Source organism: Onychostoma macrolepis, chromosome 22 (assembly GCF_012432095.1).
Source record: "Onychostoma macrolepis isolate SWU-2019 chromosome 22, ASM1243209v1, whole genome shotgun sequence".
Lineage (NCBI taxonomy): Eukaryota > Metazoa > Chordata > Actinopteri > Cypriniformes > Cyprinidae > Onychostoma > Onychostoma macrolepis.
The window spans coordinates 18,396,520-18,468,608 of record NC_081176.1 but is presented as its reverse complement, the minus strand read 5'-3'; the positions used below and the strand labels follow the sequence as shown (position 1 = coordinate 18,468,608).

Below are 72,089 nucleotides of genomic sequence, written 5' to 3'. Positions count from 1 at the left end.
GTGTTGTGGGGGTTTAAGTGTAGGAGGAAAATAGCGGAGGATGAGATCATAAGCGAGAGGAGTGTGTGTCGTGGCTACAGATGTGCGCTATCGCTCTCTCTCTGGCTCTTATCTCTGCAGGTTGAGAGAGTGATTCATCCATCAGCTCGGCAGGCGGCTCGGTCTGCTGTTTCTCAGCTCTATAAATACACAGCCCACGCTAAATTTGATGCCGTGGGGGCGCTGCTGTCCAAGTAGAATTACCTCACAAGCGTATGCATGTGGGTCTTACACCTTTCCACGTCAAGCTCTGAATCACCAGCCAGGTCACAGCATTCTTTTTTTATCACTGCACATCCTGGTGCATTTTCTTGGAGTGGACTGAATCGGGTCTATTTTAAAACACAAGGTTGACTGGCTCTGCATGGGGGAGGCGGATGTGTCACATTGCTTTATGTTCATAGATGATCTGCCATATTAGCATGCCTGCACCCAGACAGCCTCTGATTATGTTTTGGCTGGAGGCGTGATGAAATCACGTGTGTTGGCAAATGTATGTCTGAGCGTTCGCATCTCAGGTGTTGAACCCTGACCTCCAGGGGGTCCTTGGGCTCCTGGTCACGGCGAAATTAAGGGACTGTCTGGTAGGGGAGGGGGGTCTGTCTGGGGAGAGATTGATTTGAAGTGATGCTGTTTTGACTGCCATGTAGTTAGCCTGGAGGGAGTGGTTTTTGGACACACTTATAATGAGGGACATGTCTTCTACCTGGCAGACATGCTAATGCATATCACGTTAGGTATCATTACCATAAGAGGAACAAAAGCAAAGGGAGCTGTTGTCATCGACCGCGCATTTTTTCTTTGGCACACAACATTCATGACATCATTGGCAATTTCTTGAAAACAGATTCATTTTTGAACCATTACGTCAGGTCCAGAATCCTTATTGTTTTATGCAGCTCAATTGGTAGAGCGTGTTCCAAACTGCGCTGGAACATGGTTCCGATTCCCAGAGAAGGCGCTGTCATAAAATATGTACGCTGAAGTTGCTTAAAGTGTCTAGAAATTAACGTTTCTTGTTTTTTCCGTTCCTGATTCTGGTGACATTTGACGTTCAATCTCCTCCAGAGGTGTGCCTGTACTAAGCTATCACGTTCAGACAAAGCATTCTGGGCAGTGCTAGGTGTAAAGAGATTATATACCGTATGTGTTTTATCCTCATCATAAATGCGACTGGCTTTGAACAATAAGGCAGCTTGCTGGCAGGAGGTTGGCCCCCTTTGCCCCCGGGGTGTATGTGGGGGATGGGGAAAGCTGTTGGAAGTATAAAAAAAAACCCGAAGAGGTGGCGGTGGAATGGGGGGGCAACCATGCTGTTTGTGTATTGTGTCGTGACGGAGGTGGTGTGTGACATGAAGGGGTAAAAAAAGGAGTCCTAGAAGGCGTACGAGGGGAGTGGGGGTAGCTGAAGAACCTTTGGCTGGAATGTGTTTACCTCACACGCCCTGCCCCCACTCATCCGTGACCCCCGTCACAGTTCCCAGGATGGGGTCCTGATTTGGGGGATGTGCCCCCTTTGTCTTGAGGGTTTTTGTCGCTCTCATTACCATTTTGACTCCTTGAGGGGTTTTGCAGCGAATGGAGTTAAAGTTTAGTTCCCCCTAAACAAGCTGTCCACGACATTTCCAACCAATCAGTCCATGCGGAAAAACAAATGGCATCCGAGGACATTCGTCTGTGGCTAATTGACGCAAATTTCACACATTTATGATTTTTTGCCCCTCCTCTATAGGATTCTGACATCCGTTGAGATGTGTCATTAGCTAGAGTCACATCTCCGATGCACCCGCGTGACTCCTCAGTTGCCTCTTGGGATGAATTTACCAACTCTGTCTCCTACTTTTTCCCCTCAGAGAGGAAGAGCAGTCAGTGGGCTAATCTGGTGTACCTCAGGGCTCACTGCTAACCCTCAGAGTAATTGAAATAATAACGCACGCTGCCTGGAGCACCCGGAGTGATTACACTGTTTGGGTTGCTAATTCCACTTTCCCCTGCACGCAACTACAAACACAGTAATGCATCGGCCCGCCTCAGTACTCTTGTTTGTTGTTGTTCCGCAGCTTGACGACTGCGCTCTCTTCCACCCCCCAGGGAGCATGTGGGGTTCTTGTCTGCTAAATACCTCCAAATGACCACAGCGGTTCAATGGCTCTATTCTGGAGAAGGGATAAATCCTTGCTGAGAAAAGTTGCTCGCTAAAAGAAACTATTTTATAATGCTATTAAAAAATGTTAACATGCTTACTTTATTAGAAAGATGACTTGCACATTTCTTTGTTAGTCTTAAGTTTGTTGTTGTTTAACATAGCTAGTTGCATGTAGCTTTAAAATTAGTTCTAGTAAGCGATCAACTAATGCTAGTGATGTAAAAGTACTTAACACTGATTGTTTACTCCTAGTAGTGTCAAACAGATACTTTTAGCTAGTTACTCCAGAACATAACTCTAATATTACAACATGTTTTGCTAACTTTTATCACTATCAATCAGTGCAACATCAGTAGTTCTTGGCGCTGAATATTTATTTCAAACAGTATGCAACAAACAGAAAGTGAACGGTTTTAGTAGCATTGCATTTAGCTAGTTACTCCTCAACATTTCTCTTAAACTACCTTTTGCTAATATTTTTACCAAGACAACTTGCAAATTTGCTGAATTCAGCCTAGCTATATAAACACAAATCTAGTTTTTTCAAGTCTATCTGAATAGCTAGCTTTAAAATTTGTTATAGTTAGATATTGAGTACTGCTAGTATATCCTACGATATGTTTTGATTATATTTTAGAAAGACAAGCAGCTAATTACTTTTGTCAATCTTAGAAAAATTTGTAAACAGAAAAAAAGATAGTTGTGACTTTATCTCGCAATTCTGACTTTTTTTCTCAGAATTGCGTGATACAAACTCACAATTTTGACTTTTTTTCTCAGAATTTTGAGATATAAACTCGCAATTGCAGGTAATAATGTCAGAATTGCATCATATAAACTTGCAATTGCGAGTTAAAAAGTCAGAATTACAAAAAAAAAAGAGTCAGAATTGCAGGATATAATCTCACGAATCACAAAGATACAAACACGCGATTCTGAGAAAAAAAGTCAGAATTGCGAGATTATATCTGAATTTTTTCGTAGAATTGTGAGATATAAACTCCAGTTCTGTGGGAAAAAAACACTATTTTCTCGCAATCGCAAGTTTATATCTCGCAATTCAGATTTTTTTCTCAGAATTGTGTGATATAAACTCGCAATTCTGGCTTTATAACTCACAATTCTGTTTGTGCCACGCAATTCTGAGAAAAAAGTCAGGATTGCGAGATAAAAAGTCGCAATTGCCTTTTTTAAAATTTTTCATTCAGTGTAAGAAACAGGCTTCCATAACCTAACTACATAAACACAAATCTAGTTCTTTCAGCCCCATCTGACAAGCTAGTCTACCAAATATCTTTAGTTTCTACAATGGTTATGATGTGAAACTGCTGAGAGATGAGTATGTTTATTAGTTATTTGTGAAAAACCGGTAAGGAGAGTACTGGACAAAAGTAAATGAAACTTGTGGTGAGACCTAAACAATCATTTGACGATTATGACATGAGTTGCTACTGACAGGGCGGTAGAAGGGCGGCGCCCAAGGTACAGGTCACACCACATGACCGTAAAGTGAGCTCACCTCACACAATTGTGTGTTTTTTGCTCGTTCAACCAGTTTAGAGCGTGACACCACATGAACACACCTTTGCCTCAGGTTATGATCGTCTCCACATCCAGTCAACAAACTTGTCCTTTCTCTCTCAATCTGCTTTGTTTTGAAGGTTGTGGAGGAGTGGCGACTGTTTTAACGTTAGATTACAGACTTGGTAACATCTTTTATTGATAGAAAGTAGTGGGAGGGGAGCTATTATGTAATTGCTAATGTTGATAGTCAGTGAGGTTTGTGTTTGTATTGCATGTCTGGGAGACATGCATCAATTAAGAGGTGTAATTCAGGGGTCCGGATCGCTGTCATGCCTCTGGCTAGAACCCATGCGACTCGCGCTTGTGACGCACAGCAGTGACATTAAAACATCCTTGCTCTATCATCCTAATGCTGTTTCTCTCTCTCCGTTCTGTTTACAAAAATAGCAACCGCCATACAGGGCCAGCAGCTCTGCACACACACACGCTGAAACTGAATGAAGCAAAACAAACACACTCAGCTGTTCGGCACACTGGGCAGCGAGAGGGTGAGGGAGGTTTCGTGTCACTCCCTTCCAAACATCGCCCCACTTCTGTCCTGGTTATGTAATTTCAAGGGTAATAATATGGGACAGAGTGTCCTTGCTGCTCTGGACTTATGAACAAACAGATCAGAGGGGTGATGGAGAGAGAAAAAGAAAGAAAGTATTATCTATCTATCTATCTATCTATCCATCTATCTATCTATCTATCTCACACTCATAGTCTGCTACTGTTCTGGACAGATCAAATTAAATCTGTCTCTGTCTATGTAGATCTATAAAAGGGAGTGAAGAGTAGAAGAAAGAAAAACAAAAGTGTGAATATGTGGGAAAGAAGAGAGGAAGAGAGGTGGGTGTATGTAAGGGGCCTGCAAAGAGGAAAAAAGAGCTGTGTGTTTGGATGATGAATGGCCGGCAGTGTTCGCAGGAAGTGCATGATTACACACAGACGAGATGGTAGAAGCACCAATACAAAGACACATACAGGACAGCCATGGGAACAAACGCTGAAGCTCTGTTACAAAACCTAGTGAGCTCACTATCTAGATTGTATCGTAGACATTGTAGGCGTGCTTTTGATTCTAAGGCTGTTTCAATTGATAGGCATTATGCTGCCTTTTCAGGTACTTTGTTTTGGCTCATTTTATTATATGCATGCATCTGTCTGTCTGTCTGTCTGTCTGTCTGTCTGTCTGTCTGTCTGTCTGTCTGTCTGTCTGTCTATCTATCTATCTATCTATCGTTCTATCTATCTATCTATCTATCTATCTATCTATCTATCTATCTATCGCTCTATCGTTCTATCGTTCTATCTATCTGTCTGTCTGTCTGTCTGTCTGTCTGTCTGTCTGTCTGTCTGTCTGTCTGTCTATCTATCTATCTATCTATCTATCTATCTATCTATCTATCTATCTGTCTGTCTGTCTGTCTGTCTGTCTGTCTGTCTGTCTGTCTGTCTGTCTGTCTGTCTGTCTGTCTGTCTGTCTGTCTGTCCCATAATGCATTGCATCTGTTATCTATCTATCTATCTATCTATCTATCTATCTATCTATCTATCTATCTATCTATCTGTCTATCTGTCTATCTATCTGTCTATCTGTCTATCTGTCTATCTGTCTGTCTGTCTGTCTGTCTGTCTGTCTATTTATCTATCCCATAATGCATTGCAACTGTGATCTATCTATCGGTATGTCTGTCTGTCTGTCTGTCTATCTATCTATCCCATAATGCACTGCAGCTGATTATCTGTCTATCTATCTGTCTGTCTATCTATTTATCTATCCCATAATGCATTGCAACTATGTGATCTATCTATCTATCTATCTATCTGTCTGTCTGTCTGTCTGTCTGTCTGTCTATCTATTTATCTATCCCATAATGCATTGCAACTGTTTATCTATCTATCTATATCTATCTATTTCTATCTATCTATCTATGTATCTATCTATCTGTGTGTCTGCATTTCTATAGTTATATATCCCATAATGCATTGCAATTATGTGATCTGTCTGTCTATCTATCTATCTATCTGTGTGTGTGTGTGTGTCTGTCTGTCTGTCTGTATCTATTTATATATCCCATAATGCATTGCAACTATGTGATCTATCTATCTGTCTGTCTATCTATCTATCCCATAATGCACTGCGGCTATGTTATCTATCTATCTATCTATCTATCTATTTCTATCTATCTATCTATCTATCTATCTATCTATCTATCTATCTATCTATCTATCTATCTATCTATCTATCTATCTGTCTGTCTGTCTGTCTGTCTGTCTGTCTGTCTGTCCCATAATGCATTGCATCTGTTATCTATCTATCTATCTATCTATCTATCTATCTATCTATCTATCTATCTATCTATCTATCTATCTATCTATCTATCTATTTCTATCTATCTATCTATCTATCTGTCTGTCTGTCTGTCTGTCTGTCTATTTATCTATCCCATAATGCATTGCAACTGTGATCTATCTATCGGTATGTCTGTCTGTCTGTCTATCTATCTATCCCATAATGCACTGCAGCTGATTATCTGTCTATCTATCTGTCTGTCTATCTATTTATCTATCCCATAATGCATTGCAACTATGTGATCTATCTATCTATCTATCTATCTATCTATCTATCTGTCTGTCTGTCTGTCTCTGTCTGTCTATCTATTTATCTATCCCATAATGCATTGCAACTGTTTATCTATCTATCTATTTCTATCTATCTATCTATGTATCTATCTATCTGTGTGTCTGCATTTCTATAGTTATATATCCCATAATGCATTGCAATTATGTGATCTGTCTGTCTGTCGTTCTGTCTATCTATCTATCTATCTGTGTGTGTGTGTGTGTGTGTGTCTGTCTGTCTGTCTGTATCTATTTATATATCCCATAATGCATTGCAACTATGTGATCTATCTATCTATCTATCTGTCTGTCTATCTATCTATCCCATAATGCACTGCGGCTATGTTATCTATCTATCTATATATCTGTCTGTCTGTCTCTTAGATTCCATCTCTCTCTCTCTCTCTCTCTCTCTTTCTCTCACGCACACATATGCACACACTCTCACAGTCTGCTACTGTTCTGGACAGATCAAATTAAATCTGACACCCAAGGATGTTTTTCATACATACAGTAGCACCACCCCTCCTCCACGCCACACAAAGACACAAACAAAAACATGCGTTTCCAACACCCTCACCCTTCTCACGCACGCGTGCGTGGATGCATCCACAAACAAACAAACGAATACACACTTAGGCCAGATTTGCAGCTGATGTCAAACAAGGCCAGCAGACCCTCCCCCCCAACAACAGCCCCCACCACAGATTCACTGAAGTCATGCTGGGACAGCATCTGCCGTCACCAATACTTCCACCCCCCGTTCCTTCAAAATCTCCCCTTCTGCTCCGACATCCCCCTCCACCACCTTTTGTTTCCGCTCCACACACATACACACACACAAGGTATCTGGCCTTTTCATTGCCCAATTTGTCCCCTATACAAACTGTCAGTCCATTTCAAAACATACTTATTAGCCATAGTGCTGCTGCATACCCTTACAGTACATACTTTGCGGCTACCATTCTACGTGACGTGTCAGATAGTAATACCATGGTACTTTTTTATATACCATGATATGTAGTCAAAAAAGCACTGTGGTAATAACATGGTGCAGTAATGGTGTCAGATGATTGATAAATAACATTGTACTAGAATGCTTCAAATATTAATTGACTATGGTATTTGCAGTACCATAGTGCATATCCAAAAACATGGGATTATCATGGTGCCATGTCCAATACGTCATGTTAATACTATAGTATCATTTTTTTTAATGACTAAGTATTATGGTAAAAAGTGGCATAGTACTACTGTTGTGCTTTAGATATGTAACATTTACCATGGTATTGGTTGAAGTTCCATGTAAATACCATGTTAAATGGTAAATGTCCAAAATACTATAGTATCAAGATATGGTATCTTTTTTTAATGACTCATGTGCTATTGTACCACTATAGTATTTTGGACATTTACCATTTGCAGTATCATGGTATTTTGGAAGTACCATGTGCTACAATATAAAAACCATGAATTTAAGTACCATTGTATATTTCAAAGTACCATAGTATTACCATCTGATACTATCACAGTACCATGGTACAGTGTGGTACCATGCCTAAAACTCTGTGGTAATACCATGGTATCTTTCAAAATATCATGGTAACACTATGGAGTGTAATTTTGTTGATTCAAAAATACTGTGGTATTGCTATCATGACAGTGTCCGAAAACCATAGCACATTATCAAAATAACATAGCTATGTATATAAAAATAACAAAAACCATGTTAGTACCATGGTGCTTTTTTTGTGAGTCATTTAAAAGATACTATAACATTGTTGTGATGCATTTACTTCAAAGAATACCTTGCTATTACCATAGTACCATGCCCAAAACATGGCAATAACAAGGTCATTTTTAAGTGTATGTTATCACACGTCAAAGAAAAGGCGATCACTCAGTACCCCTTCTTTCCCGCTGCACTGAGCAACTGTTCTTTGTTCCCGGCCTGGCACACATGTCTATTTTTAAAGCGACACCTTCCCATCAGCCCCAATGGGTGGCCCAGGATTTCCTAATTGTGATCAACTTTCAGCCTGAGCTCTTGCTGGAAGGTTCTGCTCTCTGGCTCAGTTTGGGTCTTGTGTGTAAAATCCGCTAGTCTCCTTCGGCATCTGTTGACTTGGCATGTAGCAGGAAATCGCAGCGAGCAGAGCTGCGTAGCCGTAATCTGCTGGCCTCCTGCAGGTCACTAGAGCAGGAGGCTAATGGACGGGATTGTGTGACCCGCTGGACTGCCAAGCACTGTGGGAAACACGTTAAAGAGGGGTTAAAGTCACTGTTGGCTTTAACCTGTATGTCATACATCAGTGCTGTAGTGTTTTGGACACATATGTTCAATTTTTTACAAAAGTGTAAATGTGATGGACACAAGACACACACGAGAAATGACAATATCTCCTCAACGGTTCTTTGATAGTTTGGTTTGGGTAGTTAAAAGGGCGGCGCTTGCTCTGAGCAGGTGTCAAATGAGATAAGAAAACAGGAGATAGAGACAACATGTCATTTTTATAAAATAATTTGACCCCAAAACAAAAACTCTGGCTTTATTACTCACCCTCATGTTGGTTGTTCCTCACAGCAAGAGATGTTCTTCTTCTGCTCTTCTCTATACAGTGAAAGTTAATGGGGGTACTGTATAGCTCCAGAAATGACAAAAAGTATGATAAATGTACTGTAAAAGTGATCGACATGATTCATATTCATGTATCAAGCTAAACATGAACTTTATGGGAGGAACAGAGCACAGTTTTAACTGTTATCTCTTGAAAATACAGTGGCCATCTCCATTGACTTTCATTGTATGGAAAAGAGCAGCGTGAACATTCTCCCAAACATCTGTTTTTGTTTTCCACAGTTCAAAGAAAATCATACTGGTCTGGATCAACATAAGGGTGAGTATAAGATGACCAAATCCTTATTTTTGGGTAAACTACCCATTTAAAGGGTTCCTTAGTGGTTCTTTGCATGACCTTAGGTTCACCTGAGACCATCCTCACTGTTTTTGTCATATAGGGTTCTTGGTAGGGGTGGGCGATTATCCAGTAGAAATTTTGGACTATCGTCTCTATCGTGGTTATGCGCTCACGTGATGTTGCTGTGCTGCATGGTCATAAAAACGTATCGTTTGCACACATTTTTAAGCATTGCGGTTTAAAACCAATTGATTTTAAACCATTGAAATGCAATCAGAAGTGAAAGAGAACTCATTTCACTGTATGCACACACTGTCTGAGAGAATGTTTCTGAGCGCTGTCAGAGAGGCGTGTGCACGTGAAGAGTGCTGAAGTATTGAACGGAGGTATTTTTGTCACTTTATAGGCTTTGAATGCTTAAATACACACACTTGTATGTGTCAAAATGCTCGTCTTTGCAAGTATACTCGTAAACACAGTAATTTAGGTCTTAAGTGAAAGCAAACAGCTGAGAAAGAAAACACAGGTGTAACAGTACATTGGATCCGGGAAGCTCTTAAAATGACAGCGGTCTAATATTCCTGCTGTCAGTCAAACATTTTGATGATATAAAGACCTTATTTAAAGCAAAAATAACTATATCATGATATATGTCATTACTGTGAAATAAAATATCTCATATCGTCCACCCCTAGTTCTTGGGTTGAATTATATGGTTCTTTGGAGAGCAATTGTTCTTGATGTTACATTACAGGCTCTTTGGATTATTGTTTTGGTTTTGAGTTCCTTAAAAGCACTAGAAATATATTTTTTAAGCAGTGGAAAATTGTTCTTACGTGGTTTTTGTCTGTAAAACCCTTTTGCTACTAATCTAACCTTTTTTCACAAAAATATCACATTGAATCATGGTTCTCCTGTGTTTGCCAAGTCAGAAGCAAAAACTGTCTGCTCCTGAATGTTTGGAGTTTCCTCAGCAGCAGTCCAGAGAGAGAAAAAGGTGTCCTTATATTCTCACTGTTTCCATACGGCATATGGTCTTATAATAGGTGGAGCCGCTCGCTGCCTGAACGGAGATCACTTTACTGTATTGTTGCTAAGCACTACAGCACAATGTTTTCTTTGTTTTGACAAAGAGTACTGATAGTTTAAAGGACTTACCACAAAAAGAGTTTCCATATTTCCACCAATAACCAAAGTTTTGCAGTGAGGGACATGATTAGCACAGTTGTGATTCATAAAATTCAGATAGGTATGTTTTCATTTAGTAAATGCATGAATGGAATGAATTACTGTAAAACTATGCATAGTGTTCTAGCGAGCACCGTTGTGTTTATTGTTGTGGCAGCTGCTGTTGGTTACTAAGCCACTTTGACTCTCCAGCATGAAGCTTGTTTTGTCTCCCTAGTAACATTTGCCACACAAAAACACTTATGGTTACGTCAAAACTCCGAAAACCAGTGGTTCCGACCTTGATTTTTGGACTCATTTAGATATAGAGGATTCTGTGACGCCATTACAGCCTGAAGGCAAAGTTCTCAGCAAGGAATATTTACGATAATTATTACTTTTAACGACGAATGGATCTGTAGACGTAAGATTTAATAACTGACAAACTAGAACTATTACCTTGGCTTCATGTCACATTTGCATGTGTCATTTTTAGTGGACTTTTGTGTGAGTGAGTCACTATAAGTAAATAAAAAGTCCTCTGAAGGAACTTTCCCCCAGCCTCTAAACTGAACTTTGACCATTTCAAGGAACTAACAGAGTGAGAAAACGACGGAGGTATTTTTGGCCATGCAAAATTAAATACACTTCCTCTTTTTTTACACACATTCAATGGTCAGGAATTATAAAGAGCTTTTAATGCATTTAAACATTTTATTAGTACAAACCTTCTGTAGTACCAGTTAACCAACTTCCAACTTTCTGATTTGTATAAACCCCAACCCAAAGTATGGAATGTCCTAAATGGTCAAAAAAGGTAAATGCAACTGTATATCTAAAGAGTGTTTCTCACAGCTGTGAAAATATCTTAGAACTGTGACTTTATATCTCATATGATGTTATTTCTTATTTACTTTATTTAAAGTATCTTTATATTTTTTTTACTCTCAGGCTTGCATAGTTTAAAACCTCAGCACATAGTTTTAAATTTGCACCTTAGCAACCACATAGCAACAGCACTTTAGCGACTCCATAGTAACAGCCTAGCAACATACTACAACCATTCAGAACACATTAGTACCTGCATAGCTACATCCTGGCAACAACCCAGAACACCCTTGCATCGGTTTAGCAACCAGTTAGAATCATTGAGAACAGCCTAACAATGACATAGCAACACTCTGGCAACTGCACTTTAGCAAATACAATGTAACATGGTAAAACTACACAGAGTGCCTTAGCAACTGCATAGCAGCACCCTGGCAACCACCCAGAGCACCTTAGCAACTGCTTAGCAACATGTTTGAATGTTAGAATCATTCAGAACACCCTAGCAATGACATAGCAACACCCTAGCAACTGCATAGCAACATGCCAGAACCACTCAGGATACCTTAACAACGGCATAACAATGTTCTGGCAACCACCTAGAACACCCTAGCAAATGCTTAGCAACACGTTTTAATGTTGGAATCATTAAGAACACCCTAGCAACAACAACTGCAACTTAGCAACTCCATAGCAAGTAACATACTACAATCACTCAGACCACATTAGTAACTGCATAGCAACATCCTGGCATAGCAACATCCAAAAACCACACAGAATACCTTAGCAACTGCATAGTAGTGCCTTGGCAACCACCCAGAACACCCTAGCAATGATATAGCAAGACCCTAGAAACTGCACCTTAGTGACTCCATAGCAACAGCCTAGCAATGAACTACAGCCACTCAGAACACATTAGTAACTGAATAGCAACATCCTGGCAACAACCCAGAAGACCTTAGCAACATGTTAGAATGTTGGAATCATTAAGCAACAACATATCAACACCCTAGCAACTGCACCTTAACAACCACATGCTAAAACCACACAGAATACCTTAGCAACTGCATAGCAGTGCCTTGGCAACCACTCAGAACACCCAAGGAACTGTTTAGCAACATGTTAGAATCAGTAAGAATAACTAAGCAATGACATAGCAACAACTGCAACATGCCAAAACCACACAGGACACCTTAGCAAATGCATAGCAACATCCTGGCAACCACCCAGAATAACGAAACAAGTTGTTTTTATGGAGTGAAAAATGTAGTTACAAGAAACAGTGATCACTAGTGTGTGTGTAAATTGCCTGACTAACACAAAATTTCTCACTCTTTTCAGATCTACCTACAGCATGGCTCCAGTTGGAACACATGACCCTCCTGTAGCAACAAAACATGAGAAAGGTACTCTAGCTTTTTTTCTCTTAGCGACCATCTGTCTGCTTTAATTGCCCCAAGCTTCCTTTGCTCTCAACATGCCCCGGCTTGTAGCGTTTGAGGAGACGCCTAAAACGCTCGCACAAGAGGCCTGTTGTCATCACAGAAGCCTCACAGACTGTTTGCTATCAGTTGAGTGGAGTCTATAAAGCTTTCGGAACTGTAATTAAACGCAACCCCACGCCCAACAGGAAACATACATCAATGTGACGTATTGCGCGTGTAGTACGTCTCTGGTCTTCTGGCCTGGTCCAACAAGGTGGACCCTCCCCCCCAACCACAACGACACCCCTTTCCTTCACCATCCCAGGCTGCTCCTGTTTCAGGAAGCCCGGCCCTGTCACTGATCCCATGCTGGCATTTTTCCCAGGATACCCCTCCCCCGATCCCATTTTCCCTCCAATCCTCAATACCCTCCCCCACCCAAACCCTTTTCCCCTCCTGTCCTCTGCCAGTTTCCCAAGATAAACAAAGACTTTAGTTTGTCTGGGCTCCGGCAGGGGTCAAACGGAATGAATAGCGGGGCCATGGCGAGGGCTCTTTCTCTCTTCCCTCCTTGAAAAGATCACTGCCGAATTGTCTTTGTGATTGTGCTCTTGTGGGGGGGGAAGGGCGTTGAGTCATTGTAGACCAGTTTCAAAGTTCTAACTGCTCTGCGGTTACGACTTTTAGTTCCCTGTTTGGTTTTATTGCACACTAGAGCTGGAGTTTCCCTGTTTATTTTTGCAGTCTCACATAAACAGCCTGATCTGAGATAATCCGTGTTACGTGATGCTGTATTTTGGCATCACTTGCCAACCGACCTCAATAAAGAAAACGCTATATGTACAAATTTTGTACATTTTTTGCCTGCAAAATTTTGACCTTTAGTCCAACTTTGCAAAAACTAGGCCGATGTGATTTTAACCGATCTCAATAAAGAAAATACTATACGTACAAACTTTGTCTACTTTTTATCGGTTTTCCTCTTAAAAATAAATGTTCTTTATTGGCATCTATGGTTCCATGAAGAACCATTACATTCACAGAACCTTCCATCGTACAAAAGGTTTAGATTAGATGCTCTTTAAGCTTCTTTTAAAAACTGTTCCGAGAAAGGTTCCTAAATGGTTCTACTGCGAAAACTCTCTTCGGAAACTTCATTTTTAAGAGTGCACAGAAAGAACGTCTGATCTTTTAACTGATGGCAGATGGTTTGCCAGTGTTTTGAAGGCTTCTGATTAGGTTCGGTAATTCCTGCATGCACAAAGCTGATTTGAATGGACAATGACTCCTTTAAGCCATCGCTTGAATATGGGAGAGTTCACGTATTGGTTTGTGAGATTATTCTCTGACTCGTCGCCCATCCCCCCTTAGGGACTTTTGAAGGAATACTGTATGAATACCTTCAAAAATAGGTGGATGAGTAACTTGGAGCATTGTGGAGACTGATGAGATCATTGACAAATTGCTTTGTGGGTCACTCCAGTTGATGTGTCAATGCGGAGATATCCATCTTGCTGAATGAGTGGTCGAAAGATTTCCTGACTTTCTGTTTGCTCTTAACAAAAGAACTGCTGGAGTAGATCTTGTCTCTTCTTGTATCCAGACTGGTGTTTTGTTCAGGCATCTTTCCGCCCTGCTCTTTGGGACTGACCATGTAAAACAGGGATACGGCATGGCTCTTAGCGCACAATAAATCACCTAAACACCTAAAATAGTCCTTGGCATCTTATCTTTATTGCTTGAGAGTCTCTTTTTGTTGCTCAGTGTATCCTAAATGCTTTGCAAAGCAAGCCAAGCTGGGGATTTGGCACTAAGCATTGAACTTTGGTTTGATATTACTTTTCTAAATGGTCACACTGTTCACTTTTGCCTGGCCTATGATGAAATAGACAAAAAAAGTATATTTAAGTGGTGGTATGAGATCGGAAAGTGAGTTTAAATGCTCCGTTCTAGTCGAGCTACAGACGTTTACGAGTAGTCAAGTTGTCTAAGTAAACATGACACTATGCACAATCGAATATTTGCCTAACAAATAGGTGCAGTCACATTTACTGTGAATTTTCACGGGTAAAATCCAGCCATTTCATTAGGAATCCACGTAGTCAGGAATTTCTACTAAAGATTTCCGCAAACACATTTCGCATTGGGTTCAAGTTGGTCACAAAGTTTTGCTGCATGCTTTGAAAGTGACATCTGTGTGAATAGTGCTTCATTCATCACTGCACTTGAAAATGGACAACTGAAAATTTTGACCTTTTAGTCTGACTTTGTGAAAAGTAAATAAAGACATTATTGTTTTAGTCCAACTAAAATAGCTACTGTACACACATATATATATATATATATATATATATATATATATATATATATATATATATATATATATATATATATATGCATATATAATTCTTTTTTTTTTTCAGAAAATGTAAAACAAAAAATCTTGTTGTTGCATTGTCATTTTGCATGAATCTGAGCTGACATGCCATTATCTGATCATTTAACAAAACTGTAATCAGACCAACGTTCCCGCTAAATTTCTCAGCTTTTGACTCAACATTCCAGACCCACATGCTCTCCTACTGCACATCAGCAGGAAACGTTTTCACAACTTTACTCTTTTCCTCCCGCCCCCCACCCCCTTTCCTTCCAGGACAGAAGAATGCAGGAGCGAGAGGCCAGTCAGGAGAGGACAGCTGCATGTGTTTAAGCATGGTTTGTGAAACAGCCAGTGATGTTGCATCACATGCGGCAAACATTTTCAGACTATATATTGATTTTTAGACATTTTTAGATCTATATGTTGATTTTGGATCAATGTCAGTGATAACGTGAGCTATTACGCTATTAAAGGACCTACAGAAATTTGAGAAAAAATCCACCGCAGCCACTTCAGGCCACTCGTCATCCGCTCCAACTCTGTTACTCTTCTATGCTCGTGTGGTCAGCTGACTCGACAACAGCCAGGATTTGAATGACCCACATTTCTCAAACGAGCAGGGCGAGAAAGCAGCTTTACTCATGCCTTCTGGTCTTTCTCAAGGGAATGTATCTATCAATAGCTACTCGTGTCTGTGTGAAAGAATGCGGCCGCACCGGGCATCAAGCTGGTTCTGCTGGAGTTAACGTCATAGATGTTTTTCTTAAATGTTACTTACACTAAAAAGTTGAACGTTGGATATCCTTGAAATATTTTTCTACCTGATCCGACCCTTAAAAATCACTTTCCCCCTCATACAATCAGTGACTTTAAGCTTTCAAGTTATTTGTGACTGTTGAAGGGTTTTAAAATCATTTTATCGAGATTGCAGTTCAGTTTTAAAATAATATGCAGTATATTATAATTTACAAGATGTTATATTTATATGCTAAGTTACATTTAAATGATTATATATTTTGTATAAAAATACACTATACCATTCAAAAGTTGGGTCAGTTTGTTTTTCCTTTTTGAAAGAGATCAATACTTTTGTTCAGCAAGGATGTTAAATTGATACAAACTGATAACAGAGACTTACACTGTTACAAAAGATTTCTGTTTTGAAGAAATGCTGTTCTTTTTAGTTTTTTATTCTGAAAAAGTATCACAGGTTCCTAAAAACTATTAGGCAACACATCTGTTTACAGCACTGGTAATAAATCAGCATATTTCAGCAATTTCTGAAGGATCATGTGACACTGAAGACTGGAGTAATGATGCTGGAAATTCAGCTTTGCCATCGCAGGAATAAATTATATTTTAATGTATATTCAAATAGAAAACTGTTACTTAGAATTGTAATAATATTTCACAATGTTAATGTTTTTACTGTATTTTTTATCAAATAAATGCAGCTTTGGTGAGCAGAAGAGACTTCTTTCAAAAACATTTCAAATCTTTCTGATCCCATACTTTTGAACGGTAGTGTATATTTCAGATAATTAAATATTTATATAAGTCATAATAACCATAACTATTGTACACTCACAAAAAAAATGAGTATCACTAAATATGACTTAGAAATGACATTTTAAAATTTCCTGATGTAGTTATGTCATTTTTATGATTCTTTTGACCTGGATGCTCCTTTTGTATTTGAACTTATATAAGATAAACTGATTTTGTGTGTGTGCGTGTGCATATTACAAGACAGGCTCATACGCTCCCCTCAGTGAATGCATTCTTGCCTAGTGAATTAAATACATTTCTCATAATTACTCACATAAAATGAAACATTTTTGAGCATAGAGCCTTTTATTAATTGTAAATTATGAATCATATCGCCTCTATTAATAATGTAAGACTGCTCTTGTGATGTTTCTACATGAAGAAAAGGTTGAGAAGTCAATGATTCTATTATGACTGTTCTCTCTTGTAGGAAAAGGCATTTCATGTTGAATTGCCTGGGACCAAAGACAGACCCTGGGAGAAGAGACAGCAGTCTGCGCTGAAACTGAACCCTGCATACCGCACATGCTTCAGGGGCACAATAGCTCGCTTTACAGCATGCAGTAAAAATGGCCTGGAAGCGATGCAGTGGAACAGCAGCTGAACATTCTTGTTCTTCTCAAACTTGTTGGATCACTTTGGTCCAAATAGTTTTGTTTGGAGAAGCTGCATTTTAAATACTAACGCTAAATAGTTTTTCATTGACTCTTATATTCAAAATGAAGTGTGTGAAATATGGTTCTCACAGTTTCTGACCAAAGAACTTCCAAGAGCTTCATAAATTTTCATTTGCGAATAGTTCTATGTAATTTAAAAATATACAGAATTCAGAAATTTAAAAATTGAATTCAGGCTATATAATTGGGACACTTCTGAATCAACCTTGTATATGTAGCCTATGTATATATCACAAACTGCAATTTTTGACAATGAAGTAGTGTTATATACTATTTATATGGTAATTATTAGCATTTAATCATTGTAATCTGCTATTTAAAATTATTTTAAAGTTCTATCACCGTGGGAACCTTGAAAGCAGCATTGGGCTGCAATTTTAAAAATTCCAAAAAAAAAGAGAAAAAAAGCTGACATTTGAAAAAAGGTGGATGAGGTGTCATTCTGAGTCATGTGAGTCACGTTTTCAGCGTTTCCACTCGAGAACAGAAAGCACAGAAACAATCGGTGTCATTTCACATTTTTTTAATACGTGAGCACCACGTAAATTGTCATGATACCAAAATACATAGATTCAGAATGCGACAAACAATATATACACACTCGAATATTACAAAATGTACAGGTCTTTTTAAAACAAAGACGTTAAAACAGTGGCCTAAACCTCGTACAGTCAAATTTGGTGTGATCGACCCTGAATCGGTTCAGTGACAATGTAACATTGACCTTCATGACACATTTGCATATGTTGTAATACCACTCGCTCACATGGCTTTAAAATGTCTGAGAGTTCAACACTTCAAGGACTGTAGTAGATCCCAAGTAGTAGCACCAGCATTCAGATACCTCCTTCACTAGAAAGGCATGCCCGGACATCTTACAGGCCAAACTGAGCTCGTACTTTGGTAGCACCACTCATGCTTGCTGGGAAGTCCCACACTACGATGTTGGGCCTGAGCACGTGTTACCAATGCGCTCAGATCAACCCGGATAAGAAGTACAGTGCCGTGCAATACAGTTATTAGAAAGCTACTATCGCTGTACTCCAAGGGTTAAGGTTCTTCAACATTTGGTCGCAGCAGATTTGTCCACTATCCTCTGCTTCAGACTCAGGTTTAGCACCGTCTTTGCTGAGAAGTCCTGAGAAACTGGAACCAAATATCGTAATGAGGTTGGACACGTTACTTGTGTCCATTTCCTCGGCTTCCTCGTCCTCTTTAGCATTTGAGGAGGCAACTTTGGTCCTTTTTTGAGGCAAATCGCCACTTTCCGTCTTCTCGGCGCTTCTTTTCCTGTTTGAACAAACGTGCGTTTTGGGTGGTTGATGTGATTCCCCGTCCGCTTCAGGCGATGAGTCGCTTTCTGCTACTGTACTGACTGAGGGACTCTCCTTGGGTTCGTCAATGGTTTCCGGCGGTGTTTCAGATGAAACCTTTGCCACAGAGTCCAACGAAGAGTTTTGCTTTTGCTCTTGTTGTAAAGTGGAAGTACAATCCGCCTGGTCTGATTTCACTTCATCGTCGTTTTCGCGATATTCCCGCTCTTTCTCGGGCCGCTCGTTCTGTTGAGGTTCCTCAGAGCTCTCTATTCGGTCACATTCCGTTGTAGAGGGAGGGAATTTCTCCCGCTCCGAGTCCGTAATGTCCCATTCGTTCCCTTCGCGCTCGCTCTGAGCAGCGTTCAGGCACGCGCCGCTGTAGTAGTCGCTCAGATAGACCTGACGCGCGCTGCGGAGGACCAGCGAAACCAAGAGGTTTTTATGCAGTTTAATGCCGCCTCGTTGAACGCGTGAGTTGTAGATTTTCCCTAAGGAAATGCTCATAATCCGATGGGCTTCCACTTTGTATTCCATGGCTGGAATCGATACGGTCAAGTTCACAGAGGTGCAAAGTTCGCCGGGCGTTCCGCGTTTGATTTCCTCTCAGGATTCTCCTCAAACCGCTGCTGCGAATTGGCCACCGACGCGGAAACGCGTTAATAAATAACGTCCAAGTAGTTTTTTTTCTCCCTCCTGTAGATCAAATCGTCCCGTATTTTGTTGACACAATCCTCATTATCATTCACAAAATACAATATTTGTGTTATAGGGTGAGTGTAGGAGTTTTGAATACCTCGCACATTCTCTCCAGCACCCAACAATGGTCTAGGGAGGAATGAGACCGTTTCTATTTTTAACTCGCTTTTATACTTCAGCGTCAGCGGCTACACTAGCCAATCACGTCTCGAGTTGCGTTCTGCCTGCGGCGTGAATCACACCCCGCCAAATAGGCGATGACCAATGGGAGAGCTCCGTGGCGATGAGTCATATTTAAATACTAACGTGGGAGAACTGTTTAAAGGGATAGAATTGTTTTCAAGCTAAAATAGCAGATATTTTTACAACTCGCTGTGTTTGTTCAGCTATTTTGATTTATAAAACCAAGACGAACTATATTTAAAACACAACATCGTTTTTGTAAGCAAACAGAAACGAATAACAAGCCAAAATCGACACATACGAGATGTTTTTACAGATTATGTAGCATATTTAGGGTAGGCTCCTTGTTTTATATATTTGGTTTCTAAACGTAAGACATTAAATCTCCACGTTCCTGTATTATTGTTATTATTTTGTACACGGTTTCCGCATAACAGCTCATCTCGTTCTGTTTTCAGAAAAACTGGTACTTCCCCTTTAATTTTTTCAACTGACTTCCTCGACTGATGTAATGGTTTGTCTGCTACAGTCGTGTCACATGACTCTATTGTGCAAATCCATTGCGGTGTCTGGGCAAATGTGAATGGAGCTGTTAGTGGGGGGAAGGGCAATGTTTTGTTTGAAGAAACAGTTAGCTGCTACTCATGAACGACAATGAATAGTGTGGGAGATTTGACCCTGTACTGATGATAAGGCGATGCTTTCGTTATTTATATGCCTTTAAAAAAAAAAAAAAAGCAATCCGTGTGTTTTGGTTTGTGAGTTCGCCTGCATTAAGATGTGGGTCATAAACAAACCTGACAGGAAGAGCGCGCTATGACGTAAGACACTTTCAGAGATTGTTTATCTAAATATAAACCATCACAGTCATCATGGCTACCGCAAAATGTCTATGCTACTGCGTCGAGCCGTATTTCAGATTAAGAATGTATTATTGATAGACAAGAAGGAATGGAATGAAGCCATAATTCTGTTATTTAAATCAGAATCCTGCACAAGGTCTATATAAAATAATGTAGGTAGGCTATCCTTATCCAGTCCCAGCTTTTCAATTGCAGGTCTGCTTGTTGATGGGACACTGGCAACTGATACTATAAATTAAACCAGAGTTCAATAATTTATGCAGCTTTACTTACTAAACTGAGCTGAAGTGTTTCCAGCTGTTTAGCTGGTTTTACATCATACACAACGTCCGCTTACCAGTGGATAGCACTGGTGTAGATAGTCAGCTAATGAGAAGGCAGTGTGCTGTGTTGAATAATGTATGAAGCACTGTTTTAGTAGGCAGACCAGGCGCAAAGCTACGTTTATTAAGAGAAAACAGTGGCAGACTCATATCTGTGGCCTATTATTTTAGATTATTTCATTAAAATATTATTATTATTGTTGTTATTAATCTATTTTAATTTAAAAAAAAAAAACATTGGGCGTGGGGCGGGGGGGATAGATTGGAGGTGTTTAATTCATGTAATGTATTAAGGTAAATTCTAGAGTTCAAGTAAAAAAGAAGAAGAAATAGTACACTGGTGGCACCATAGTACAATACAGTATCAGCTGGTAATACCTGGTTACTTTCATATATACTATTGTACCGTGTGAGAAAATGTATATTAAAAAAATAATAATTTTTTTAGACATCTGCCATGATACAACCATGGTATTTTTGAAAGTAATATACATTTTTGAATATGAAATACCATGATACAAAGCGGTATCACCATCAGATATCATCACAATACCATGGTATTACCACAGTACTTGTAAAAATATTCATAATATTCATGATTTATTATTAAATTATTAATATTTTTACATTACATTTTAAATCAATTTAATTTAAATTAATAATTAAAATAATTATTATTATTATATAGAAGTTTACACTATCAATATCAAATAATAATAATCAATTTATGATTATTATGATTAATAATAGTCAATTTATTGCCTTACATGCTATAGAGTTAGAGATTTTTATTATTATTCATAACAATAATAATATAATGTTCCATAATAGTGTATAATATACTGTAATTATTCAGTTATAACAGAATAAAGTAATATTGACTCTGTGTGTGTGTGTGTTTATTACAATTGCTTGTATGCAGATTTGAACATATCTGTGCCATCTGTGGCAATATTGCTTTGTTCTTTTACTGCAACAAACCAAAACAACCCACGCAGAGCACGCCGGTGTTTGTTTACCGGGAAGCTGTGTGTGTGTGTGTGTGTGTGTGTGTGTGTGTGTGTCTAGAAGCTGAAGGACCCGGATGTGATTCCGCCGAGCAATGGCGGCTGAGCGGATCCGGGCTCCGTCCCACATGTAAACAACACATTAAGCGCTCTCCTTTGTTTAAGAAAAGCAAAACCAGCCGCGATCAGGAGCATGAGATTATTGCACAAGAGTCGACTCATCTGAGCACCAAAATGTCAATGGAAGATCCGTTTTTCGTGGTGAAAGGGTGAGTTTATGGCTTAGATCGGTAACTGTGGGCGAATATCGGGTAACTTAACGTCAACTTAGAAAGGAGAAAGCGAATTATTAGCTCAAAAGTTTTTTCTTATGATTAAACTTTTCTGATTACGTTACCAATGTTAGTATTGCGCACGAACGCTTTGGGAGGTCGTGTGTGTCACTAAGCTTAAAACAGCTGTTTCATCCAGATCGTTATCATGTTGCCATGGCAACCGTTATTATCGATTTTCCCACCATTATATCATGCCATTAATCGATATCTGTGTCGTTTTCCTTTGAAGTGGTATTGTTGTGTGGTACCAGACATCTGCTCTTTGATATGTTACACTTACGAATATGTAATATGGTATACTTGGAAGTACCTTGGCTTGGATAGTATCATAATAGTACCATGCTATTTCCCAGTGATATCTTCACTGTACCATGATACATGTCCAAAAACGTGGAATTTTACATTTTTTGTTTTTTTGGACTTGTACCATGGTATATTTGGAAATGAATGCCATGGTGTAAGTCAAAGTACCATGGCACATGTCCAAAAACATGGAATTTAAAAAAATAATTGGGAATTGTACCATAGTACATGTCTAAAATCATGCTTTTTGAAGATGTACCTTGGTATACTCGGACGTACCTTGGAATGTCTTGTGAATACAATGGTATAAATCAAAGTGCTATGGTATTTTCATGTGATACCATCACTGTGCCACGGTACATGTCCATAATCAGGATATTATCATGGTACAAGAAGTACTCTGTAATACTGTAGTGTTTATATTTATGTCAAGCATAACATTTGCATTGTCATCGTTCAAATACTGTTGGGTTCCTCACTTTATAAAAAGGTTTAATGGATTGCTTTTCATTAGAGAGGTGCAGAAGGCTGTGAACACAGCTCAGGGGCTTCATCAGAGATGGATGGAGCTACAACAGGACCCGGGTGGAGCCAGTAAGGAGGAGGTGGACTGGACCACCAATGAGCTGAGGAACAGTTTGAGGTCCATTGAATGGGACTTGGAGGACTTGGATGAGACTATCAATATCCTTTTGTTTCTGGTAGCCTATGTTTGGACTTGAAATGGTTCAGGTGTTTATATGTTGTAGCCTTAACCTTGTCTTTAAGTATTGTGGAGGCTAATCCAAAGAAGTTCAATCTCGATGCGATGGAGCTGGCCAAGAGGAAAGCCTTCATCACTAACACAAGGCAAACAGTCAGGGTGAGCAGATTTGAGAGACTTACACACATCTGCCCCAATGGCACATGAATATCTCTAATTGATTTTCATTTTACAGGAGATGAAAGACCACATGGCTAGTCCGATGGCAATTACAGTGTCCGAGAGGAAAAATCGACAGGTTTGTACTCAAACTATGAAAGTAGGAGCCAGATTATGATTTGACAGTTTGCATATCACCTCATGACAATTTATGATCTTGTATTAGACTTTAATGGGTGATGGTGGATCTCGTGGCCCAATCTGGCAACCCAATGCAGATAAGTACACCAGACTGGACCGGGAGCTGCAGACGGCAAACTCACAGTTCATTGAGGAACAACAGACCCAGCAACAGGTACGTCAATACATCAGTTATTATCACAATTAAGAGGTGATTATCGCATGATTAGCATATTGTACCATATTTCTGAGCACTTATCAGAACAGTGCGTTTTATTTGTGTACATTGCAGCTCATAGCAGATCAGCAGGATGAGCAGCTGGAGTTGGTGTCGGGAACTATTGGTGTCTTGAAGAACATGTCCCAAAGGATCGGCCAAGAGTTGGATGAGCAAGCTGTGTAAGTCACTTTGAAACTGGTGAAGTTAGGTAGGAAATCTTTGTGTGCATATATGTGTATGTATGCATTTATGTCATTTAATTTAATTATATAATTTTTTGTTCATGGAAAAATATGTATATCATTTATAGATTATTATTTCTTTTTTAAATTACATGTCATTTGAAAACAGGATCTTTAAATAGTAAAAATTATGCATTTTTAATGGAGAAATTACATATATTTACATGATTTTATATCATATATACACACACACACACATATATTATTTAATTAAAATGATCATTATTTTAATTAATTATAGTTATATATTAATGATTTGTTTATATAAATAATATATACGCATACATATATACACATTTTATTTATACAGTTTTTGAATAATAATTGCTATATACATCTTTCTTTTTCAAAATGCTTTTATATATTCTTAATTTATTATTCATTTTTATTAATTACAAACCAGCACACAATGCGAACCATGAAAAACTGCATATATATGTATGTATGTGTATATATATATATATATATATATATATATATATATTAGTACTTGTACATCATTTATATATAATTTTAATTTAACTGTTTTCTCTAATTATTTTTAAAATAATTTGTTTGTAGTAATATATATATATATATATATATATATATATATATATATATATATATATATTAGTAATATAGTTTATTATTTTTCATCAATTACAAACCAGAGCACAAAGTAGTACATGAGAAATTGACCTGCTTTTGGCGTGAATCAGTTTGTCTAGTCGGTGCGCGTGAGATAACAGACCTCAAAACTTTGTTTCGATTCTGACTGTGTGTCTGGCCTATTTTCAGAATGCTGGACGATTTTTCACATGAGATGGACAGCACTCATTCCAGACTGGATAACGTGATGAAGAAGCTGGCTAAAGTTTCTCACATGACCAGCGGTGAGCAATACAGCAGCGGAAGAGCAGACATGCTTCATTTACAGTCTCACATGGTTAAAAGCAGTCAGAGAATACTTTCAGCAGTCGTTCAACTGAAATCTCTTATTTGAATATTTAACATCCTATCTGACAGCAATTACTTTTGTTTAGTTTTATTACAGTTAAAATATTATGCTGACTGTTTTTATGTAAAGCCAAAACTGGGTCATGGTTCATAAAGTTGGCACTCTGTTTACTACTCCTCGACTTCCTGTTGAAGTTAAAGGTGATTGGCTGCGACGCCCCTTATACGGCAAAGCATTAACAGGAAGTCAAACTTCCGGACCTTTTCATAGGAAACATTTGGTTGAGAGACCAAGAATTAAATCTGAACTTCTCCTGAAAGTTGTGGGAATGTTTTAAAAACATTTAGCTATACGGATTAGCTGTTAAAAACACTGTTGAACCGAATTATGAGTGTTTTAACCTGTTATATTCTCACTTGACCCTGCAGATCGCCGACAGTGGTGCGCTATCGGTATTCTTCTGGCCATCCTGTTTGTCGTGATCATCCTCTTAATTGTTCTGTGAACCGCACTCCTCCGTCCTCAGCCTCTACAGTTCTCCCGCCTGCGAACAGTCGCTCCAGCGAAGGTGCTTTGGAGACAAACAAACCCTTTCTCCATCTTTAGTCCATGATACAGTAGAACGCTGCTGCTTTGTACCTTTTTGCTTTCTTATAAACATCCTAGACTGAAAACAAATGGGTAACACGGTTTGTAAAACAAGGGCTGTTTTTTCGCAAGCGCATTTTCGGTTTGGCGATAATACGGTCTGAATGGTTTCGTACAAGTTGTCATAATCCAGGGTAAATCATTTCTTTCCAATGGACCATGACTTTTAATGCTTAAAGGGATAGTTCGCCCAAAAATGAAGTTACCCCATGATTTACTCACCCTCAAGCCATTCTAGGTGTTTATGACTTTCTTCTTTCATACGAACACAATTGGAGTTATATTAAAAAATGTCCTGGCTCTTCCAAGCTTTATAATGGTTTTTAATGGGAAATTGAAAGCCAAAAAAGTGCATCCATCCATCATAAAATGTGCTCCACACAGCTCCAGGGGGTGAATAAAGGCCTTTTAAAGCGAATCGATGCGTTTGTATAAGAAAAATATCTATATTTAAAACTTATAAACTGTAATCTCTAGCTTTTGCTAACTGTGGTACACGTTCCAGTGGATGGCGTCGGCGTAGCGTAAGCTCCGGTGAGAAGCGACGAACACGGAAGCGCGGAGGAGAGAGCAAAACAAAACACCAGTCACTAATTAGAAGTACAAAATGAGGATTTGTAAAGAAAAATGTCGGAGGATTTTGACAAAACTTGGTTCTCTCGAGACTAGGATATTCTCACCGGAGCTTACGCTACACCTACGTTTTCTACAGTTTTGGACAAATATGGATATTTTTCTTGCACAAATGCATCGCTTCACTTCAGAAGGCCTTTATTAACCCCCCGGACCCGTGTTGAGACTTTTTATGATGGATGGATGCACTTTTTTTTTGTTGACCTTCAAAATCTCATCCCCCATTCACTGCAGTTACAAAGCTTGGAAGAGCCAGGACATTTTTTTTTATTACAACTCTGATTGCATTCATCTGAAAGAAGAAAGTCATGTACACCTAGTATGGCCCGAGGGTGAGTAAATCATGGGGTAATTTTCATTTTTGGGTGAACTACCCTTTAAACAGCTAAAAGAATCAAGTGCGACTAGAAAATACTGCTGACGTTATTTCCTGTGCACTGCTTTAATAGTCGGTTTAGACCACTGTAAATAATCAACACTAACTACTAATTTACTAAACACTGGAGTTTAACAAACCAGATACTGTTTAAGCGGGTATGTTACTGATCATACTAATGCGAAAGAGTTATTTACTGTCTAAGTGTTTATTTCTGTGTGCTTTGTTTACTTTTTTTTTACATTTGAGTTATCGATAGTCAGTTACTAGTGAGATTTATTCACACGCACTGTGGTTTGTTTCTTTGAACTGAATGGAATTGTGTTTTTAACGGAAACGTTGATGTTAAACGCTCCGGATAACTGCTTACAAGTCTTTAAATAATAGGTTAACAATTCAAATATTAACAAAGAAATTGTGCTTTAGTAAGCATTAAATATGTGAATTGCGTGACAATTGGTTATTAATCTGTAGAAAGTCTGAAAACGGATCACTTCTGATGGAAGTGAAGTTTTGGACCAAATATATTTTAGTATAAAAGCTAAATTTGAGAACTAATGGTTAAAGAAATAGTTGACCCAAAAATGAAAATTTGCTGAAAATGCGCTCACCCTCGGGCCGTCCAGGGGTGCGTTTCCCAAAAGCATCGTTAGCTAACTATGGTCGTTAGTTCCATTGAACTCTATTGGTAACGACGGAACTTGCGACCATAGTTGTTTTTGGGAAACGCACCCCAGGATGTTGATGAGTTTGTTTCTTCATCAGAACAGATTTGGAGAAATTTAGCTTTACATCACTTGCTCACCAATGGATCCATTGCAGTGAATGGGTGCCGTCAGAATGAGAGTCCAAACAGCTGATAAAAACATACAATAATCCACACCACTCCAGTCCACTATTAATGGCTTTAACGGTCAGTACATTTTCAGCTCATTTTTATTTTTGAGTGAACTATTCCTTAGTTATAGGTCACTATTTAGCCAGTGCCTTAGCACAGATGAGGGTGAAGTTACATTTCATTTTAGAAAGCCAGGCACTTGTGACAAAACGTTAGGTTGCGTTTCGCATTCTTAAACTGCTCAGCGAAGTTGTTCGTCCAGTATTTAAAATATATATGTTTTCGCAAACTGATGGTTTGCGGTGTATTTCCACTGCTAACTCAAATGGAAACGTATGAAGCAGCGGTCACTAAAATGAAAATCATCGTATTTGTTGTCTTTCGACAGCACAACACTACATATTCTGTGAAAAATATCTTACTGGATATTTGTATTGTTTTTGTTTTGTTTGTATGTTGTTTTAATAATCTTATGGGTAAATCACACAAAGAAATGTTGTATTTCACCCCAAAATCCAAAAAAAAAAAAGTATGAAGCCTTTTTCCCTGCATTATTATACAACATTATTTCCATGCCAGTTAAGCACATTTGTCATTACTGTAATGTGAAAAATCATGATTTTTATGTAATATAGTAATAAAAGTAATCTTGTCTGGGCACAATAATTTTAAATACAATTAAAAAAAAAAATTTAATTTAATTTAATACATTAAATATTACATATTTGTCTTGTAATTTAATATATATATTTCACATTACAGTAATGAGGATTGATAAATTGTGCCCAATCATGAAAATAATGTCATAATGCAGTGTTTTTATTTCTCAGACATTTCCGTCGGCCCATATAATAGTGTTCAGCTGATTCTGACTGCCCTCGGTCACATGATACAGGAGGTCAACACTGATTGGTTCGAAGTATGACTGAATCGATTATGCAATTTTAACGATACAAATAAAATGATACAATTGCACAATTATATCACTGTTGTTGAGTCGCAGTGACGGAGCGGAGAGATCAAGGTAGTGAACGGGCTCATAGACAATGTTCTTCCTGACAACCTGACAATGTTCATGTTGTGTGAATTTCAGTTGTACATGTTCGTTTGTGATGTTTGTTTGCTCCCGAAGAGAATGGCAGAAATTTGTAGTTTTTTTTTTTTTTTTTAGCACTCGTTGTTTCTCCATCTCCCTCAGAAAACTTTGTCAAACCTTCCCATGTACCCACAACCCCTCAGTTTGTCACTGTGTGAAGCTCTGAGCCCCATTAAAAACAATTCATTGAAAGATGGTGTCGGATTGAATTCCTGTCAATGTGAGGATATAAAAGGAATGTAAATACAAATTAAAAATTATCAATAAAAATATATGAATTTATGTAAAAACATGTAAAATATATTATGTAAATGTACTCATTTTTGATTTGTGTATTAAAAATAATTTATATTGTTTTTAAAATGTACAAATATAACATTTATTTATTTTTAATATTTAAAAGAAATTCTGTATTATGAATATACAAAAGATATAAAAATTCATATAAAAATATTAAATATATTTTATATTGTTAAAAGATCATTTTAATATTTAAAAAATTATTGTAAATTATATTCTTAAGAAGTATTACTTTATAATATGTATTATATCACATATGATTTGTTTAAAAATCTTTATTAATTTATTTATAAAAAGGTTTTAAAAACAATGAAAATAAACATAGATACATATTTTAAAATTCTTTTAATATTTAAAAGGAAATTGTGAATTTAAAGAAAAATGTGTAAAGTATGTTATAGAAATGAATTATTTTTATTCTATGACTTATGTATTATATTTATATAATAATTATAAAATGTAAATTATTACATTATATATTTTTAATTAATTTATTATTAATAAGAAAATAAATGTAAAGTTCATTTAAAAATGATTAATTAGTTTTTTTGTACAGTCTGAAGAGAGACATTTCTAGAGCTTAATGTGTATTGATCCTGAGTCATCCTCTGAGCGATGTTGTGGTTAGATCAGAATATCAGCGTTGATGATTGTGTTGATGCTGAGCGTTGGTCTCTATTGATCCTCTAATCCAGCAGAGAGGGCCGTTCACCCTGGTCTTATGACAGGTGGCGTCTTTCTCCTCTGCCTCCCCTTCCTCCCTCTTTTGTCTGGCTCAGTAATGATTAGAGATCAACACCTGAGTCCCACACACACTGAACGCAGCCAAACCATCAGGACCGGAACTATTATAGAGGTCATGTTTATAGAGAAACAACATCTGTGGACCAAATTTTATTGTTACAGTATTATGAAAATGAAAATATTTTTTATATTTATTCATTTTCCATTTTAATATTATAAATATAGAATTGATCCTATGATATGATCTACTTTTGCATGTTTTAGCAGTAATATACTAAAATAATAATAATTAAATATTTAATACTATGTTTGCATATGTAGTGTTAAATATGTACTGCTCATTTATAATAATAATAATAAAATGTAAAATGTTTTCAATTGTGTATATACAGTGTTGAAATAATGTTATAGCATTGTTTTAGTTTTATATTTGCATATTATTTTAAAACTTATCATAAAACGTTTTTGTATACTGTATTGTATATATTTTATAGATGTTTTTATATATTATAATTGTAATTTTCATATTTGTGGACCAAATTGTGAAATATGTAAGTAATATTTATATTTATATAATTATATTTTTAGTGCTGTCAAATGAATAATTGCGATTAATTAGAAGTTTTTGTTTACATAATATATGTGTGGCTTCTGTGTATATTTATTATGTATATAAATTCATATTTTAAAAATATTTACTTGTCTGTATTTATATTCATATAATTTATAATATATTATAAATAAATATATTTAATATATAAATAACATTTTTCTGAAATATATACATGCATGTATGTATATTTATATATACATAAATATACACAGCACATACATTATGTAAACAAAAACTTTTATTTTGGATGCGATTAATCGCGGTTAATCATTTGACAGCACTAATATTTTTTTATAATATATATATATTTTAAATAATAAATTTGACATTTTAAAAGAAATATATTTTAAATAATATATGATACACCCAAGCATGAAATGTGGTGTTAAATATGTACTGGCTATTTAATATAATAATAACATGTAAATATGTTTTTACATGTATATAGTACAGCATTATAATTAATATTACAGAATGTATATTATATTATTTTTGCTTAGAATCTAAATGTTAATTCTGTAATAATCAGAATTCTGTTAATTTAGATTTATAATTTTGCATATCTATTATGATTATTATTTTGTTCTTTTAATGTATTTTATATTAATATCAGTATTATATATGTTTATGCAAAGTAAAGCATTTATAGGATTAATGTTGCAACATTTATGCATTTAATATTTTAATATATTATTTTATATCAAATAAATATACAAATATTTTTGGCATATGTAGTACAAAATATTTACAGCAATTTTTATTTGAATATTCATCAAGGAGAACTGTAGTACATAAACTATAATGTTTGGCTCAAAATAGTGGTGATATTTGTGGCTAAAACTGGCTCTACATAGCTGGAGTGCTTCTAATGATGGATTTACAGAGGCCGTGTGTGTGGCAGGGAGGCAGCAGGTGCAGGATGCAGGTTCGGTGTTGGGCTCCTTTATCCCGCAGTAAGTGGAGGGGACAGCTGAGCTCTCGTACCCGTGGGGAGGTGGAGGTGGAGGTGGGGGCGGGGAAGAGACACACTCCTCCGCCAGCTGAGCTCATTAGCATCGCTACACACAAACACAACATCAACCCGCACTTGAGAGCAGCTATCATGTTTATGAGAGTACAAAACGACTATAAACCTACCCGGAGTCCTGTTAAACAGCTGTCACGGACAATCGCGAGCTTTTCTTCTAGTTATCGGTGACAGCTATGAATATTGGGTAATGAAGGGTATAATTGCTTAAAGATGAAGCCTGTAAATGCATATAAGCATCTATAACGACATGAATGAGATTGTGCAGCTTGGTTAGAAGATTTTTTTATTCGTTTTGTAAGTGTTCTGACTTAATAAATGCATGCATTTGATTGTTTTGTGTGTGTTTTCAATGTCGTGACCAGGATGGAATCAATCATTGTCTAATCAATAGAGGAGGACAGGCGAGATTATTGACCTGAACTCGTGCCACACCAAGACCCTCAAACATGTCTGTAAGCTCCTCCTGCTTGTGTCATTTTGCCATTGTAAACCCCAATCCTGCACTCTTAGGGGCCATTCACACAGATCATATATTTGCGTTGAAAAACGTGAAACATGAGTAGTGAAATGGGAAAAATACGCAAGGTATTGAGACTCGGTTATTAAAATTGAACTTGTTTTAACGTTTGTGTGATGTTTTTAGAACACTACGTTTTTAAAAAACAGTGCAATGGAAAAGCAGCGCAGTTGGATGCAAAAAACACGTTCTATTTCAACCGCCCCGTACCGGTAAGATGCAGAGCGTGTTTTTGCATTTAAAAGTGCAAGACAGGGCAGTGGAATAAAAAACGCAATGACTATAGACGTTTTTTCTTCTTTTTTTTATAAAAAGTATAAAAAATTTTAATGCAGTGTGAGCGCAACTGTTAAAGACAAAAGTTTAGCGCATGTTTACATAAAACAAAAAGTAGCATGTGGGATGCAAAAGTGTTTTGCATTTTTAAAAATTGTAATTCTAACTTGAGCTTATGTTTGTAAAAAACAGTTTTTAAAAAAAAAAACAAGATGCCAGCGCTAAAGTCAAAAATGTCAGTTTAGCGCATGTTTACATACAAAAACTACGTAAAAGTAGTGCAGTGGAATGGAAAAAACATTTTCTGTGTGAACCACCACTTATGGTCTGTGCACACCAAAAGTGAAGCGAATATTCGCATCACATTATCGCTTTTGATTACTCACGGGATGTTTTTCGCGAACAAAATATAAAAATATTGCGCATGCTCTCCTCCAATTTCTGATACAACCGGATGCGTCAATAAGTTCTTCGCTGACTGGCTTGCACAACAACGCGCCATGCGAATTTCCTGCTCAAGTTGACATTTTTCGCGATTTAAAGGGATAGTTCACCCAAAAATGAAAATTTGATGTTTATCTGCTTACCCCCAGGGCATCCAAGATGTAGGTGACTTTGTTTCTTCAGTAGAACACAAACGAAAGTTTTTAACTCAAACCGTTACAGTCTGTCAGCCCTATAATGCAAGTCAATGGGCACACAATCTTTGAGAGTAAAAAAAACATGCACAGACAAATCCAAATTAAACCCTGCGGCTCGTGATGATACATTGATGTCCTAAGACACGAAACGATCGGTTTGTGCAAGAAACTGAACAGTTTTTTTTTATCACGACATCCGGTGCGTGACGCCTGTATGTGCTCTGGCGTAGTTTATGCAATTTGAAAAGTCAACACTCCCGGATGAGTTCGCGTGAGCAAACGTAGTCTTTTAGGTTTAAGTAGGTTTGAACAATCAGGATAAGCTCAAGTAATTACCATTTTGATTAGCTGTCATACCCACAATCTCTGTGCACTGTGTAAATAATGAGTGACGTATAGGCGCGACAGATCGCTTCTGCGCTTGCATAAACTACGCCAGAGCACATACAGGCGTCACGCACCGGATGCCGTGAACGCGCTCAGGGCAGTTGGACATAGTGGTGTATTAGAGGTAAAAAATGATAAAAAAAAATACTGTTCAGTTTCTCGCACAAACCGATCGTTTCGTGTCTTAGGACATCAATGTATCGTCATGAACCGCAGGGTTTAATTTGAATTTGTCTGTGTATGTTTTTTTTACTCTCAAAGATTGTGTGCCCATTGACTTGCATTATAGGACTGACAGACTGCAACGGTTTGAGTTAAAAATCTTCGTTTGTGTTCTACTGAAGAAACAAAGTCACCTACATCTTGGATGCCCTGGGGGTAAGCAGATAAATATCAAATTTTCATTTTTGGGTGAACTATCCCTTTAAGGTGAATATCACACGTTTGCGGCAAACGTGTTAACCAATTTGCGTCATTTGCATCGCTTAGCACAAATTCTCATCTATTTGCGTCTTTGCATCGATTTTGTATGTAATCTACTTGAGCAAATAATTAAATTCACTTTTCGTTGCACACACCATTAACCCTAAAATACCGAACACATTTATTCATTTAAAAACACAAGATACAGGGCAGTGGAATAAAAATCCCAATGTCTCAAGATGACTTTTTTTATTTTTAATTGTAACTTCTTTTAACTTAAGCGCCATTTTTAAAATGCTGCGTTAGGGACCATTCACTAAGAATGTGTTTTTACATTTAAAATTGCAAGACGCAGTGTAATAAAATGAAAACAAATGCAAAATCTATTGGTAGGTTTTTAAAAAAGTTGAATTACTTTTAACTTGAACATTGCTTTTTCTTTAGAACGATGTGTTGTACGAGAATGCCAAAGTTGCGAGTACAATGGTCAAACACGTATGTTTTATGCATATTTACATATAATCACAATGGAAAAACAGCATAGTGCATAATGCATTCACTTTGACCCCTGACCCCTGACCCCTGAGACAAAGAATGCGTCTTTGCCTTCAAAAATGTGAGAGACAGTGTAGTGGAATAAAAAAAAAAAAGTCCAGAGATTTTTTTTTTTAGAAGTCCTTAAAGGGACAGTTCATCCAAAAATTTAAATACTATCATCATTTGCTCACCCTCAAGTTCCCTCACGGTAGCCATTGACTTTCATTGTATGGAAAAAATACTGTGGAAGGCAATGGCTATCGTCGACTGTTTGGTTACCAACATTCTTCAAAATATCTTCCTTTGTGTTCAACAGAATAAAGAAACTCATACAGGTTTGGAACGAGTGGAGGGTGAATAAATGATGACAGAATTTACATTTTTAGGTGAACTATCCCTAAAAAGGAATATTTTGAGTTCAGTGCGAGTTATTCTGACTCCACACAATTTATAGCATAATGTTGACGACAAACACATTTTTTCCCCAAATTAATTTCATTTTCATCACTATATTTCACTGTTTTCCTGCTCCTATTAAAACACTAACAATATATGAAGGAAAAAAACAAGTCGTCCCTCAAAAGCCAGTTGTTTTATTTCATAGGAACACATATAAATAAATGTAACAAAATACATAAGGTTGGTAGCTTTTTGCGTTGCATGTACCATAATACTGATATCCTTCAGGACAGCACGCTAATGGTGTCGGACTGCACTGTAGAGGCATAAAAATGTGCTGGCTCATGGAGAAATATCCAATCAATTTACTAAAGAGCATTTAGAGCTGATGATCAATGCGACTGCAGCGTGTGCACCGAGCCATTCTAGGAGAGTATATAAACCTCTTTTGACTGTGTACGATATAGATCTATTTACTCGTCAGCAGCATGGAGAAGGTTTCGTATTGGAACTGAAAGCAAAAGCAACGGAGGATTTGGATGAAACAAAATGTTCAGAAGATAGATAAACATTGATGTTCATTGGTCTTTTTGGCAAACACATTTAGACCATCCTTCATTGCAATAACACTTGAGTTTAACTTTCAGTACATGAAATATCCTTGACCTTCATACACGATTGTACTACAGACATAATATTCTGTTGTAACGATAGCTAATGAATGTGACTCAAGGTGTGGTCACATTTACCGCTGGTCGGCGAAATTCATCCAGTCATTCCAATTGCACTCCAATTGCTCAATTGACAGTTTTGCGTGAGGGCAAAAAAGGGTTCCCATGTAGATTTCGCTCATGTCCAAGTTGGTCGCATGAATTCTCCACACAGACCAACAGAAAGTTGATCGGTTTAAAAGTGATTTCTGTTTGAGCTGGACTTCGATTCTACACTATTTACAATGGACAAGTTTTTCGCTGAAAGTTAATGTGACCACACCTTCAATAGCGTGTTTTTTCAAGGTACCACTTTTAAACTAAGGCCCACTCACACCAAAAACAATAACTACAGTGTTAACTATAACGATAAATGTATAGTTCTGTCATGAAACTCTAGATGGCGCAGGCCGATAGGTTTGAACTCAATATGATATAATCACATGATTACTCACATGGTGTAGCTGATTGGTTTCTTTCGCATCAGCAGACAGTGAGCTTGCTGCTCAACATTCAAGTACTTGGCTGGTGCTTGCTGTAGCAGTTGTAGAGCGCTTCAGAAACCCTCCACCTCCCCCAGCTCCACCTGTATAGATCTGCTATGGGTTTATGTCATGTATGATATATAAGGGGGTTATTTCATATATATGCGCAGCGGCAATATTTCCTACATGCGCACAGCAGCATGTCTGTGGATGTATTGACAGTAGCGGTATCAGTAGTGTAGCAGATATATTAACACATTAACCTTGCCATGTATATTACCGTGCTAAACTCTCAGAGAGTTGTAATGACTGAACTATATTAGCACTGTTTATTATAAACGCGCACTGCAGTTTTGTCATCTGCTGCTTTAAATGCTCATGGATTCTGATTGGCTGCCAGTGTTTTTGTCGTTCCTCAGCTGGAAATTGGTTCCAACGATATTGTTCCTCTGTGTCGTTATCATTATAGTTGTGGACTCTGCTATTTTTATAACTTTAGAATGATTTATAAAACTATATATTTTGTCATTACTGTTATTGTTTTTGTTGTGAACAGGCCTTTAGCCATAACAGGGAAGAATTCACCCAAAAAATGAAACTGGATTGTAACAAAATGTATAAAAAACACTTCATTTTTGGGTAACTATCCCTTGATAGGGACCATTGTGTGATCACTGCGATAAAACTCCAAAGGTCAGTTAAACGTAATACTGCCGATTACACGAACTCGTCCCTGACATTTCTGACGTTATTGTCTACGTTGACTGCAACAAAATGTGGTTCTGGTACAGTCTTGTCTTCAGTTAGCGCTGTAGGCGTCTGTGTCGTAGTACGCGGATTGAAGCTGTGCTGTTTTGAGTCATTAAACGGGTCACCAGGTCCAGACTGAGTCCTGCCACCTTCTCGCCGTTCACCTCTAAGATCTCGTCTCCGACCCCGAGCAGCCCCGCGTAGAGCTTCTCCATATTGCTGTCGCCCATTTCTTCAACATACACCCCTTAAACATAAAGCCGGTTAGTCTTAAACTTTCCAACTAAGTCAGAAGTGTATGAAAACAAGAGCGGGAGGTCCCTCACCTGAGTCTGGCCTGCCTTTTCCTCGTGAGATGAGAAAGCCGAAAGGGCCGTTGGGGGGTCTGGAGAGCTCCAGCAGGATGGTGCCGTCAGGGAAGGCCTGGGCCACGCGTCCCACCGGACGCACCGCACTGGGCCGCCCCACATCCTCTACACTCAAGGCACGCTGAAGATCCCTAAAACACACAAATTTATCTACTTAAAAAGACCACAAAAGTGCAAAAGAACTATTTTAGTGCCAGAGTTCCTTATTATTTACTAATTACAATTTATTATTTTGAATTATGTTCAGTTCTATTTTAATATTTTTTAATTATTATTATTATTATTTTCTTAGAAAAATGTGAGTGGTTCTTGACTGTGAAAGATCCTACCACTAGGCCAAAGCTGTTGAAAAATCTTTTTAATGTGTTGCTATGCATTTTTTAATATGTATTGTGTGATTTATTTTTAAATTATATTAATATATTTACTTTTAATTATAATTATATATTTATAAATATATAATTTAGTACATTACAATTGTATATTAAATATTGACATTAAGTATATATTTATATATATAATTTAGTATATCATTTATACATTAAAATTGTATTAAATATTAATGTTTTATATATATATATATATATATATATATTAAGTATAGCATTTATCTTATACATTAATATAATTTTTGAAGAGTATTGTATAAACACACCCTCATGTAGTTTTATATAATATAATGTGTTAGTGCTGTCAAATGATTAATCGCAATTAATCGCATCCAAAATAAAAGTTTTTGTTTGCATTGTAAATGTGTGTGTACTGTGCATATTTATTATGTATATATAAATACACACACATGCATGTATATATTTAAGAAAAATATTAAGTTTATATATTAATATATTCATATATAATATAAATGATATTAATAGAAATATATACATGTAAATACATGTAAATATTTTCAAATACTGTGTGTGTGTATGTGTGTATTTATGTATACATAATAAATATACACCATACACAAAGATATATTATGTAAATAAAACTTTTATTTTGGATGCGATTAATCGCAATTAATCATTTGACAGCACTAAATGTAACAGAATATTTATTTTGTATAGAAACATATCTTATCAAAAGATACACACAGGACTGTTTTTTGTAAATAAACCATGCCCAAATAAATAAATATATAAAATAAATACATAAACAAATATAGGCACTGTCATATTATTATATATTATATTATAAAAGGGTCTTTTTTTTTTTTTTTTTACAAATATAATATAATAATATAATATAATATAATATAATATAATATAATATAATATAATATAATATAATATAATATAATATAATATAATATAATATAATAGTTTATTGTTTATTATTGTACAGAGTTTTATTTTTCAACTGCAAATTTTTTTCATGGAAGCCGGGTCAAATAACAATAGTCCCCAGACGTATCGCAGTGTTTGCTCCTTGTATTTCAGCTCGTATTTTTATCTCCCTTTCTCTCTGTCAGATCTGAGCGAGTGGCCAATTATAGCCCGTCTCTGTAGCGGCTCTCTGCTTTCTTACTGGCTCTGGAGAAAGATGATGTAAGCTGCAGCTTGTCTCCAGTCACTGGGGCTGGAATTCCTCTCTGGCTATCTCTCCTTCACTCAGACACACATTCACACATTCATAAACACGCTCACAGACGCTATCGAATCACAAAGCCGTCGACTAACACACTATCTGGCACTGTGAACAACCCAAACACACATGCTTAAAGGGCAGGGTCTAGTAACACACGCAAGAGGCTGAATATAGCAGCAGCAGCAGCAGCAAGTAGACGGGTGATCATTCCCTGCATTCCATGTCTTTCTTTGGCAGACACACACACCTCTATTTTTATCTTCCCTCCCTCCCTCTCTCCCTCTCTCCCTCTTTTTATTGCTGCTGCTGCTGCTGCTGACCCAGTCAATGGAAAATACTTATCCTGTTGCACAACACGACAGCTGTCTGAGCATTACAGGAACATGATGCATGCTCTGCAGAACATGTCATGCTTCAAATTGCCATCGTTCATAACACGAAAAGGTTACAAATAAACAGGCAAATTTATTGAGATCAAGTGGTGTGTACTGTGGCGTTACCATTGTAAAGGGATGGTATCAGATAGTAATATTGTAACATAGGTCAATAACAAGACAAGAAAAGCAGACAGGATGCATTTAGACCCTCGTAACTATGACATTATTTTTATTTTAAAATCTTGATATTTGAAAAATAAATGCATAAATAAATAAATAATAATAAATAATCTATATTTACAAATTTTATATTTCAAAATAAATATATTTAATAGCATATATTTATCATATAGCATTAAAAACAATATGCATGACTCAAATTACGAATTTTATAAAAATGTGAACATTTAAAAAAATGTATGAAAATAATATTTATATATTAAATAAGTAAATATATGTATTATTTTCAATAGTCATAACATTTGATATTTGCTATAAATGCATGTGTATGAAAGATATATATATGAAAATATATGAAAAATGTATAAATATTAATTATTATTTAATCCTATGTTTTAATGAATTAAAATATAAATAACATATCTGATATTTGTTATAAAATGTATTTATTTAAAATATTCATTACTAAAAAAAATCCCCCCCCCCATGAAACCAAATGTCAACACAACAATTCCATTTCTTTGCCAACTGTACTATATTATATTATATTATATATTGTTTGGTGTAATTTGCTGTACCTGGTTAATACTGGACTACAGGGCTGTTCTCCCGGAGTGTATGCAGAGGAACGGTCTGTTTTCTTTCTGGGGATTTGTAGGTTTTGAGCCGATGAAGATCTTCTCAGCTGGAGAAATGGAGACCCCTAGTGGTGAGAAATGATACAGTCAGTGCTGCTCTCTAAATTATCACCTTGAAATTTGAAAAAGTAGCATACTGACACATCCATGTAATCTTCCGTATCTCTTTGATTGTAATTAATACCCATTCATAAGAAACTAATTCTAGATGTTTTTTGAGGGACGTCTGAAGGTTGATATTTTCTAGATGCTAACCAGCTGTATAGTCTGCAGCGAGGGGGCTTTCTTCAGCTGGTGGTGGTGTCTGTGTGTGGGGCTGGGGGAGGAGGAGGGTGAAGACGGCCGATGGTTTTGGTTCAGGTTTGAGTTTGGTTTGGGGTGCAGGCTGAGCTGATCCATGCTGCTGAATCGTCCTTTTCCCAGCAACCCCACGCTGTTCAGCCCCATGGCGGAGAAGAACCGCCGCAGGGAGAGTTTGGGTCGACCCTCCCGTTGCTCTGCATCCGTCCCCGCTCTGAAAAACAGGGTTATTTCAGTACTTTCAGGTTATTTCAGTATGTTTTTTGCTATTTTAATCTCTACATTGACCATATTACATGGTTTGGCATGTTGTTTTTGAATAAATAAATAAATAATACTTTTAAAAATTAATATGAATATATTTATTATAATAGTTAATAAACGTATAATAACAGAAAAAAGATGTCTGTTTTCCTTTTTGGCGTTGATTTTGTTTTCTCAAATTTTGATTTTGAGATGTCTGTATAAAAGTTAAAGTTAATATTATATATATATATATATATATATATATATATATTAGTGCTGTCAAACGATTAATCGCATCCAAAATAAAAGTTATTTTTTACATAATATATGTGTGTGTACTGTGTATAATTATTACGTATATATACACATACACTCACATACAACATATATTTTGGAAATATTTACATGCATATACATTTATATAATTATATTTTATATTATATATAAATATATTTAATATATAAACAACATTTTTCTTTACAAATATATACATGCATGTGTATTTATATATACATAATAAATATACACAGTACACAATCATATATTATGTAAACAAAAACTTTTATTTTGGATGCGATCAATTGTTTTACAGCACTGATATATATATATATATATATATATATATATATATATATATACATACTGCAACTTTGATTTTGTGAGGTCGGTATAAATGTTTATGCAATTGTGATTCTCAGTCAGTAGGTGGCAGTGTTGTAGTAGACAAACATGGAAGCCTGGCCCACATCTCCTCTGACCTACTTTGAGCCTTAAGTGCCAAAGCAATCCGTTTGATTGTGGCCCCCGGAAATTACATTGTTCAGAGAAAGGATTGTACATTTTAGTAAAGGATCTGGTTTGTTAAAGTGCTAAAGGGGGTTATGATAGATGTGGGTAAGGACATAGCATATTCATTATTTCCACCCTCTCTTTCTTTCCCTCTTTACTCACTGTGAGAAGTTTGGGCTAGTTGCCCTGTGATGCACTGGTCTGATTGGCCCTCTGACATGTCCTTCATTGAGACGAGTCTGGGTTGATTCAGCAATACTGGATGTTGCATCAGATCCCAGCAGTCCTGTAATCTGGTGCTGTTCTACATCTAGGGAAGAATGGAAAACATGGCTGTGCGTAATATAGGATAATGGATGAAACATCCTATGTAAATTGTTAAATATCATGATGAATCTTGATAAGGTGTAAACTGAATGTTAATATGTTAACAATATAACATGTAACTGGAAAGCAAGTCAGAAAATGCTTTTCCAAGCAGCGTCGCACAAGATGGAAAATTGTTGAAGGAGATGGAAAAAGACTGGGAGAGAGTAGCTGCTGATCGCACTAGCGACCGGCCCACTGTGAGATTATTCCGACAGGACAGTGTGGATCTGCTGATCTGGACAATCCCCAGTGGGACAGGAACGCAGTGAAGAGAAGCACACATGTGCTCACCCAAAGGTGTCACCTTGCTGACTGGAGCAGGGCTCACAGGTCTACCTGGAAGTGCCGCTTGATTCTGGGAAAAGCTTTGATTAATTTTTAGATTAGATTACGTAAACGTGCGTTTGAAATCTAACCTTCAAAGTGCTAAATATTAGCTTTGTCCTTTACAGTGTGCTCAAATATGTATTAAAAAATGTGGAAGTTCTAGTAGGTGGACACTTGTGCAACACAACAACAGCTAGTGCTAGTAGTGCTTTACAAATTGCAAACTGAAATTGAAACTTCCAGGCAGGATGGTATGTTGGACTTAAAGGGATAGTTCACCCAAAGATGAAAATTCTGTCATGAATTACTCACTCTCATGTCATTCCAAACCCGTAAGACCTTCGTTCATCTTCAGAACACATATTAAGATATTTTTGATGAAATCTGAGAGCTTTCTGACCCTCCATAGACAGCAACACAACTTCCACGTTCAACGCCCAGAAAGGTTGTAAGGACATCGTTAAAATAGTCAATGTGGCATCAGTGATTCAACCGTAATGTTATGAAGATACAAGAATACTTTTTGTGTGCAAAGAAAACAAAAATATTGGCTTTATTTACAGATTTCTTCTTTTCTTTGCATCGTGGTACTTTCATGAACGGCGGCGGACACTAAACAAAAGAGAATAAATCATTGAATAAAGTTGTTATTTTTATTTTCTTTGCGCACAAAAAGTATTCTTGTATCTTCATAACATTACGGTTGAATCACTGATGCCACATTGACTATTTTAACGATGTTCTTACTACCTTTCTGGGCGTTGAACGTGGAAGTTGTGTTGCTGTCTATGGAGGGTCAGAAAGCTCTCGGATTTCATCAAAAATATCTTAATATGTGTTCTGAAGATGAACGAAGGTCTTACGGGTTTGGAACGACATGAGAGTGAGTAATTCATGACAGAATTTTCATTTTTGGGTGAACTATCCTTTTAAAGGCAAGTTGGAGCTCAACTCTGCAGGACGTTGGCCCTCCAGGAGCAGGTTTGGACATCTCTGGTGTATTGTAAGTTGTTCAGTTACTACTGCTGTTAGCCTATGTAGTTAAACTAACCTGTTAGCCTTTCTTCCCCTTGTATGGGTGAGTTTCGAGCACACAGAACTGGGCTCGTCCTGAGTATGGGTACAGGGGTGACCATTGCAGATCTGTCCTCCCAATAACCCAATCCAGAGGAAGCCTGTTCCTGAAGACAGCTCTCCACAGCGCCCCCTGCCTCTGTGGAGTCCAGGTGGTACTCCGGCGAAGACATGAGTTTGACAGTCCGCTGACCATTAGAGCGGTTCTTTGAGCTGGATTTTAGAGCTGATTTTTTCGGTTGGAGAGGCGGAGGGGTTGGCTGAGGAAGGTGGGAGCTGGATGGTTCACCTTTGGGGGGCAATGGAGGTGCTACAGGTCCCTTGCTGGATGTGGGGCTGCAAGCGGCTGGGATTCTCTGTCCAAGTGGATTTGTGGCGTAGGGGTTGAGTGGCAATGCTAGTCCATTCGAGAGACACATTTGAGTTCCACTGTTGCAATCCGGAGGTGTTGGAGCCCTCAGGCCATTGATGTACAAGGGTTCCTGCTTGCTCTCTTGTTTCCGGACCCTCTTCTTTAGCTTCTGGAATGTTCCTCTACTGCTCACGTTATCCACAGGACTGCAGTGCGTTCCATCGCTGTGGACGATAGCGGGGCTCGTCCCAATGTATGTCTCCTTAATCTGTTCGATCCGGACAAGCCGGTTGGGAAGGGTGGGAGCAACCCAACATGGTATCTTCTTCCCTTCGACTTCCCCATTAGGTAAAGACAGAGTATTTGAGTTCAAGCTAGGCCCGGGTGGTTCATTTAGAAAGGTCCCACAAGAGTTGCACTGCCTGTTTGCTGTTTCTGGACCTTTGCCATTCAACAAACTCTTCTTGGCTTTTGGCTTCCAGAATATTGAATCATTCGAGCCATGACCTGTCTCTGCCTGTCCATTGATGTAAGACGACAAGGTGGGTTTGGACACCAGCAGACCCTGCGCTCTTTCTCCAGCCCTGCGCCGCTGGCGTAGCCGCTCCAGGTAACGCACCTCAGCGTCTTTCTCCGATTCGTCTTCGAAACGCACACGGGTTGGGGACTGTCCGTGTCTCCGGCGGGTTCCACCTGCCGAGTCGCCGCTGGAGGAGTCACTAAGGTTTCCGGAGACCACCGCCACGCCCTCCTTCCCCGCAAGAGGAGCCTGGTGTAAGGGTACACCAACCCAGGACAACAGCTCCCTGTACACACATGCACATATATGAAATGAGTTGCATTCCTGAGCACTTAGATACGAGAAGAAACGGATGCATGCCAAAGCAGCAGGCAGACTATCTCTCAGCATGGAGACATGGGCAAATTCCTGAGGAAAATTTCCTTCTTCTTTGGCTCCTCTGTGCACATTCCTGACATGCTTTTTTACTCCTTTAAGAAAGGTTGTCTTTAGCACGCCAAGCATTTCTATATCATTAGCTCATTGTTAAAAATGAGACAACCAAAACTAGTGCCTTTCAATATTCCCTGCTTGCTAAAACAGCAGGGATAGTAATCTACAGGTGTATTGTTGTGCACTGGGAGTTTTTATGCCCATTAAGCTTAGTGCACTGTTCTGAAACCTATGGGACTTTACAGCTGCGAGTTTGTCTTAAACATTCAATCTCAAGAGAGGCAGTTAAGTGTTAAGTTTAACCCAAGCAAGCTGACAGCAGTGTACTCAACATCACTGAGCTGTTTTCCCCATAAGGGAGAAGCAGGGAGGGAATTAGTGAGAAGGAAAGTAACAGCTGGCAGACATGACAGGTGTAGCAGAGCAGGACGACAAAGCAGTTTCATCAAAGCTCCTGTTTAAATAAAAAGGGAGAATTTTAATCTGTCAGTCACTAGTTCACTAATTATTATTATTTTTAATCTAAGCCAGAACATTTCATTTCATTTCATTTCATTTCTTTTTAAAACTAAATACACCATGCACACTAATTTTTTTTATTAACTATTACTTTTATTAATTTCATTTTTAAATATTACTTTTATTATTTACGTATATTTTTATATTTTTAAATATTAAAAAAAATCTCTGTTCTCAGTGCGTGTCAGGTTTTGTTGTGACATTTAAAATTGCCCTAATCTGTTCCGGATGCTGCCATGCAATGCACGCCGCTTGTCTTCATACCAAACAAGGAGACAGGCGTTTGGGGCGGCTCGCCCGTCTGTCTTTGTGTGAAAGTGCTGAGGTAGAGAACAGAGCGCTGGACGGGGAAGTGGGATTTAGAGGCACCAGCCGTGTGTACATGTTGTATAATTCAGGTAGTCTTATATAACAGAAGAGTTTGGAGGAGGCCTCCAGTATACTTAGTTTAGATGTTTAAATTCAGACTACCATTAGCTTCCTGCTGTTTCACAGCTAGCACTGAATGTGCATCTTTGTTTTCTTTGATTCTAGAGTTATTCTATAATAACTGTATATCAGTTTCATACAAATACATAGAAGTTACAACCTTATTTAATGTCTTTATATAATATGCAGACTGAAATAGAAAATGGCACCTGTTGCTTCTCAAAAGAGATTTGCAAAACACTTTCCCCCTTCCCTTTATCATCTGCCCGTCTCCAAACAGACTATTCAGTCCAGCACCAAATAATACAGTTTAAGATCTACATCCTCCACACAAATCCTCAAGAGTGAGCAGGCGAAGGCTTCCTTGTTTTGATATGAAGAGAGCCGTTTAGTCATCCTCCCTTCCCATGATGCCTAAGCCTCAAAAAACCCAACCCCCAGCCGAAACCCCAACAAGCCAAGGACTAGAGAGAAAGAGACCGGGAAAACTTACGGGTTGTCCCTCTGGACGGGTAGGATGGTGTGGTCGGCTTTGAGAGGGTTGGACCGGGCCTTCATACGCGCTCTCTCTAGCAGTCGTTTGGCCTGCTCGTGGCGAGGGCTCAGCGGAAGGTCGTCGCCCAACACAAAGGCCCTGTGGGCCGGCCAGAGAGAGAGAGAGACAGAGAAAGAAACACGTCAGCTCCTGTGCGGAGTGGGGGGATTAAGTGGAGCAGGCCGTCATCACTAATTAGGCTGACGGACGCTGAGTGTGTGTGGGGTTTGTACCTGATTATGATGCACTAGATGGACTTATGCATATGTTTACATGATCAAAGGCTTGAATATTACTCTAAAACAAGAATATGGTGATACCAAGACATAAAAGTGCTTATGAAATCGTCATAAATCAGAATGCATGAGTCATAAAAAGGAACCGCTATACCTCAGGACTTACTACTGATATTATTCAAAGAAAACTTAGTTTTACTATGTAATAGCTTTAACTCTGTTTAGTGTGTAATGTAGAATAATAATACTGAAAAAATAATATTTGTTTTTTTTATTGAAATTTTTTAGCCAAGTTTGTTACCTGTCTGTCACTAATTCACATATTTATTTTTTTAATCCAAGCAAAAACATGGATATACTGTTTATTAATTTGCCCAATTAATTCATATTTAATTCAATTCAAAACTAAATATATCAAGTACAGTAATTTATGAAAAATAAAACCATAAAAATGCATATGAAATCATCATAAATCGGAATGCATGAGTATAGAAATCACAGGCAACTGAACTTAGTCTCATTATTTCATAACTTTAACTATGTTTAGTGTGTACTGTAAAAGAAAAACATGTAAAATAATACTAAAATTTAATTTAAAATTTGTTTTATTTTTCAAAATAGCCAATTTTATAGTCTGTCGAACAATAATTCACTCATTTATTTAAAGTAAAAATATAGATATACTAGTTATTTATTTTTGTTTATGAATTTTTCGTTTTAGGATTTTTAGGATTATTAAAACTAAATTCACCAAGTACACTAATTTATGAAAAAATTAAACCATAAAAATGCTTATGAAATCATCATAAATACGAATGTATGAGTTATTATCAGGAAATGCTATACCGCAGGACTTACTACTGATAGAAATCATTGTCAATTGAACTTATTTTTCAACTTTAACTATATTTAGTGTGTAATGTAAAAAAAATAATGTAAAATAATTTAAAAAAAAATCATATTTGTTTCTTCAAATTAGTAACTAATTTAGTAATCTGTCCAACACTAATTCACTAATTTATTAAGTAAAAATATGGATATACTAGTTATTTATTTATTTGTTTATTATGATTTTTAAAACTAAATATCAAGTACACTAATTTATGGTGGGGGGAATATAAAACCAATATAAAACCATAAAAGAGTTTATGGAAACCATCATATATCAGAAACTCTGTTTAGTGTGTAATGTAAAAAATAATAATAATAAAAAAAAAATTAAGTTTATTATCGAACATGTTTTCATGCCTCAATTCATCACTATTTTAATGGGTTTTATATAGTTTTTATAGAACACTTTTTAAAAAGAAATCTACATAAATATGATTATACTGTTAATGTATGGTTTTTCCTATAATGTTCCTAATGTTCCTGACATTTTCCGACACAATGACCCATGTGTTTTTCTTTTTTTTAAGAATTTGTGGCATCTTTATTAGTTTGGAGAAAAAAGCTCAGCTATTTCCTTTGTTATTCAACTCTTAGGTGGAGTTTAAAGGAGCGGCAGGAAGAGCCGATGATATGATCTAGTTCCTCAGCTTATGAAAAGCATCAGCAGCTGTTTTCTCCTGAGCTCACATTCCACTTTTTTTGTATGTTCAACATTCTGTCGTGCTGATGCTGTTTTTTAGGAGGAATTAAGGAACACTACTTTTGAGAGTCTCGGGAAGCTGAAATAATAAATCTCTAATCAGCACTTTGAGAAGCTAAATACACATGCTGTGTGTAAGAGAGTAATGTGAGAGCATCGATCTGTGCTGCCCACCTTTGGCTGTGTTCACTACCTTGGAGCGAAATTCCAGAATCCCAATCACTATCATTCAGGCCACAGATACCTGTGGAAACAGACATTCAGTGTGCAGATTACAGGGGCTATGACCACCCTAATTAATACTGACTTAATATATGTAAAATATCAATTAAAAAAATATATATATATATATGTATATATATATACATACATACAGTATCTTACATTTTTGTAAATATTTTATTATATCTTTTCATGTGACAACACTGAAGAAATGACACTTTGCTACAGTGTAAAGTAGTGAGTGTACAGCTTGTATAACAGTTGAAATTTGCTGTCCCCTCAAAATAACTCAACACACAGCCATTAATGTCTAAACCGCTGGCCACAAAAGTGAGTACACCCTTAAGTGAAAATGTCCAACTTGGGCCCAATTGGGCCCCATTTTCTCTACCTTTTTGACTCGTTAGTTACAAGGTCTTAGGTGTGAATGGGGAGCAGGTGTGTTAAATTTGGTGTTATCGCTTTCACTCTCTCATACTGGTCACTGGAAGTTCAACATGGCACCTCATGGCAAAGAACTCAATGAGGATCTGAAAAAAGAATTGTTGCTCTACATAAAGATGGTGTAGGCTATAAGAAGATTGCCAAGACCCTGAAACTGAGCTGCAGCACGGTGGCCAAGACCATACAGTGGTTTAACAGGACAGGTTCCACTCAGAACAGGCCTCGCCATGGTCGACCAAAGAAGTTGAGTGCACGTGCTCAGCGTCATATCCAGAGGTTGAAGGGGTGGGGGGTCAGCCTGTCAGTGCTCAGACCATACGCCACATACTGCATCAAATTGGTCTGCATGGCTGTCGTCCCAGAAGGAAGCCTCTTCTAACATGTACTGTGACATACTGAAGCAGAGCATGATCCCCTCCCTTCGGAGACTAGGCCGCAGGGCAGTATTCCAACATGATAACAACCTCAAACACTCGCTAAAGAAGCTGAGGGTAAATGTGATGGACTGGCCAAGCATGTCTCCAGACCTAAACCCTATTGAGCATCTGTGGGGCATCCTCAAACGGAAGGTGGAGGAGCGCAAGGTCTCTAACATCCACCAGCTCCGTGATGTCGTCATGGAGGAGTGGAAGAGGACTTCAGTGGCAACCTGAGGCAGTGCTGGAAAATAATGGTGGCCACACAAAATATTGACACTTTGGGCCCAATTTGGACATTTTCAATTAGGGCTGTACTCACTTTTGTGGCCAGCGGTTTAGACATTAATGGCTGTGTGTTGAGTTATTTTGAGGGGACAGCAAATTTACACTGTTATACAAGCTGTACACTCACTACTTTACATTGTAGCAAAGTGTCATTTCTTCAGTGTTGTCACATGGAAAGATATAATAAAATATTTACAAAACTGTGAGGGGTGTACTCACTTCTATGAGATACTATATATACAGTGGGGCAAAAAAGTATTTAGTCAGCCACCAATTGTGCAAGTTCTCCCACTTAAAAAGATGAGAGAGGCCTGTAATTTTCATCATAGGTATACCTCAACAATGAGAGACAAAATGAGAAAAAAAATCCAGAAAATCACATTGTAGGATTTTTAAAGAATTTATTTGAAAATTATGGTGAAAAATAAGTATTTGGTCAATAACAAAATTTCATCTCAATACTTTGTTATATACCCTTTGTTGGCAATGACAGAGGTCAAACATTTTCTGTAAGTCTTCACAAGGTTTTCACACACTGTTGCTGGTATTTTGGCCCATTCCTCCATGCAGATCTCCTCTAGAGCAGTAATGTTTTGGGGCTGTCGCTGGGCAACACAGACTCCAAAGATTTTCGATGGGGTTGAGATCTGGAGACTGGCTAGGCCACTCCAGGACCTTGAAATGCTTCTTACGAAGCCACTCCTTCGTTGCCCGGGCGGTGTGTTTGGGATCATTGTCATGCTGAAAGACGCAGCCACGTTTCATCTTCAATGCCCTTGCTGATGGAAGGAGGTTTTCACTCAAAATCTCACGATACATGGCTCCATTAATTCTTTCGTTTACACGGATCAGTCGTCCTGGTCCCTTTGCAGAAAAACAGCCCCAAAGCATGATGTTTCCACCCCCATGCTTCACAGTAGGTATGGTGTTCTTTGGATGCAACTCAGCATTCTTTCTCCTCCAAACACGACAAGCTGAGTTTTTACCAAAAAGTTCTATTTTGGTTTCATCTGACCATATGATCATCCAAATGCTCTCTAGCAAACTTCAGACGGGCCGGACATGTACTGGCTTAAGCAGGGGGACACGTCTGGCACTGCAGGATTTGAGTCCCTTGAGCATCTACTACGCAGTGTGTTACTGATACCTCAACAATGAGAGACAAAATGAGAAAAAAAATCCAGAAAATCACATTGTAGGATTTTTAAAGAATTTATTTGAAAATTATGGTGAAAAATAAGTATTTGGTCAATAACAAAATTTCATCTCAATACTTTGTTATATACCCTTTGTTGGCAATGACAGAGGTCAAACGTTTTCTGTAAGTCTTCACAAGGTTTTCACACACTGTTGCTGGTATTTTGGCCCATTCCTCCATGCAGATCTCCTCTAGAGCAGTAATGTTTTGGGGCTGTCGCTGGGCAACACAGACTCCAAAGATTTTCGATGGGGTTGAGATCTGGAGCTTTCCTGTAGCTCAAATAGTAGAGCATGGCGCTAGCAACGCCAAGATCATGGGTTCGAATCCCAGGGAAAGCAAGAGCTGATAAAATGTAAAAAAAAAACTGTACCTTGAATGCAATGTAAGTCGCTTTGGATAAAAGCGTCTGCTAAATGCGTAAATGTAAATGTAAATGTACTGATGGTAGCCTTTGTTACTTTGGTCCCAGCTCTTTGCAGGTCATTCACTAGGTCCCCCCTTGTGGTTCTGGGATTTTTGCTGGGTGAGATCTTGCGTGGAGCCCCAGATCGAGGGAGATTATCAGTGGTCTTGTATGTCTTCCATTTTCTAATAATTGTTCCCACCAGGGACGATTCTAGGATTTTCATTTTAGGGGGGCTGAGCCCCCAATGAGGGTATAATAATAAAAAAATTTAAAAAATATTTACAAAAGAATTGACTGAAAATTTGTACAAAAAATTGTAGAACCGTTCTACATAAATTCAATTCAAACTATTTTTTTTTTTTCAATTAATACAAAACACACACACAATGTTTCAATCTCTGTCAATCACTCTGATATGCAATTAAAATAAGTGCACTGACTGAGTGCTGTCGGTCACTGTCTTTAATCATTTCTATGCATAACTGTATGGTAGTTAATGCCACATGCACTGTAATATTATGTTCTATATTGAAAGCTAAATTTTCAAATGAAAATAGCAATAACGTGATCGTTTTATAAAGCATTCATATGTGTTAAGGGCTTTCGCTGAAGGAAACAGCTGTGGTGTGATGAGTGGTGAATGCAGCGAAAACTTTACAGTAGATTGGAAACCGATTGCTCTCCCATGACTTTTTGTAAACTGTATTTATGACAAAGAACTGCATAGATGTAGATATTATAACAATCTATCGATAAACACCTCCTTGTCCTCTCCTCTGCGCCACCGCAGTCTGTGGATTGAAGAACGAGCAGAAAGATGGGGAGAAGCCGAAGTCTGCTGCCGTTTTCATTTGAAATTTAAAGGGAAAGAATTGCAAGATTTTTAGGGGGGCTGAGCAGAAATTTAGGGGTGCTGAAGCCCCCCTAAAAATGGCCTAGCGACGCCCATGGTTCCCACAGTTGATTTCTTCACACCAAGCTGCTTACCTATTGCAGATTCAGTCTTCCCAGCCTGGTGCAGGTCTACAATTTTGTTTCTGGTGTCCTTTAACAGCTCTTTGGTCTTGGCCATGGTGGAGTTTGGAGTTGGACTGTTTGAGGTTGTGGACAGGTGTCTTTTATACTGATAACGAGTTCAAACAGATGCCATTAATACAGGTAATGAGTGGAGGACAGAGAAGCCTCTTAAAGAAGAAGTTCCAGGTCTGTGAGAGCCAGAAATCTTGCTTGTTTGTAGGTGACCAAATACTTATTTTACCGAGGAATTTACCAATTAATTCTTTAAAAATCCTACAATGTGATTTTCTGGATTTTTTTTTTCTCATTTTGTCTCTCATAGTTGAGGTATACCTATGATGAAAATTACAGGCCTCTCTCATCTTTTTAAGTGGGAGAACTTGCACAATTGGTGGCTGATATTTTGCCCCACTGTATATATATATATATATATATATATATATATATATATATATATTTTTTTTTTTTTTTTTTTTTTGTAATGCATATTTCCCTGCTTTCCATCACAACCAAAATTTTAGGTTATCCAGAGTTTCACTACTGCTTCATCTACTTCAAGTTGAGTGAACTGTGTTTGCCTGACAGCTAAAAGCCAGTTGTTTATCTCACTTGACAAGGTCTTCATGTTTGTGTCAACATCTGGTGCTTCAAAAGTGAGGAAAACAAGCGAACAAATGAAGCATCACACCGTCTCTGTTTTCCCATCTCCCAGCCTTTATCACTGTTACTCTGAGTTGTTTTTAATCAGTGTAATTCTCATTCTTATCCTTCTGTCCCCTCATATCTGGATTATCCAGCTCTCTCGTCTATACGACCTCTGCTTCATTAGGGAGGTCATGTGTGATCGTTGCGTGTAATCCATAAACGTGCTAAAGGAGACAATGCCATCTCATCAGACATGCGCTAACGGCATTTAACACCTGTCTGATAACCTCGGATTAGCGCTGCTACGCTTTATATTGTACATTATGTTACATCAGATAAGGACGATTACATCCCAGCTTCCGGAAACAAGATGGGTGATTTTGAGCCGAGTTTGAAACGCATATGCCAGTTTCTTAAAAATGTGCTCTTTTTGTTTGTTTTATATGTAAAAAAACAAAAAACAAAAAAAAAACAAATATATATATACTGTATATATCACCATCTAGTAACACACATCTTAATCATTATTTATTTAATAAAATATATTTTTTTCAAGATGAAAAGTTGTTTAGGTATTCATGTTTATATGTTTTTAGACTATTTTTAAGAGATGTTTCGATTTAGTTACTCTGAAACTGTCATGTGGTGTTAATATCCAATAACAATTAATAACTTACACATGACACAGAACTTACATCATGATTATTTGTTATACAAAAATAAAAATAAATAATAATAAACGGAGCAATTCCAATAAGGACCTTGCACAGCGGTGCTTGGGCCCTAATAAAATATAAAAAATAATAAAATAATAAAAATATTTTTAAATAATAAATATATATATTTTTTTTCAAGGTAATTTTTTTTCATAAATATTATTAATTATTCATTCATATCTTTTTATTTTATTTTTTTGGAGTCACACCACATGACATTTTACAACCTGGACTGACTTTAAAAATAAAAAGTTTAAACTTAAAGTTTACACGCAGTCATGAGGTGTTGTTGGTTGGAGCTCATGACTTTTTTCATTTATTTTATAATTTTATAAATGAAAATTTCAAAAAAAATTCATTTATTATTAGGTAATGAGAGTCAACCAGTTTTGTAAAAAAAAAAAATAAATGTGATTAATAAGTGATTTAGTGGGAAAAAAGTATTTAATAATATGAAAATGAATAAATAATAAAAATTACTTACGTTTTTGTTTCAAGAATTTCATAGTTTTTCATATTTTTTATAGGCTTTTTCTTCATTATTATATCAGAACAGTCATACCACTTTAGCATTTTTAATTGTATGCATCCCAAAAAATATCCAAATGTATTGTAATTCAGAAATTAAACACGTTCATTATAGAAGAGGTGTGTTAAAGTCATAGCAAGCCTGAATTGCATTTTTAATATATTTAAAAAAAATAAAATGAGTGCCTTGTCATTGACCAACTTTAATGGTTCTCCTTACCTCTACCACCAATGTGTGTCGGGTCCTCTATCCTTTGTCCTGGCATATGGTCTTTGTTCTGTGCTTTCTGCAGCATCTGTTTGAGAAGACCTCGATTCATCTCGACCCTCTCGGCCAGGGACAGTGAGCTTCCACTGCTGCACATGCTCTCCAAGCTGTCGGCTCGCCAAAGTCCACACTGTCCCACCTCAACGTGATTGTACCTGCGCAGGTGACTCTCCAGGCTGTCAGACCTTTGCAGTTCTCTTGGAAACTTGTGGCCCATTTTGTGTCCCATGGTTCCTCCATTTGGTCCATCTTTCCCCACAGGAGAGTTCCCATTTAGAACCGGCATCTCTGGTCTGATGGACCTCCAGAAACACTTTGGAGGCAACCATAGTTTATCAGATGGAGAAGCATCATGTTGAGCCCTGCAAGCATCATTCGAGAGGTTCTCCAGACTTGCTCCTTCTCCAAGGCTACGTGGAATTGCCAGCAAAGTTTCGGAAGAAATGGGATCGTACTCGAGTTCTACCTGAGGCTTGGGATCTCTGGCAATGAACATCAGGGGCTTGCGAGGTTCCCCGTCTTCATCGCTGCTGCTGGAGCCCCAAGCGTCCGTGAGGGCGTATCCCAGCATGAAGGTCCCGGGAACCACTCGTTTGTCCTGGTTCTTACTTCCAGGTTCTTTCCAGGCGACTCTGCGCTCGGAGAGAGCCTTGACCTTGGACTGTAGCGCCGATACAGCAGAGCCTTGAGTTTGCTGATTAGAAGGCGAGGACGGGGTGCTGGGCTCCGGGCTTGTGCTGGAAGGACACTCATCCTCTGGCTCCCTGAGGTGGATGTCAATGTTTTGGGAGGTGGCAGGCAGGGGTTCAGCATCTTCAGAGGTCACTGCATCCTCCATTATCAAATCAGAGTGTCAGTGGAGCATTATGGTGGCTAAAGGGGATGAAAAGAAACAAGTTAGGTCTCACTCACTAATAACTGCGTGGATACACAGGAGAATTTGTTCTTAACTTCATTGTAATTTTAAAGGGGTCATATGACGATGCTTGTGCATTTGGTGTAATATAATGTGTTTAACTGTCACCGTCCCACCTGTGGGACGCTTGACGCTCTTTTTTTCGTTGTCTTTTTTCCCTATGAAATATTTGAGTAATCATCATAAATTATATATCATTTGAAAGCTTAAAACCTCAAAATTCATCCTGTGAAAACCATTTTGAAATCGGACATTGCGTTACCATAGTACTTTAAAATCGTTTGGCGGTCTCCTCCCCCTTAGTGGGTGGTGTCAAGTGTCATATTACACAATGTATTACGGTCTTTTAGAATCAAAACTTTTTATAATCTTGACAAAATACATATTGTCGGAAAGGTCTGACTCTCAGGATTCCATATTTGGTGGTCTTTTTGTGATCGGAGTAAAATTGACAGAGAAATTTAGACATTTGTGACAGAAAAATGCATCAAAAAAAATTCTATGGAGTTGAATGGCACCCGGTGGCTGTTTGTAGTATGACGCCCTAAATAAAATCTCACAGGAACCTCAATTTTTCTCATATCAACTTCAAATTTGGAACATAACTTATTGAGACATAAGGCTTTAATTTTATGCCAATTTTAGGGTAAAACCTGTTATGTAAAATATTTATTTTATATAAAATATTTAAAAAATTATATTTTGTATTTTCTTTACAGTAAATTTAAACTTCTATAACTTTTTGTTACTTTCATATTTTAAAATAATTCCACTTTTGCAGTAATCTGCTGATTGTCTTCTTAAAAAAGAGTCCAACCTTATGTTTGTATTCCAAAGCATTCATGAATTATAAGAGTTTAAGTTTGGATAGTGCACTTTCATGTATATGTTCAAAAATGGGGGGTGACAGTTAAGGGGTTAAGGTTAAAAAACACATTATTTTCCACATACCGTACATTATTGTTGCTCCTCTATGCTCCGCCTTTCTGAAACGCATTGATTTTTACAAAGCTCATCGTTCTGAAAAGCAAGGTGTTCTCTGATTGGCCAGCTATCCAGTGCGTTGTGATTGGCCGAATACCTCAAGCATGTGACGGAAATGTTACACCTCTTACCATATTTGGAAACACAGCGTCTCCATGAAATGACAGCGGCGGCAACAATACTACAACGAGAATGAAAGTTCCGCCTTCTTTCTTTGCGTAAACATTTGAGCAGAGTTATGTAAATCTTCCCACACAGTGACATAGATTTGTGGGGGCGTGTTTTATTGAGGCATTTTAGGAAGGCATGGATGAGTCTTAACTTTTAGAAAGAATATCTTTTTGGGTTTGAGACTTTAATCTTTGCGACTTTACGGATCTTATATATTCACAATCAGCTTGTAACATTCAAAAGACAAAGGAAAACATATGACCCCTTTAATGAATTTGGAATATTCTAAATGAGCAATTTGCATAAAACATACCCAAACCATCTCCATATAAGGGATTTCCACACAATCTTTCCTTTAGCCAGCCTTTAAAAAGTTTTTGGTGAATCATAGTTTATTCATGAAAATACTTGTACACAGATTTGACGCACAAATTTGTGCGTACATGCGGTTATTAAATGAAAGCCAATGTTAACGTGATTAAAGTGAATGTTTTGTTTATGAAATAAAAGTCATTTATATAAAAAAGCCCTACAGTTTAGTCTTTTCTTATAAACAAGATACATTTGCTTGAGAAGTATCACTACAATATGATAAAATATTAAGACTTTCTTTCAGAGAAAGTACATTTAATAATTAAGTTTTTTTTTTTTACTGCATATTGATTGGATAAATGATGAATTGCTCATCTGTTTCACACTTTTTAAAACTTTATCATTTTTCTGACCGTGCAGATAAAAATTAAATAAATTGCTTTCATAGGTTGTTTTGAATATGAATGTATTTTGTCTCTTTGCCCTTGTTTTTAACGTTTATCTTTTAAAAAAGGGGGGAAAAAATACACTCAATATACATTATCTAAAAACAAGTCAGTGTCACTTCTCAAGTAAATCTTTTCTCAAGGCTTATTTTCATTTTAAACTTTTTATGATTTTTACATATTTTTAACTTAAAGACAATATAAAAATATTCATTAAGAATAAGGCTTTTTCAGGGCAAAGAATTTAGTGATAGATTTTGCATTTTTTGAGTGACATTTAACATGAATTGAGGAAAATACTTGTGTGTGCAAACAGGCTTTCATTAGGTAGCATCACTTACTGCATGATATACTGTATTTGGCATTTTAAACTGTCTTTTTAAGGCCATTAGTAACCACAGAGGTTTTAACTGTCCTCAGACCAGTGGAAAGCACATTTTTCACTGAACTGAATTTTTGATGAATCACTTTTTGTTGACAAGAAGACTTCTGTATCTTTCGTTCTTTCCCAACAGCTTTGGCCAGGACTTGACCACAGAATCTAAAAAAATGTCTTTTAGTCACAAACAACTGCTAGTATGTCATTGTGGCACTGAAACTGGATTTTCCCAAGGCTGAGGGAAAGTAATAATGAATATTTTGGTATAACACATAAGTTTCGTCTGCTCTACTAACTACTAGCGCCACTGATGTAGAACAAATAGTTTCGCAAGTAACCGATACAACACGCTAACCTGTTCTGAGAATAATGTAGGGTTTGGTGACACATTATCCCACTTTTAGCTTTCGGCTTAACAGCACTATTCTGCTTTTAAACCTCCAATCATCATTTCACAAAACACAATGTCGTCAAACTAATATCTGAATGCTCTTAACTTTTAATTAATATACTACGGTGCAGTTAGGTCATGTTGTACACTTAACATCTGACAGCTATTATTTAGGACAAGAATAGAAAAGTAAGTTTTCTCTGAGGTAAGTTCACAAATGAGTGAGTTTTCTGGCAGATTAATTTGATTTAATTGGTCCTCTCTTAATTAGGACACCTTCCTGGTGCTCCAGGTACTTCAGGCTTGGATACACAGACATTATTCCATCTGAACACACAATAAGAGAGAAAATTCTAAACAATTTTAGTCGCTTAATAGCTTTTTAAAACATTAACATACCATTTCCAAAATTTTATGAAGGCCATACTTCATATCAACTTACAACAAAAGCTAGTTGTTCAATGACCAGAGAAAGCAACATATTAGGCTGACGACCTTGTAATTTTCAGGATGCATGATGATTTGTTTTTTCATAATTAATTATTTATAATTAATATGCTCACAAAGTGCCAAATGAATACTCTGGTGTCAAGCATAACAAGTAAATAGCAAATATGATTTCTATGATTTTCTTCCTTATTTTTAAATAAATAAATAAAATAATTATGCTCAAAACAAGCACTTTCAAGCCCATTTAAGTAACTTAGTCAAAAATAAATATAAATAGAATACAGAAATATTCACTATAAAAACATCCATGATTTTGTTACATGAGTTTTTCTATCCATATAAATACCTTCCAGAGTCAAGCAAATAAATAGAATATAGAAATATTAACCATAGAAATGTTTTCCTTTTCTTTTCTTTTTTTACAAATGAAATTATTCTGCTCACAAAGAACAAATTCTAGGCAATTTGTTGAAGCTGGAGTCAAGAGTAAAATAGAATGTGCTTTTTGTTCCATTACTTTTAAAATAATTTTAAAAATAAATCACTTTTTTTTTTTCTTCTAGCCAATTAAATGCCTTAGAATCAAGCGTACAAAATAGAATATAGCAATATTCCCTTTAGGAATTAGGAATTTAGATTTTTAAATGAATAAATAAACAATTCCTAGACATCAAACACCTTAGAGTCGAGAAATAAATAGAATGTAGAAACATTCACTCTAGAAGTTTCCATGATTTTGTTCCATGACTTTTTAGAGTAAATAAATAAATAAAAATATGCTCAAAAAGGGCACTTTCTAGCTAATTAGAGTCAAGATGAAAAATAAACAGTATTTAGAAATATTCACTATATAAATTCCCATGATTTTTGATCGTTTCCGTGACTTTTCCAGCCCTGTAAATCCTTATATTTCCAAATTTTCCATGTGCTGCTTTTTATTCCAGTGCAATATGTTAGTGATGAGAAAACTACAGGAAATGAGACCATTTCAGAGGAATGAGTAAGTCATACACGACGCTTTCTTGATGTCTTTCTTAGAGCTCAGGTCGATTTCTACAGTTCTGCAGCCTAAAACCATTACTATCCCATCTGCTGCTGATGTGACCCCCAAACACACGGGGGTCACCGTGTCGGACCAGAAACGAAAACACTCATCCCGCGGGGGGCCACTTCTCTCATCTGACATTTATTTAACACTGGAGCTAACAGAAGCATGGGTCAAGAAAACAAAATGCGATGACTCGCGCGCACAGGTGGCCGTGAAAGCTGGACAAACAACTTTAAAAGATCACGAAAGCAGTAAATCTGACAGAAGAACGGAAAAACTAATAAATATCTTCTTCAAACATCTTACCTCCTTCGCCCCTCTGCTGTCTATCCTCCACAGCAGCCACATGCGCACTTATAAAGTCAGTTTAAGATTTATAAAATCATATTCGAGTCAGCAAAAACACAAGCGGCCAGTCAAATCCCATCTTGCTCTAGTTTCTGCTTTGCTTTCAGTTTTGAGCGTCCCAAATCTTCTCTCTCTCTCTCTCTCTCTCTTCCTCCAGCTGTTTTGGCCTGCTCAAGTGAGCTCGGCACACTCCCACTTCAAATATGGCCAACTTAACAGCTGCGTTTGAAAGGACTGGCTCTCGTTCACTACAGAAATTCAACTACTTGCGGAACTATCGCTGCGTTGCTATGGAGACAGTAGCGACCACCTTTGAGAAAAACTGACCTGTGAGACGTTCCTATTGGTGGAGCGGCCCGCGTAGCTCCGCCCCCGAGTGGGAGGGGCGTAATTCTATACTAGAATTTGGGCGGAAAATTGATGGAAGAATTCTTAAATGCAGAGAGGAAGTTCACATATTCCAGCTGCCAAGGAATTTTCTTTGTTGATTCGTGCGCGTCTTTGTGGTTATTAATCGTCACGTTGTGAGTGCTTTTGGCGTCTGGTTTGTTTTTTTCACGCACAGAAGTCACTGGTTATTTTTCTTGAATCCCTGATCAGAGGCAAGTTCTGAAGCAAAGCCAGCTGTAATAGAGAGCGCTGGGCTGGGTCTTGAACTTCATGCACAGTTGGGTCCAAGGACGCATAAACTGCACAAAACTGCAGGACACAAAATGAATAGGCCGTCTTATTTGTGCATTCCTCTGACACAGACACAGACACAGACCCAGCCCTGCCTGCAGCGAGGAGGAGGCCGGTAATATGAGCAGATACGCTCGCAATCACTGCTGCTGCTCTAAGCAAAAATCATTATGTGAGTTTTTAAACGTCCTGTCACAGTCCTTGTAATTAGGCTACATTCAAATCAAACAGCTGCAGAGAGGAGGAGGGATGCTGAAGAGAGACTAAAGGTTTTCCAAGGCCAACTGATAATGAGTATTTATCTTTCAATCTAAAATTATTATAATGCAATATCGTGTGCATATAAAATAAATAATAAATAGTTTTATGTGCATGACTCACATTTAAAATGTTTTAAAATAGATATTATATAATTATAGATTTTATATTATAAATATGTTAAATATTACATGAATTTAAAATCATATATATTATATCATATATAATATATATAATATATTATATATATATATGTATATATAATATATATTATATTATATATGATCAAATACTATATTATAAACAGCACAATATATATACTATATGGATGTGTATAGATATATATGCTTTAAATGTAGAAAATGTTAAATATTAATATTAATATATAATGTAATAATGAATAATGTAGTAAAAATATAGTATGTATTTTTATATGAGTAATTTTTCATTATTTAAAAAATATACAATAAATACATTAAGTTATTACTTTTTATTTAATAATATTTTTGTAGTTTTTGTAAAATGTAAACAGTTACAAATTATAATGTAATATAGTGTATAATATAAAAAGTAAATAATAAATATGTAAATACAACACATTTAAAGTATTGAAGTTGAATTATTTAAGTATATTACCGTACATAAATACTATGAAATATCAATAAATTATATATATATATATATATATATATATATATATATATATATATAATATGTATGTGTGTGTGTTTGTGTGTGTATGTATATATACGATTTAAATGTAGAAAATTTTAAATATTATTAAATGAATCATAAATATTATGTGTGTGTGTGTGTGTGAGAGTGTGTATATATAATTTAAATGTAGAAAATTGATAAATTTAAAAATGTAGAATATGAATAATTTATTTGAATATACACTCTCAGAAATAAAGGTAGAAAAGCTGTCACTGGGGGCGGTACCTTTTCAAAAGGTACATGTTTGTAACTAAAGGGTCCATTTTGGTACCTTAAAGGTACATATTAGTACTTAAAGTGTACATATTTGAACCTAATAGGTACAAAAGTGTACCTTGTGAAAAAGTACCACCCCAGGGACAGCTTTTGTACCTTTATTTCTGAGAGTTTATATATATATTCAATTATATTATTTTATACCATTTTAATCATAATATAATATAATTTTTAAATCTTTTTTATGTAGGTTTATATCTGATTAACAACTATTGCAAACTCCACATTTTGCAGATCTACAGAATACTATAAAAAACAAAAACTCACTTAACAGCACAAGCACTAATGTAAACTTCAATGACACTTACCTGTCAGTCACTGATGGCATGTGCATCGCTGACCATCATAGTATCCAGAGAGAAAAAAACAACAACATTTATTATACTTCCTCCAGAGCAATATATTCTCATCTAGATAAAGTTTGCAGGGACTCTGTTTTGAGTTCACAAGTTCTCCCCACACATTAGTCCCATGGAGGCACACAATTGGTTCGGTCGGTTAATCTGCCCAAAGATTAAGACAAAACAAAATCCGAAACAGCCAACCACTGGCGAGACATTGTTGCATAAATCATTTCAATCTGGCCCCCACGAGCCTCCTCAGTATGAGTGAATGAGGCTCGGATGAGATTATTTCCACCAGCACTGGAACGAGCTCAGCTGTGCCAACCGACCTGCTCTGATCACAGCTGTGGAAGTGGACACTGTCTACAGGTTACAGTACAGGATTAGATTCGGCTATCTGTTCTCAGAACAGTCCATTCACAGAAGTGTCACTGTAGTCGCACCATATTACCATAACCTTGAGCCTCTGAATGTGAAACTGGATCTCAAAGTGGTTTGGGATTCAGTTTGCTAGTGTAAATGCAAATGTGAAGTGATCTAATGCAACCCTGCTCGGTAATCTTCATAAATGAGGGGTTTAGGGTTTGATCATTCAGTGTCATTTGGTTTTGACCCTCATTCACTAAGCTGTCAGTGAAAGGTCACTAGGAAAACACTGAGCTGGATAAGGCTTAGGCAAATGCAGTGTGATGGAGGAACACGACGACTGCAGATGCAAACGCAAAACTTCATATGAAGTTTGCTGGTTACTTCTCATTTAAAAGACAACATTTACATGGGTTTGTGCAGAAATAATGCACGTTTTCCTTTGCAGGAACTTTAAATGCACCCAATTCCCAGTGAAACTGCTCCATCTAGTGGTGAGAGCAATAAAATATTGTATCTAATATGACTGTTTTCAGTGTTTACATGTATTACAGTTTTGTTTTATTTGATTGCTAACACACTATAACTGATTCATTTGGCCCAATTTTCCAAATCATTCATACAGTTCTCGAAACAAAGACACGTTTCTCAAAACTTTTAACACATTCCACCTGCTTTCACACATGCTCCAATTTGCTCAATGTTTTCTGCAAAACTCTACACAATAACAGCATCATTTTGCACAGGTAACATTTTAACCATGTTCTCATTTAGAAAACACAAATACACAATATAACTCACAAAATGAACACAAATTGCACACATTTATCAGTGCAGGCTCATCTACTTGCACATTACAATTACAGCACATAGTAGCAGTACTTCAGATGAGAGAACTTTCACTATTCTTTGTGCTGTAAATACTGTAGCACACACACTCAAACTCGTAACTGTTGAACTGATTTGTAGCCAAGTACTTTTTACATGTATTTGTGCAGAACTGAGAGTTGACTGTCTAGGGGAGGCAGAGAAAGTCCTTCTTTCCTCAGAAGACTAAGAAACTGTTATAGTATAACAAATAAGGATATTACCAATACTGTAATGCAACTTGGCAGAGGATGCTGTATTTATTTATTTATTTATTGCTGTACAGTAACTGATGGGATATTCCAATGTGTGTTTACTGTATATTCAGTTGTTTGGTTTTTGTACTTTTCTCTTCTAGTGCTTTTCATACTGTAAGATAACTTTACAGTAGTGTAATGAAAGCAAACTTTTCTTAAAGTTTATTGGTGAATTTTACAACTCTATTTATGCTGCATACTGTAACAGACATTGACTTGCAAGATGTTCCTGTTTCCCAAAAGGAGGTTTTTGTAACAGTGTTTTGGATTGATCTCACTAGTGTCCTCTAGTCAGGAAAATAGTCTGTATTTGGCAGCTTTGCGTGTCATCTGAGGCCAAAGATTAGATTCTGACAAAAGAGAACATGTTTTTGACTAAAATGTTTGACTTTGACCTAGAAGTTTGAAGTTTGCACAAGTTGGTGTGTAGTTTTGAGATTGTGTTTATAGTTGTGAGAAAATGGTGAATTGTTTCATGAATTGCGTGTTAGCAATCGAGAAAAACTGCAAATGTTTTCACATTTATATTGTGTGTGTGTGTGTGAGTGAGTGAGTGGTTGGGTTTAATAATTGTAATATTAAAGGAATTTTTTAAATGTAAAAGAACTTGTTGAAAAATATGAAATAATATTTTTCATATAATGCACCATACGATTTATAATATAAATGAATATATATATATATATATATATATATATATACACAGAAAAAGGTTGTGAAATGCATTGAAAAAGAAAAATACATGTAAATGAATATGGTAAGAATTTTTTTTACAAATATATTAAAAAGTAATAAAATATTCATATTCTAAAAAAATATTTCATATTCTAAAATATTATATTTTATGTAAACAATGTATACATAATTTTAAATATAATACTATAGCTTATTGTTAAGCCATATCTCCTTCTCATTATATTAATATCATTATAACATCATCAAATTATCTAAAATATAACAATATTTTATAATATATTATACCTGTAACTTTTTAAAACATTATTTAGTTCGGAAACACTCTGAAATAAGCAGAAAGCACCTAAAATAAGACTGAAGTTTCAGTTCACTGGAATATAGGAATATGTCAGGAATGTTCTCGAATGTCTTTTCTTTCCGCCTGCTTTGATCCCTACATGCTAAATACATTAATTATTTGTCCTAAAAACGCTCTGTACTACAATATCTCATCAAAACAAACTGTGTAAAGTATATAAAAGTCTGTGAAACTTAATAAAAGTCGTGCTGATCATCTGATACGGTGACACAAGGCATCAGCTGAGAGGAGGATGCTGCTGAAGTCACTCTGCTAGTCGCACAAGCTTCAAACGTAAACACACCGAAAAAGGGTAGATTTACACATTTAACATATTTAATATTGCATAAATATGACAAGTATAGTGTTTCGACATGTTTTTAGTTGTTTTGGGATATCTCTGGATGTTTATTTCGTCGGTTTGTCGTCGTTTTTTGCACAACGGCGCCGCGAGCGCAAGCTAACTCTGAAACTGATAGGCGGAGAAGTTCAACAGCTAAACTATATTTGCTGTAAAACATAAGCAATATCTACATGTACATGGGCTCAGTTTAATATTCTATACATAAAAATAGCGTTGATAGGCTTTAAGTGAATTGTTTTTGTATGTTTAGGTAGTGAGTTTATTGGAGGATGGCGTTTGTGAAGAGCGGATGGCTGCACAGACAAAGTGAGTGTTTATTACACCGTATTTATGTCCTTTAAACCCTTTGTTTTAGTGTTTTTGGTGTCTAATTTGAGCATGTTTTGTAATTCATATAAAAGTTTAAATAGCACTTTTATAATTTAAAACCTCTTTGTGGGAACTCATGAAATATAAATTACTTGTGCGAAATGTTTAGCTTGGAGGTTGAATTGAAAAGCTTTTCAGTTTTGCTTTTAGTTTTTATTCAGTAAAGAAGACATGCACGAATAGTTTCCTGTCCTCTTCTTGTTATCTTGTCATGAGGTTTTAGACAGAAGTTGAAAAACAGCTGAACTTTGTCTTAAAACCTAGTAAGCTGACTATCTAGGCAGCTAGGCTGTATCTTGTTTGTCTTGTAAGTCAAAAAGTGTTTTAAAGATCTTTTTCGATGATTACTTCATTATTTTGCTTAAACTTGCTTGAACAATCGAGGTCAGATTACATTAACAAGTAGTCTTTTTTTATTTAATATTTTAATTATTTTATACTACATTCATAATATGAAAAATAAAATATACATGCAGATACAGTTTATAATTTAATTATTTCATAATGTAATTAAATTTTTTATTATATAAGGTAATTAAAACATTGCTGATATCAAACTTATTTTGTCTAAATAAATTATGATTAAAATTATTATATATTTTGTAATTTTAATACATTCACAATAAATTTATAACATTAATTGCAATTAATCACATCCAAAATAAAAGTTTTTGTTTATGTAATATGTGTGCGTTGTGTATATTTATGTATATATAAATACACACACATACAGTGTATATTTTGAAAATATTTACATGTATATGTTTATGTAATTTATATTATATATAAATTAGTGGTGTCAAATGATTAATCGCTATTAATCGCATCCAAAATAAAAAATTTGTTTACATAATATATGTGTATGTGTACTTTGTATATTTATTATGTATGTATAAATATACGCACATACAATATATATTTTGAAAATACTTACATGTATTTAAATGAATATATTTATATTAATATAATTTATATTATATATAAATATATTTAATATATAAACATGTGCATGTGTTTGTATTTATATATACATAATAAATATACACAGTACACACTCATATATTATGTACACAAAAACTTCAATTTTGGATGTGATTAATCGCAATTAATCGTTTGATAGCACTAATGTAAATATATTTAATATACAAATATAACATATTTTTCTTAAATATATACATGCATGTATTTATATATACATAATAAATATACACATTACACACATATATTATGTAAACAAAAACTTTTATTTTGAATGCGATTAATCGCGATTAATCATTTGACAGCACTAATAATTTTAGAATGTAATTTTAAAAATTATATTTTTGAATTTTAAAAAGTCATTAAAAATGTAATTCTAAAATCATATCAGGCACCATCTTGCGGCGCTGGAAGAGGAACTGGTTTGACCTCTGGTCAGATGGACGTCTGGTCTTCTACGATGACCAGCAGCGGCGGGACATGGAAGACGAGATCCACATGAAGGTGGACTGCATTAACATCCGCAACGCCAGCGCGTGTAGAGGTGGGTGTGATCCGCACTTCAGTCTTCATCTGCTGTCTTTCCTTCTGCTTTTGAACCACGGAAGATGCGAAAACCTCAAAAGTGCCTTCTTATGTAGTGCTTGACAGGTTTTTGCAAGTCGTTAGACCAACAGAGGAAGTAAAAAGTAAATAATAAGCAACCTGGAAAAGTCCTCATGTGTCGTCGTCGTTGTTGTTGTTGTTCTTCATCCTCCATTATTTATTTCCAGAGCTCACGCCACCTGAGGGCAAAGGCAAAGACTCCCTCCTGCAGATCGTCTGCCGGGACGGTCGGGTCATCAGCGTCTGCGCAGACAGTGCAGACGATGCTTTGTGTGTCAAATTTTCTATTATTATTTACAATGTGTTCTTCAAAATTCGATTGTTTTCATACTAACTCGATGTATTTTGGCACAGGGCTTGGAGCATGGCACTTCAGGACGCCAGACTCAACACTGTGAGTCACACAAATGCAGTCTGAGTGGAAAAATACTTTCACATTTAAACTTTCCAGTAGTGCAGCTTCTGGAGCTGATTTCAGAAGCGTTACAGACGCGTTTGCTGACGTGGCTTGGTGTGTTTTGTAGATTGTGCCGCCGCCTCAGGTCGGTTTCGCAGAGGACGTCGTAGCATCAGCTCCTCCACCCTATTCTGAATTAAACCCAACTCCGCAGGTAATACATTTAAAGGAAAATGACAAATGTTGATTACTACAAAAAATATTTTATTTTACTTGGATATCCAGATTATGTTGTTGCATGTGTTTTAAAGCTCTTTTTAGATGTTGACTTCGTCATTTCTGTTTGATTATAAACTTGTTTGACCAGGAAGAACAATTGAGGTTGGATTACGTTTACTAGCAATGCTTGAAAATATATTGGCTGCTATAAAAAGGATGTTATCAATCCCAATAAAACACTGCTTCAAATGATGCTTTCAGTTTTAACTAGTTCATCTGATCAAAACAGGACACTAATGTAGACTGTTTTCTGATTGTTATTTTCATGTTTTGGCTAATATTCTAATTCTGCATGTTTTTATCAAAATTAATTATAATTTATTAAATGTGATAAAGAATTATAACTTATAGTAAAATAAATGTATAATACATTTAGATATGAAGTGAATTTTATAATTTAATTATAATATAGTTGTTCATTACAATTAAAGTTTCCATTTTAGAATTGTTCAAATATAATTAAACATGTCTCCATATGTATGTGTATATATATATATATATATATATATATATATATATATATATATATATATATAGAGAGAGAGAGAGAGAGAGAATAAATGAAAAAATGGACATGTAGAATGAGCATGTACAATTAAAATTTTAAATATTCCAGAGTCAATAATAAAGAATTATTGGTAAATAATAAAATAATTTAATCGTGCCATAATGTGATTTAAAAATAACTTTTAAAATGATTAAAAATAAAGTAAAATGTAATTAAATATAACGAAAAGCTAAAGAAAATATATAAAAATAAAAATGAAAAATAGTTGTTTTATGATAGAATTTTAATAACATGATATAATTATAAAATAAAATAAAAAATCCTTAAATATAACAAAAATCGATACAATTAAAACAAATAATTTGAATATAAAAATAGGAAATGAGCATGCATGATTAAAATGTAAATACTCTGAAAAATATATAAAATTTATTAATTAAATCATTTTACATAAATTATAATGCAATAATTAAATTATAGTACAGATCACTTAAAATGTAACTGAATATGAGAAAAAGTAAAAGAAATATTCTATATTTAAATTTCATGAGCATCCAGGAAAAAATTAAACAGTATATATTTATGCTAGTGCTGTCAAATGATTAATTGCGATTAATCGCATCCAAAATAAGTGTTTGTTTACATAATATATGTGTGTGTGTATTACACATACAGCATATATTTTGAAAATATTTACATGTATATATTTATATTCATATAATTTATATCATATAGAAATATATTTAATATATAAAAGTAACATATTTTTAATATATAAAAGTAACATATTTCATGTATGATATATACATGCATGTGTGTGTTATATATACATAATAAATATACACAGTACACACACATATTATGTAAACAAACCCTTTTATTTTGGATGTGATTAATCGCGATTAATCGTTTGACAGGACTAATATATACTAATTTAAAAATAATAATAAATAAGGAACTGATCAATCATGCATCCCTGATTTTTTCCCCCTGATTTTCATCTAGGTTTTCTATCCTGATGGATATGGCGGTTATGTTCCTCATCCTCCACCTTATGCCACACAGATGGTCTATTCCGCAGACGGCCAGCAGTATGCAGTTGCCTACCCGTATCATTATCAAGGTAACAGGAAGTTTGTTGACTTTTGACTAGTTTTGTAACGATTCACTCAACTCACGATTGGATTTGATTCACGGTTCTGATTTCACGATTCGATTCACAATTTTTTTTAAGAAAATGAGATTTAAAACAAATTATAAATTAAATGTGTCCTTTTATTATTGCTTGAACAAAATGCTGCACGTTTCTTTGTGAAATTGAAATATAACACCATAATAATATACTAATACAGCACTTGTGTTGGTTTTGATTTGTCCTCATTTGTAAGTCGATTTGGATAAAAGCCTCTGCTAAATAACAAAATGTAAATATAATGTAAATGTAAATAACAAAACTAAATTGAAATTTTAAAACAAGCCCCAATCAAATAAATAAGTAACATAAATAAAAGAAATCTCTTCATAAAAACAAAATAAGGCTTTGTCTGTGCTCTTTCCATTTAAAATTAGAGGCAACCACTGCAATTTAATCATGATCCAAACAAAGATGCTGCATACATGCAGCATGAGCAGTTTTTAATCTAAATTAGACTTGTATAATTTCGAAATTTGAAGCAAAAACAGAATGGTCCGACTTCAGTTTTGTGAAACTATACATAGAAACAGCAGACGAGCTGAATGAGACGCAGATTCACTCTCTGCCAGCAGGTGGCGCTTTAAACGTTTCCATGGTTTCCGCTGTAAACAAACCAGCCCTGCACTTATGAACTTTAATATGCATTATACAGAGGCAAGATGAAAAGAAAAATACCATCTAAACTTTTCTAAAGACAGTAAGTTCCCCTCAGACATACATTCATATAAACTCCTACCCCTAATTGAATCGCGATTTGTTTAGCATCTCAATCGATTTGAATTGTCACTTATTTTAATCGATTTTCAACCGGCTCGCGGTTAATCGTTACATCCCTACTTTTGACATATAACCTTTATGTAGTTTGATTGACGTATGTTTATTTGTGTCCGTCAGGCGGATATGCACCCAGCGTCAACCACGTGATCGTGCAGGAGCGCCGGCGTGACGACACAGGTGACGTTGCTCTGGGGATGCTGGCCGGTGCTGCGACGGGATTGGCCCTTGGCTCCCTGTTTTCCGTATTCTAATGTGTTTGTGTGAACCCAGCCCAGCCCCACCTGACCTTCAGCGCGGGAAACCCTTCCTGTGTTGTTTTAACTTTTGCCTTTACGCCTCGTAATGCGCAGGTCTGATAATGTAGCCGGGCTGGGCGAATATTCACTTACTTTTCTGTATTTGTCTTTGTACCAAAGCTTATGTACTTTTGATTAGGCACCAACAAACGCATTTGCTTTGCAAATTTAATCTATAGCATACAAAGATATACATTAAAATATTGGCGGCTGGACTTAAGATAAGGATAATCAGTGAGGTTTATAGATCAGCCGCTGTTTAGAAACACGAAGTGTGTATTGTTGAGTCTAAAAATGTGTTGATTTTATACTAACGATGCCTTGTGAAGAAATGACACAGGCCTTCATGAAATGAATGATAGGCAAGTAGTTTTTTCCTATTATTTCTAATTAGAAAAGAAACAGTTTTTAGTGTCATTTGCAGCTGCAAAGCCAAAATTGTGTTGAATTAAATATGTTTGTGACAGTCTCGGTTAAAAGGAATAGTTCTCTCAAAAATGAAAATTCAGTTTTTAATTTGTAAAAGGCACACACGTCTGTTTCAGCAATTAAAAACAAAAGACATATGAAAATATATATATATATATATATATATATATATATATATATATATATATATATATAATATATACATTTTCATATATTTTTTAATTGATGAAAATATAAAAAAAATAATAATAATTTGGCAGAAGTATCTTTAAAAATAAAATATCAATTGTTATTGTATGGCAAACAGCAGCCTGAACATTTTGTTAAATGTCTATAAAAATCATGTGATTTCAAGAAATTCGAGGGTGAGTAAATAATGACAGAATTTTCATTTTTGTGCAAAATATTCATTTACATCTAATTTGACAGGAAAACTTGTAATAATACTGATGATGATGATACATGATTAATACTGTGACAGCGATTGTGATGTAATTCAGGAAAGAGTGAAGAGTGCGTCCTTAAATCTACCGCACCTTTTCTAACAGTTTTTTTTTTTCCTTTCTTTGCCTTTGTGTTTGTGGCGGCCTTCTTTTTATTGTTTATTTATACTCAGTGTTATCAAGTGTGTATTTTTCCCTTTTTTGTGGATGCTTTACACTTTCTTTGAGGTTTATTTACTTTGAAAAATGTGATTGACTTTGTCTTGATCTCTAATTTTGTGTATTTTTTTCTCTTGAGAGTTAATACAAAATGTAAAACATTATTCACAATGTTTGTGATGGGACACAAAGGGAAAAGTCGGATCGACGTGATTGGTTAGATTTACACAATTATGTAATGATCTGTTCTTTACTGTACTTTGACATTGTTGTGTTTACATAACAGGTATAATCATGAGTATATAAGTGATAATAATCATAAATGTTTAATGCATACAAGATGTATCGGTGCATTTCAGGTCATGGTTTAGTTTAACTCGGGTCCTTTGTTTTTAAATGTTTGTGACTGAGTGTGTAATGGACCAGTGATTTAGAAAAATGACATTTTTCACCATACTTTATTGCTTATATCTGTTTTTCTTAATTGCCTTGCTGTTTGAGCCTCAAAAAAAACAATTTACATGTTAATATATACCCACATAATCATCGGTGTGTTATTTATAAACTATTAAAATAAGATGTCTTGTGATTCTTTGGGTCAGTTCATTCATTACGTTTCAGTTTGCAATTGTTTATAATAAAAACTACAACATTACATAAAGAAAATAAAGCGTTCTTATAGGCTACAGCAGTGGAATTGAAAAAGAAAAAAAAAGTCACGTTAGTTCACGTCGTGAATAAAAGAACGTGATCACGCAAGTTACGTTACTGAATTCCGCTGTGTCACTGTGTGAGGGCGCCACCTGCTGTTTACTGTTATTATTTGTCTGTTTACGATTACTTTCAAGCAGCGTATATTATAGGCATCGGATGAAAGTAAAAACGGAACAAGACATGAAAACCACAAAGAGCAGAATCACGCGATTAGAGGTAGTTTAAACACTTTATTTACAGACGAAAGTAGAAAAACAGTAGAAAAACAAACACTTCAAAGGCGAAGATGAGGTCTGCACACCCAAAACATGTATTCACATATGTGTAAACACTTTTTCACAGCTCACTGGTTGTCTTTGATTCTGGTCCCAAGTTATTTATTAACTTCAGTGTTAGTGGTTTTAAGACTAGTCTTTTTTTTGGCAATAAGGTAGATAACCAGACACAGGCACAAGTGACCATGCAACTGAACAAATACAAATTATCTTTTTTGTTTTGTTTTATCTCTCAAAATTCAAAGTAAAAATATTATGACCCATTTGCAACAAACCATTTAAAATGAAGAGGATTTTTAGTAATAATGAATGGATATCTGATCTGATTGGTTACGTTCAGGAAAATCGTTACACCCCCAAAAAAATCTCAGGGTTAAAGACTGACCAAAGATTTTGAAAAATAAAATATGGAGAAGGAGCTTTGTAAACATGATGGAAAAATATAAATAAATGCCATGTGAATCCAGCAAAAATTCATCCCTCCTGGCCAAAGTCCTCAGTGAACTTCTTCAGCTTCTCCAGATCCTCCTCGTTCACAGTGGGCTTGGTTCTCTCAAGTGACTTCAACATGTCCTCCTGAGACACACAGACAAGAAGATCAAAACAAGCTCTGGGAATTTAGCTTTTTTTCCCACTAGTTGCAAACTTACCAAGCTGACTATCGGCTCCAGGAGTTTATCACTCGCTACATCCACCCAGGTCATGTGGATCGCGCCTGGGTCGTTTGGAGAGCAGGGCGTCAAGAGGTCATCCACCACAACATCTGGGTTGTTCCACGCCTTTCCTCTGACCTGTTAAAACAGACATGAGAGGATGGATTCACGCTTTTCAAGGTGCGCAAACCT

At 36.3% G+C, this 72,089-nt stretch overlaps 5 protein-coding genes across 7 annotated transcripts in view; 2 read left to right on the top strand and 3 right to left on the bottom strand.

The window, feature by feature from the left end:
• Positions 1-17,824: 17,824 nt before the first annotated feature.
• Positions 17,825-19,492, bottom strand: ier5 (immediate early response 5). Its single transcript, XM_058761296.1, has one exon. The coding sequence runs from the start codon at positions 19,166-19,168 to the stop codon at positions 18,338-18,340; it is 831 nt and encodes a 276-aa protein (XP_058617279.1). The 5' UTR covers positions 19,169-19,492; the 3' UTR covers positions 17,825-18,337.
• A 658-nt stretch (positions 19,493-20,150) lies between these two features.
• On the top strand, positions 20,151-25,704 carry stx6 (syntaxin 6). 2 transcript variants are annotated; one of them, XM_058761298.1, is made up of 9 exons: positions 20,151-20,334; positions 21,768-21,975; positions 22,859-23,028; positions 23,112-23,206; positions 23,283-23,345; positions 23,433-23,561; positions 23,679-23,785; positions 24,629-24,723; positions 25,217-25,704. In XM_058761298.1, exons 2-9 carry the CDS (start codon positions 21,941-21,943, stop codon positions 25,291-25,293), a joined length of 771 nt encoding a protein of 256 aa, XP_058617281.1. In that variant the 5' UTR covers positions 20,151-20,334; positions 21,768-21,940; the 3' UTR covers positions 25,294-25,704. The 2 variants fall into 2 exon arrangements, with proteins under 2 accessions (XP_058617281.1, XP_058617282.1); XM_058761299.1 differs by lacking the exon at positions 20,151-20,334 and having other exon boundaries at positions 21,674-21,975.
• Positions 25,705-34,424: 8,720 nt separating this feature from the next.
• On the bottom strand, positions 34,425-58,930 carry si:dkey-121a11.3 (uncharacterized protein KIAA1614). Its single transcript, XM_058762223.1, has 10 exons — positions 58,615-58,930; positions 53,164-54,084; positions 47,235-47,304; positions 45,192-45,332; positions 42,424-43,604; positions 40,839-40,986; positions 39,597-39,855; positions 39,282-39,406; positions 36,518-36,690; positions 34,425-36,438 (listed from the first exon to the last, which is right to left on the bottom strand). The coding sequence occupies exons 2-10, from the start codon at positions 54,047-54,049 to the stop codon at positions 36,245-36,247; spliced, it is 3,177 nt and encodes a 1,058-aa protein (XP_058618206.1). The 5' UTR covers positions 54,050-54,084; positions 58,615-58,930; the 3' UTR covers positions 34,425-36,244.
• Positions 58,931-63,672: 4,742 nt separating this feature from the next.
• Positions 63,673-69,742, top strand: plekhb2 (pleckstrin homology domain containing, family B (evectins) member 2). Of its 2 annotated transcripts, none has more exons than XM_058760933.1 (8): positions 63,673-63,768; positions 64,070-64,125; positions 65,558-65,710; positions 65,940-66,042; positions 66,127-66,166; positions 66,297-66,383; positions 67,962-68,079; positions 69,046-69,742. In XM_058760933.1, the coding sequence occupies exons 2-8, from the start codon at positions 64,089-64,091 to the stop codon at positions 69,177-69,179; spliced, it is 672 nt and encodes a 223-aa protein (XP_058616916.1). In that variant the 5' UTR covers positions 63,673-63,768; positions 64,070-64,088; the 3' UTR covers positions 69,180-69,742. The 2 variants fall into 2 exon arrangements, with proteins under 2 accessions (XP_058616916.1, XP_058616917.1); XM_058760934.1 differs by having other exon boundaries at positions 63,712-63,749.
• A 1,442-nt stretch (positions 69,743-71,184) lies between these two features.
• The window catches only part of LOC131530458 (vacuolar protein sorting-associated protein 4B-like), a 7,377-nt gene continuing 6,472 nt past the window's right edge, over positions 71,185-72,089 (bottom strand). Inside the window, exons 10-11 of the mRNA XM_058760732.1 lie at positions 71,895-72,035; positions 71,185-71,820 (exon numbers count right to left, since the gene is read on the bottom strand). Coding sequence (XP_058616715.1) covers positions 71,719-71,820; positions 71,895-72,035 — 243 coding nt within the window. The 3' untranslated portion in view covers positions 71,185-71,718. The remainder of the gene's footprint in view (positions 71,821-71,894; positions 72,036-72,089) is intronic.

Excerpts from the sequence above, each read along its gene's own strand:
- ier5 (XM_058761296.1), bottom strand. The coding sequence starts at position 19,168 with ATGGAATACAAAGTGGAAGCCCATCGGATTATGAGCATTTCCTTAGGG.
- stx6 (XM_058761298.1), top strand. The coding sequence starts at position 21,941 with ATGTCAATGGAAGATCCGTTTTTCGTGGTGAAAGG. Across the intron at positions 23,207-23,282 it reads ACACAAGGCAAACAGTCAGG|GAGATGAAAGACCACATGGC; the intron begins GTGAGCAGATTT and ends TTCATTTTACAG. Across the intron at positions 24,724-25,216 it reads AGTTTCTCACATGACCAGCG|ATCGCCGACAGTGGTGCGCT; the intron begins GTGAGCAATACA and ends TTGACCCTGCAG.
- si:dkey-121a11.3 (XM_058762223.1), bottom strand. The coding sequence starts at position 54,049 with ATGGAGGATGCAGTGACCTCTGAAGATGCTGAACCCCTGCCTGCCACC. Across the intron at positions 45,333-47,234 it reads GGTAGTGAACACAGCCAAAG|GGCCTTTGTGTTGGGCGACG; the intron begins GTGGGCAGCACA and ends GCCGGCCCACAG. Across the intron at positions 36,691-39,281 it reads TGTAGTCCAGTATTAACCAG|GGATCTTCAGCGTGCCTTGA; the intron begins GTACAGCAAATT and ends TGTGTGTTTTAG.
- plekhb2 (XM_058760933.1), top strand. The coding sequence starts at position 64,089 with ATGGCGTTTGTGAAGAGCGGATGGCTGCACAGACAAA. Across the intron at positions 65,711-65,939 it reads CAACGCCAGCGCGTGTAGAG|AGCTCACGCCACCTGAGGGC; the intron begins GTGGGTGTGATC and ends ATTTATTTCCAG. Across the intron at positions 66,384-67,961 it reads AATTAAACCCAACTCCGCAG|GTTTTCTATCCTGATGGATA; the intron begins GTAATACATTTA and ends ATTTTCATCTAG.